Genomic DNA, 72,089 nt, shown 5'->3' with positions numbered 1-72,089 from the left:
TAGGAGAAGCCGCGTACATTCTGGGAATCCAAATCTTTCGAGATAGGAAAAACCGCACCCTGGCGCTCTCTCAAGCATCTTATATTGATAAGGTAATGGATCGCTTCTCGATGCAAGACTCCAAGAAGGGCCAAACACCCTTTAGGCATGGAGTATCACTCTCTAAGGACAAGTCTCCCAAGACTGCACAAGAGATTGAAGATATGAGGAAGATTCCTTACGCCTCTGTCGTAGGAAGCCAAGTGTTTAGCTCAAGCTTTGTTCATTTGGCATTAAGCAAAACTTGGAAAAGGTTTGTGAACTTTTGAGTCCAAGTGTTTAGCTCAAGCTTTGTTCATTTGGGTCCATGAGGTCACTGTCACGAATCAAATCGATTAGGAATAGTTAAACTGGAAGCTAAGTCAAAACAAGAACAAAAATTGTCAAAAGGGTATTTGTGTCTTTTGAGACATAGGATGAAATGAATGTCAATAAATTTTTTGGCATGGTCATTTGATGACAAGTAACACTCGGCCATAATAAGATTAATTGGGCCTTGTAGATTAATTTCATTTCATAAGAATTTTATTGAAAATTCTTAATGGGCCTTTTTCATGTTGTTATGAACAAATGGAAAAGCTTCTAGAAGCCTTTTTCTAGATGGTATAGGCGCCCAACATACCCAAATAAAGAGAGAATACTTTGTGCTTGAATGTATGAAGATACTTGCCAAAAGAAAAAGAGGAAACAAATTTCCCCAAAGGGGAAACCAAGGTGGGCGCCCAAATGAGTCAAGAGAGAAGCAAATAAAAGAGGAAACAAATCCAAGGACTTGCTTGGCAAGTCTTCGCCGTGTGACTCTTTGAAGGAAAAGGGAAATTGGCTCATGAATTTGTGATATTCTATAGAAGAGGAAACTACCTTATTGAAGGTGAGACCTCTCCTATAAATAGGAGCCTCATTCCACACTTTTCATTCATCCAAGTTTAAGAGATTTGAGAGACTCTCTCTCTAGAACTTTGGCCGCCCCTTCCTATCTCTCTCTAGTTTATTTTCGATTTTTTGTTTTGGCACATAGGTCCTCATTCGACCTAGTGTTTAGCTCTGCGACTTCAAGACTCGTTCTTAAGTCGTAGTGTTTAAAAGTGCCCACTCACTAATTCCTTTATTTCGAGTGATTTAGTGATAGAAACTTTCGTGGTTGCTCGAGGTGCCGAGGAAAGAAAGAGAGACGTGCTGCGAGGGGAGACGAGCGTTGCAAACTTTCCAAACGCTTCTTCAAAGTTCAAGCTTCAAGAAAGGTTAGTAAACTTCAATACTCATAATAGTTTTTAATTATGTGTACTTGCTCTTTGTCTAGGTTAGTAAAAAATCTGTTTTTACTTGAAAAGAAAATTTTGAAAATTCCGCTGCTTTGCGAAGCGTTAAACTTTTTCTTAAAACCTAGATCAATTCCAACAGACCAAACATGGGTAGAGACCACATATTAGGTCTCGAAGCTTGAGGAATGACTCAGGGTTCCCTAATCCCCGAGCATTCCATGATAGGCAATTCATTGGACCCGGCGGGGCTGCGTGGCAGCCTCCGCCGATCCGAGTATGGAGATGAATGCATCATCCATGGGCTTTCTTACTTTCTCATCCTTGGTAAGCCCTCAACGTCGTTTGACTTTCGCTTCGAGACTTTCGTAGAGGGCCTAATTTCCGATTTGGCAGAGCCCTTGGTTCGGGCAACCTTTTTTTCCACGTCCTTCTTGTAGAGACGTGACTCAAGAGACCCACAGAGATGGGAGATGGGTGGGGTTAGGTAAGGTTTTGGGAGCAAGGTTGGGTGGTAGTGGATTTGCATGGTGTTGGGGAGTGGCGATTGAGAGGCAATGGTCATGGCTGTATTGTTCTAGAGAAGGGAAGAAGAATTAATTTGGGTTTGAGAATCTGAGGAGAGGGGAATGAGATGGGTCGAGTTATTTACAGTGGCTAAGGGATGTGGGTATGCGGGCGAGGAATGGGTTGACCCGGATGGGGTATTTTTTAATGTCGACCTAGATGGGTGTTGCCGCACGAAAATGAACAACTATTGAATACCTCGGGCGGTTCGATCCAAGGCCGGACCATGTGATCGCTGTTGTCAATGGGGCCCACAAGAAGAGTTGTAATCTTTATATTGTACATTTGATTTAATAAAGTCTCATGAAGACTCTTGCTTGTAATTGCTTATTCATTAATAAAAGTTGAAACGTTCATTCATTCTTCCGTGTCTGTTTGAAGCTTTATGATAAAACATTAGTCTTTAGTCCATAAACAAACTAAACAACTTACGAAGAGACAAATGTAGATTTGCATGAACAAACTCTTCGTAGTTTGCTTAAAACGATATATTCGCAATCTAAGGGTCAAAGGACTATTGACCTCAATACGATTGTTAGAAGAATCTATGATGTCTGGTTAAACTTTTTCTTAAACCCTAGATCAATTCCAACGATAAGACTTTCGTTAGCACGAATGCTCGTTTCCTTGAGGAGGACTTTATGAAGGATGCAAAACCTAGAAGCAAAATTGTGCTTGAAGAAAAGTTGGGTGATGAAGCTTCTACCTCATCTGTAAGAACTGTTCTTACCCCAACTGAAACACAACCTAACTCATCAGAATCTCGTCAAGTAGTACTTCGACGTAGTGGGAGGGCTACTCAAAACCTTACAGGTACATGTCTTATGGAGACTCTCTTGTAGCCGTCTCTGACATGGATGATCCTGTATCCTATAGCCAAGCGATGGCTTGTTCTGAATCAAACCTTTGGCTTGACGCCATGAGTTGAGATGCACTCGATGTATTTCAACAAAGTGTGGAAACTTGTAGACCTTCCTGAAGGGATTAAACCCGTAGGGTGTAAATGGATATACAAGAAGAAAAGGGGTCCTGATGGGAACGTCGAAACGTTCAAAGCACGACTTGTGGCGAAGGGTTATACCCAACAAGAAGGGATTAACTATGAAGAAACCTTCTCGCCAGTCGCAATGCTTAAATCCATCCGTATACTCATATCCATAGCTGCAGCTTTCGACTATGAGATCTGGCAAATGGATGTCAAGACAACCTTCCTGAATGGCAATCTTGACGAGCGGATTTACATGGCTCAACCAGACGGTTTCGTGGAAGAAGGTCAAGAGACCAAGGTTTGTGAGTTGCTTAAGTCCACTTATGGATTAAAGCAAACATCTACGTTAATACACGAAGGCAAAGTTGTGTTTCTGGAGCTATATGTCGATGATATACTACTCATTGGTAATGACGTGGGTAAGTTATCTGAGGTTAAGGTCTGGCTGACAAAGCAATTCGATATGAAGGATCTAGGAGAAGCCGCGTACATTTTGGGGATCCAAATCTTTCGAGATAGGAAAAACCGGACCCTGTCGGTCTCTCAAGCATCTTATATTGATAAGGTGATGGATCGCTTCTCAATGCAAGACTCCAAGAAGGGTCAAACACCCTTTAGGCATGGAGTTTCACTCTCTAAGGACAAGTCTCCCAAGACTGCACAAGAGATTGAAGACATGAGAAGAATTCCTTACGCCTCTGCCGTAGGAAGCCTCGTGTATGCTATGCTTTGCACTAGACCTGACATCTGTTTCGCCGTTGGCGTAGTTAGCCGTTTCCAATCCAACCCTGGACCCGAGCACTGGATTGCTGTTAAGCATGTTCTTAAGTATCTTCGAAGAACTAGGAACTTGATGCTTACATATTCAGGTACTGACCTGACTATGATGGGATATACCGACTCTGATTATCAAGCGGATAAGGATTCCAGGAAATCCACTTCAGGATCTGTGTTCATCCTTAATGGTGGAGCTGTTGTGCGGAGAAGTATTAAGCAATCTTGCATTGCTGACTCCACAATGGAAGCAGAATATGTGGCTGCTTGTGAAGCATCCAAAGAGGCTGTATGGCTTAAAAAATTCCTTAAGTATTGGGAAATTGTTCCAAACGTCGACGAGCCCATGACCCTTTATTGTGATAATAGTGGGGTTGTCGCAAACTCAAAGGAACCTCGAAGCCATAAGCGCTCTAAGAATATTGAAAGGAAATACCATTTGATTCGAGAGATCGTGGATCGCGGAGACGTGGAAGTGAAGAAGATCTCAACGGTGGACAACCTAGCAGATCCATTCACAAAGGCCCTAGCGAACAAGGTCTTCGACCAACATCGAGAGGGATTAGGCATGAAGGACTACACACATCTTCTTTGAGTCAAGTGGGAGTTTGTTGTCAATGGTGCCCACAAGAAGAGTTGTAATCTTTATATTGTACATTTGATGTAATAAAGTCTCATGAAGACTCTTGCTTGTAATTGCTTATTCATTAATAAAAGTTGAAACGTTCATTCATTCTTCCGTGTCTGTTTGAAGCTTTATGATAAAACATTAGTCTTTAGTCCATAAACAAACTAAACAACTTACGAAGAGACGAATGTAGATTTGCATGAACAAACTCTTCGTAGTTTGCTTAAAACGATATATTCGCAATCTTAGGGTCAAAGGACTATTGACCTCAGTACGATTGTTAGAAGAATCTATGATATCTGGTTATGGGGCATTGAGAGTTGGAGACTCTATAGTTCTTCTAGGTATCTTCCGAAGGTACTGAATTGGCCAGTGCACTTCTAGAGACAAGATAAGAACAAACCATTTAACCTCTTATGTCTCGAAGTCACTACGTATGAATTGCATCGTGCTTACCTTAATCCTGAAATGAGACATGTCATTTCACACCTTAGTATTCTAATTTGAGAAAGTCAGAGTTCGGACTCACTATGTGATTCCGAACAAGGCCTATTGGTGAAGTACTAAGTTGTGAGAATGTCATGAGTAACTTTGTGAAGTTCTCATAGATATGGAATTCATGTACAAGATTGCTGAAATGCAATGTATATCACCTCATGCTTTGTTCCTTGGAGTGTGAATAAATGAACTGGCTAGTGTCCAAATTGAGTCTTGACTCTTTTGGATGAAACAATGTGACTTGTTAGCTCCTCTTCAATACATTGTTTCTAACTTATTCACAAGCGACAAAGGAGTTGAGGAAATAACAGCTAGAAGGGTAAAATGGTAATTTTGTAAATCCCGACTAGCTGATGATATTCATGAAGGGTAAACACTAATAATATTATGTGGATCCCCTGATTACAATTAGGTTGAATTCTTGAGTAGAAAATAAATTCATTTGAACCGAGAGATTTTCAGTGTCAATTCTTTAGTGGAGTCAGTTGACATTAACCTAAACTTGGAAAAGGTTTGTGAACTTTTGAGTCCAAGTATTTTAGCTCAAGCTTTGTTCATTTGGATCCATGAGGTCACAGTCACGAATCGCATCGATTAGGAATAGTTAAACTGGAAGCTAAGTCAAAACAAAAACGAAAATTGTCGAAAGGGTAATTTTGTCTTTTTGGACATGGCATAAAATGAATGTCAATAAATTTTTTTGACAATGTCATATGATGACATATTATATCACACGGCCATAACATGTTTATTGAACCTTGTGAATTAATTTCATTTCATAGAATTTTACTTGAAAATTCTTAATGGGCTTTTCTTGTGTTGTCCTGAATAATTAAAGAAAAACCTAGAAAGCCTTTCTAGAAGGCTTTTGGCCGTCCAACCCAAGTGAATGGGAGACCAAATTTCGTGCAGCCCTTAGTGTGAAAGAGAGTTTATTTTGTGCATTAATGTATGAAGATACTTGCCAAAAGAAAAAGAGGAAACAAATTTCCTCTAAGAGGATATGACATGGGCGGCCAACGCAAGTAAAATAGGAAACATTTTTGCTTCTAGAAGCCAAGGCTCACACGCCCAAATGAGAAAAGGAAACAAGGAATATTTGCTCATGAATATGTGATATTCTATAGAAGAGGAAACTACCTTATTGAAGGTATAGCCTCTCCTATAAATAGGAGCCTTATTCTTCCCATTTCATTCATTCCACATAAGTTAGAGATTGAGAGCCTCTCTCTCTAGAACATGTGGTTGCCGCCCCTTCCTCTCTCTCTCTAGTTTATTTTCGATTTTTTGTTTTGGCACCTAGGTCCTCATTTGACCTAGTGTTTAGCTCTGCGACTTCAAGACTCGTTCTTAAGTCGTAGTGTTTAAAAGTGCCCACTCAATAATTCGTTTATTTCGAGTGATTTAGTGATAGAAACTTTCGTGGTTGCTCGAGGTGCCGAGGAAAGAAAGAGAGACGTGCTGCGAGGGGAGACGAGCATTGCAAACTTTCCAAAAGCTTCTCAAAGTTCAAGCTTCAAGAAAGGATAGTAAACTTCTTAGCTCATAATAGTTTTTATTTATATGTACTTGCTCTTTGTCTAGGTTCGTAAAAAACTGTTTTTACTTGAAAAGAAAATTTTAAAATTCCGCCGCTTTGCGAAGCATTAAACTTTTTCTTAAACCCTAGATCCATTCCAACAATCGCACTCGGGCCAAAAGTGTGAACTCGAAAGTCTCGAGCTAGGTTCTCTCCGAACAACCCGCCTCTCGGAAGAGGAAAGGGGTGAGGAGGAGGAGTGACCGTGCCTTGGGTGTCGGCTGCCTACGTACCCGTGTGTCGGATCAGGTCAGAACGTAGTTCAGGCGTGTAAGACGCAGTATGAGGCGTGGAGCCTTGGTGGAGAAGCGTGCTGAGCGAAGGAGACGAGGCGTGGAGGAGTCCTCGGCGGTGACGTCCGGGAAGTCCCCGTGAGTGCTTCGGAACCTCTGAGAACGAGAGAGACTTGCGAGAATGCTTCATGCCAAATATGGCATCAAAAGAAGCAGATGAGAGTGAGAAATCGAGCGTATCCATAGGAGATGAAGGGGGATTACTTCCCCCTCAGTGAGAGGGGGTTTATATAGGTGTTCGAGGGCCTTAGGAATGTACTTATTCGTCCATGTGGGACTAGGGGAACGCACCTCTTCAAGTGGAGGCGCACAAGAGGTAGCGGTGCAACACGCGCGGCGCGACCTTGCCCAGGCGCGGCACAGCGAGCGCGGTGCGTGCTGGGCTGCGTCTTCGTGGGCTTTTCGCGACCGTCGTCCTTCCAGGCCCGTTGAGCTATTGTGGGCTTTGCATTCTGGGTTTCTGACTCGAATGTATCTATTCGACGGATAGGATCCGAGTCGAGGCTCGCCTCGAGGGGACCGACTCCGGTCCCAACTCGGAGGGACGAGGTTCGACTCTAGGAGATTGATTCAAGTCTCGACTTGAGGAGCGAGGCTCAACTCGAGGAGACAGACTCAAGGCTCAACTCGAGGAGCGAGGCTCGACTCGAGGAGACTGACTCAAGGGTCAACTCGAGGAGCGAGGCTCAACTCGAGGAGACTGAATCAAGTCTCGACTCGAGGGGCTAGGCTCGACTCAAGGAGCCGACTCAAGTCTCAACTCGAGGGGCTAGGCTTGACTCAAGGAGTCAGGAGTTTGGGCGAGGGCTTGAAGGCTTGCCGCTCTTCAGGACCTCCGGCCTAACCATCGGCCCTTTGAGCGACGTGCCTTCTTTGCGTCTTGGGTTTTCTGAAAACGACCGACAACATTAGCCCCCCAAGTTCGTCGCTCGGGAGGTTCCCGACGATGAACTTTTCGTCTTTTCTGTTGGGTGTTTGAGGAAAATATCTTCAAAATCTCGTCACCCAAGGAAAGTTTTCCTTTCCTTTCCTTTCTATTCTTTTATTTTTCTTTTGGTGTAACCACGCGGCGCGCGTTCCGTGCAGCGCTACTCGCGCGGCGCGCGTTGTGCGGGGGGTTGGTGCGCTCGCGCGGGGGAGTTCGACTTTTTTGGAGGTTTTCCTCCGTTTTCTCTCCGTGTGGGAGTAGGATTTGGACTCCTACCCCCCTAGGAGTCTATAAATAAGCCCCCCCCCCTATCTCTCGTTCTTCCACTTTATTTTTTCTCTTTCTCTACACTTTTTTTTCTTTTCTACCTCTTGCATTATGGATATTCCTTCCCTTTTCTACCTCTTCACATTATTGATTTCTCTCTCTTGTTTCAGGACTCTGAACATGTAGAGGATGACCTCTTCGCGGGATTGAGGGAAGTTCCTCTGTACCTGGAAGAGAATCCAAGTGGAGTGGAGCAGTGGCTCGAAGGAGGCGAGCTGGGCGCGACCGCGCCCGTTCCTCAGCCTCATGAGGAGTGCGTGCTGACTGGGCATGGCACGGGTGGAGGCGTCGATCATCCCTTGTCCGGGGAACCTGCTCCTCGCCTCGTGATCAACTTGGTTGGCGAGGGGGCTCGCGACAAGACATGCCTCGACATGTCAAAATCCGACTTGGATTCTCATGGTACGCCTGGAGATATTGCGGGCGTGGATGCAGTGACTCCGCTAGAGTCGGTCCTCGACGAGATTGACTGCGTGGACGATTTTGGTCCCGAGTCTGAAGATCTTGGAGGTGATTCAGAGACATGTCCGGGAGGTCGGCGAAGTGTCCCGATGTGCCGTCGGCGGCTACTGCTGCCATGCCAGAGGGCGGAGGCCCTTCCGTGGAGCCAGCCCGGGACCCCTGACGCAGAGGCGATAGTGTCGGCGAGGTCGCTCGCTAGGACAGAGTGGTATCCCAAGGAAGGCTTTGCTGCTCCCGAGGGCTTCGATTGTTCGGGGGTCGATGCTTCGAGCTCGCTCACCTACCGAACATTCATCGGTCTCAGTGAGGCATTTGCCATTCCATCGTCCGTGGCGCTCCTCCGTCCCTTGCAGGGCGACCGTCCTTTCCGTCCTCACCGTGGATTTGCCGCATTTTCGATTGCGAGTCTCAACTGCGGGTTGCGGTTGCCGTTCCAACCCATCGTCCAGCAGCTCCTCGCACGACTGGGGGTGCATGCTTGTCAGATGAGTCTGGAATTCTACCGCATCGTGGCAATGTGTCACATGGAGTGGCATTGTGAGACCGAGGGGGTGATGACCGTGAGCGACTTTCGCAATCTCATCGCGGTCTTCCCTGCGCCCGGGAAACCCGGTATCTTCATGGCCCATGATCGTTGGAATACTAAGCTGATCACGGACTCGGAGAAGTATAATCGAAGACCATGGGTGTGGGTCTCGGTGGAGGCTTTTGGCGACGCGCCACTTCGGTTCGGTCCCTTGACCGAGTTTTCTGCTGATGCGGGGGCCGATGATCTCGACTTCGTGAAGGAGATCCGGGGAATGTCGGAGGCTCGGAAGGCTGTCGAACGATTTCGCTCGCCTGAGCTGATGGCTTCCACCGGGTGGTTCCCGCCCTTTCCTCCTAGCCGTGGCGACAGTCAGCAGACCGAGAGTGCTCCGAGTGCCGCGTCATCTCCATTGAGCGACGGTCTTCCAGGTATTTCGACTTTTGCCCTTTCTGTTTTTTTCCTTTTAGTCTATGGTTTTGACTTTGTTGCTTTTGTAGCCTCCTCGGCTAGGGCGAGAGCTCGGGCTCGCTTAGCGAAGGCTTCTCGGGATGCGAAGTCGCTGGCGGCCATCCGTTCTCGGATCGCGGCACAAAAGGGTCGGGAGTAGCCCGATGCCGGCTATCCAATGGAGAGCGGCCCTCGTGCTTCCTTGAAGCGACCCTCTTCTTCGGCTCTTACAGACACGTCCTCGGACTCGAAGCGTGTAAATTCGATGGTCGACGTGGAGGCCGCAGAGGTTAGAGGGGAATGTTCCCTGGGTCTCGCTCAATCTTCGATGAAGATGTGGAAGAGCGTCGTGGCCAGTAGCGATGTGGAGTTCTTTCGTCACGGCATCTCTGACGCACAGAGACTAAGTTTCTCTTGCTTTGGTCGTTAGGGCCTTGTCTTTTGCTGAATTGTCTTTTTGCCTTCTCAGGTGCTTGCTCGAGCGACTCGGGGCGAGCGAGGTTCTCACTCAAAGGCAGAGTTTGCGAGTCTCTGCGAGCAGCTTCAAGCGGCTCACATGGAATTAGGGGTTACCCGCGGAAAATGAGACCGTGCTCAGTCGGCCGTGGCGAAAATGGCTGAGGAGCTAACGACTGAACGTCAAGCTCTAGAGGTGGCGACTCGAACGACGGAGGTCTTTCGGAGCGAGGTGCGGGACCTTCGACGCCAGTTGGGGTCGCGCACAGAAGAAATAGGTATTCTTCAGGGCCAACTTTCATCGAGCGAAGCTGCCCATGTTCGAGCGTAGCGTGAGCGCGATTCCTTGGCGGAGGATATGGCTCGGGTCACCGCGGAGAAAGCTGCAGCAGAACAGCTCGCGTCCGACCTTCAAGACGATTTCGACGTCGGGGTCGAAGAGGCGAGACATGCGGCGGCGGTGGAGTGTCGGGACGCCACAGCTACCGAGTCTGGGAAGTCCCCGTGAATGCTTCGGAACCTCTGAGAACGAGAGAGACTTGCGAGAATGCTTCAGGCCAAATATGGCATCAAAAGAAGCAGATGAGAGTGACAAATCGAGCGTATCGATTGGAGATGAAGGGATTGCTTCCCCCTCAGTGAGAGGGGGTTTATATAGGTGTTCGAGGGCCTTAGGTAGGTCCTTCGTCGTCCATGTGGGACTAGGGGCGCACACCTCTTCAAGTGGAGGCGCACAAGAGGTAGCGGCGCAACACGCGCGGCGCGACCTTTCCCGGGTGCAGCGCACGGCGCACGCTGGGCTGCGTCTTCGTGGGCTTTTCGCGACCGTCGTCCTTCCGGGCCCGTTGAGCTATTGTGGGCTTCGCATTCCGGGTTTATGACACGAATGTATCTATTCCGCGGATAGGATCCGAGTCGAGGCGAGGGGACCGACTCCAGTCCCGACTCGGAGGGACGAGGTTCGACTCGAGGAGACTGACTCAAGTCTCGACTTGAGGAGCGAGACTCGACTCGAGGAGACTGACTTAAGTCTGAACACGAGGAGCGAGGCTCGACTCGAGGAGACTGACTCAAGGCTCAACTCGAGGAGCGAGGCTCGACTCGAGGAGACTGAATCAAGTCTCGACTTGAGGGGCGAGGCTCGACTCAAGGAGCCGAAACAAGTCTCAACTCAAGGGGCTAGACTCGACTCAAGGAGTCAAGAGTTTGGGCGAGGGCTTGAAGGCTTGCCGCTCTTCAGGACCTCCGGCCTGACCATCGGTCCTTTGAGCGATGTGCCTTCTTGGCATCTCGGGTTTTCCGAAAACGACCGACAACAATGGGTTTTGATTTAAAATGGTATCAGAGGGGTGGACTGAAGGTTGTTGGAGAATTGGGGGATTAGGTGAGGATATTTCGGCGTGGGCCGAGTAAGGCTAGTGAACGTGAGGGATAGAGGGGTAAGAGGATTCCAAAATTGATGGGACTTGTTGTGATTGGATTTGAATTGATTTGTTTGAAATTAGGATCGAGATATGTGGGGTGATAGCGGGATTTGAGCGGTCTTGAGATTGCATGGGAAATATGGGTTTCATGGTGGTTTGTGGGAGGGTTCCGGTATCAGAGGAGGGTTGGGTTGGAGTGGTTCAAGACGACGATGGTGGGGGTTTGCGGATAAGGGGAGGCGGAGCTGCCTCTGTCCAATCGGAGACTTGATCCGCTGAGGAATAGACCATAAGGGAGAGCCAGTTTCAGGTCTTCGTCAGAGTTCCAAGGGTAGTCACGAAGACTGTGAGATAGAAGGCTGCACCAAGAGTAGAAGAGCACGAGTTTTTCATATTTTAAATCCACCAAGGTGATCAAAGTGGGAATCAGATGTCGAAGCAGACTCAAACACTGAGGAAATGGCCAAAGTAGCATCCCTAGTCTTCACGATCCACGTCCAGAATGGTTACCACCTGGGTTCCCAAGAAAGTGTCGATGGTCCGAGTCACAGAAAAGATGGGGAGGCCGTGAATTTGGAGCCAGAGGCTATTACACCATAAATCGTCGTCACCGCTATCGCCCTCAGACGAGTCTTTGAGAAAGAGAAGAGTTTTATCGAAATTCCGTGGCTCATTGGCAAGGAGTTTTATCTTATCAACTTCCAGCGAAAAGATGAAGAGAAATCTGTCTGGAGCAACTTGGGAGATGTCGTGTGAGCCTCTTGGATTCCAGAGGGAGTGAAAAAGGTCCTTGCAGAAATCCAAGTATCTTCGATGCACGCTATCTTGTCTTCATCGGAGAGAGAGAGACACCCTGAAACCTATCAATCACATCGTCCATCGAAGAGTAATAGAGAATAAGACCCAGAAGAAGACCCACTGCAAAGATGGGAAGAACACTCTTAGACCAAGAGTCTAGATAGAAACATATTACCATTTATTGTGCAAATCTAAAAAACTCCCCTTTAATTTATACTCTTATAGCTGCATGTCATGATGATATTTATACGGATGAGTTATTAACATGTATCTATAGCGATACTATTAGTCAAGTATTGACAAAACATATAAGGCCAAGTAGCCGCTATTATGGTTACTATTAGTATTAATTAAAGTGGGGTGTGCAAGAAAGAAAATTTGTAGTAAAAGACAAACTGACTCTCAATAGCTATATCACTTTCCGATGACATTTTAATGATTATCTTTTTTATGATAATTGATACACGTAGACGTTAAATGGAAAAAAAACATATTTAATTTTATTTAATCTTAATTTTGTATTTATATATAACGGAGGATACATATATTTCTGAGTTTAAAAAAAATATATATATATATTTGCTGAGTAACTTGAATCTGTAGCTTGCTAGAATTATGATTGGGATGCATGAATCTTATTGGGAGTTTGGGCATGCAACATTACAATATAACTGTATGGTATAGTAGTACGTTTTTTTTTTTTTCTTTTTTTTTTTCGTAGTGGGAGATTTTTTAACAAATTAGTCATGATGTAGACGCGAATTGTACTCGAGCGCTGTATTTTTACGTTTTTATCATTTTGATGCTCACATGATTTTCTGTTTTTGTCATTCAAAATAGTGATTAATTTGTTGTAAAAAATAACTCCAACTCTTTGTCTCTAAATAGTGTTTCCAACGTCGTCAATAACAATTGAAAGTTCAGATCTACTGAATAAGCTAACTTGTTAGGTGTTGTTAAGATGTGTAAGAACAACTGCAATGACAACAAATAACGAACAACAATAATGACAAGTAAATGACACCAAGAATGATAATCCAGTTCGACATCAACTGCCTACTCTGGAGGGATAAGAATTCCGGTGAAAATAGTAACTTCACTAGACGATAATATGAGTACAACGACGGAATACAAATGGATGATAACATTCCAGTATTCCTAGCTCCAAACTATTCTAGGTAGTCACTAATCTAGGCTCCCCCTAGACTTGAGCTCCCCTCACTTTTCACTTTAACATTCTCTCAGTGTATCAATGTACATAAACCAACACAAACCACTATAATTGCTAGGTCTTTAGAGTTTAGGTTGGATTTAGTGTGTGGGCACTTTTAAACACTATGACTCAAGAACAAGTCTTTGAGCGAAAGAGCTAAAACAAAACGCTAGGTCTAATGAGGACCTAGGTGCCAAAACAGAAAGGACAAGAAGAGAACTAGAGAGAGAGAGGGGGCGGCGCGGCTAACAAGTCTAGAGAAAGAAGCTCTTAATCTCTAAAATAGTCTGTTGTCAAATGTGAATGAGGTAGGGTATTTATAAGAGGTTTTGCCTTGAAAAGGTAGTTTCCTCTTTTCCAGTGAATATCACATATTCATGAGCAAATCCTTATTTCCTCTTTTCTTCCATTGCACGCCCAACACATGCCATCATGGCACTTGGATTTGTTTCCTCATTTGCTTGCTTCTCTCTTGGCCGCTCATCCTATTGGTTCTAGATGAAAATTTGTATCAACTTTTTCTTTTGGCAAGTATCTTCATACATTAATGCACAAAATAAATCTCTTTTTCTCTTGATAGTGCACGAAAATGAGACTTCTAGAACATGCTTATAGATGTTTCTTTATTCATGACAACATAATAAAAACCCATTTAGAATTTTCACATAAAATTCATTAAATGAAATTCAATCCTCAAGGCCCAATATTCTTATATGGCCGTGTAACTTGAACTCATTATCATCATATGACAAAATTACCCTTTAGACAATTTTCATACAACTTGTCTAGTTCAACATTTGAACTTGTTTTTACTTAGCTTTCATGTTTAACAAATCGTATTCTAATTACTTGAGGTAGTGACCTCAGGGATCCAAATGAACAAAGCTTGAGCTAGCATACTTGGACTCAAAAGTTCACAAACCTTTTCCAAGTCCTAGCTTAATGTACACTAACTCCACTAAAGAGTTGACACATAAATCTCTCGGTTCAAACGAATATATTTTATACTCAAGAAATCTACTTAATTGTAATGAGTGGATCCATTGAATATTATCTATGTTTACCCTTTATGAATATCATCAACTAGATGGGATTTACAAAATCACAATTTTACACTTCTAGTTGTTATTTCCACAACTCATTTGTCTCTTGTGAATAAGTTAGAAACAATGTATTGATTAGGAGCTAACAAGTCACATTGATTCATCCATCAGAGTCACGACTCAATTTGGACACTGGCCAATTCATTTATTCACATTCCAATGAACAAAGCATGAGGTGATATACATTGCATTTCAGCAATCTTGTACATGAGTTCCATATCTATAAGATCTTCATAAAATTCCTCATGACATCTTCATAACTTAGTACTTAACCAATAGGTCTTGTCTATATCACGTAGTGAATCTAGAACTCTGACTTTCTCAAATGAGAATACGTAAGCTATGAAATGACATGTCTCATTTCAGGATTGAGGTAAGCATGATGCAATTCAAATATAGTGACTCCGAGACATAAGAAGTTAAATGGTTTGTTCTTATTCTGCCTCTAAAAGTGCACTGGTCAATTCAGTATCTTCAGAAGATACATAGGAAGAACTATAGAGTCTCCAACTTTATATGTCTCATAACTAGACATCATAGATTCTCCTAACATTCATACTGAGATCAATAGCCCTTTGATCCTTAGATTGTGAATATACTATTTTAAGCAAACCATGAAGAGTTTGTTCATGCAAATCTATATTTGACTCTTCATTTGTTGTTGGGTTTGTTTAACGACTAAAGACTATAGTTTATCAAAAAGTTTAAAACAGACAAGGAATAATGAATGAACGTTTCAACTTTTATTAATTATTCAACAGTTACAAGCAAGAGTCTTCGTGAGACTTTATTACATCAAATGTACATAACTAATGACTAGTACTCTTCTTGTGGGCACAATTGACAACAAACTCCCACTTGACTGAAAGAAGATGTGAGTAGTCCTTCATGCCTAATCCATCCCGATGTTGGTCGAAGACCTTGTTCACTAAAGATTTGGTTAATGGATCTGTTAGGTTGTCCACCGTGGAGATCTTCTTCACCACCACATCTCTGCGATGCATGATCTCTCGAATCAAATGGTATTTCCTCTCAATATGTTTAGAGCGACAGCCCCACTATTATCACAATAAAGGGTCATGGGCTCGTCGACGTTTGGAACGATTTCCAAATAATTAAGGAATTTTCTAAGCCATACAGCCTCTTTGGATGCTTTACAAGCAGCCACATATTTTGCCTCCATTGTGGAGTCAGCAATGCAAGATTGCTTGATACTCCTTCAAACAACATATCCACCATTCAGAATGAACACAATTCCTGAAGTGGATTTCCTGGAATCCCTATCCGCCTAAAAATTGGAGTCGGTATATCCCGTCATAGTCGGATCGGTACCTTAATATGTAAGCATCAAGTTCCTAGTTCTCCAAAGATACTAAGAACATGCTTAACAGCAATCTAGTGCTCGGGTCCAGGGTTGGATTGAAAACGACTTACTTTGCCAACTGCAAAGCATATATCTAGTCTAGTTCAAAGCATAGCATACATGAGACTTCCCACGGCTGAGGCGTAAGGAATTTTTCTCATGTCATCAATCTCTTGTGCAGTCTTGGGAGACTGGTCCTTACAGAGTGAGACTCCATGTCTAAAGGATGTTTGGCCCTTCTTGGAGTCTTGCATCGAGAAGCGATCTATCACCTTATCAATATAAGATGCTTGAGAGAGCGACAAAGTCCGGTTTTTCCGATCTCAAAAGATTTGGATCCCCAGAATGTACGCGGTTTCTTGTAGATCCTTCATATCGAATTGCTTTGCTAACCATATCTTAACCTCAGATAATTTACCCACATCATTGCCTATGAGTAAAATATCATCGATATATAATACTTGAAAACACAACTTTGCCTTCGTGTATTAACTTGTAAACACATGGCTCATCCATTGATTGCTCAAAACCGAAGCTCTTCAGAGTTTCATCGAATCTAATATTCCATGACCTAGATGCTTGCTTTAATCCATAAATGGACTTAAGCAACTCACAGACCTTGGTCTCTTGACCTTCTTCCACGAAACCGTCTGGTTGAGTGATATAAATGCGCTCGTCAAGATTGCCATTCAAAAAGGCAGTCTCAACATCCATTTTCCAGATCTCATAGTCAAGAGCTGCAGCTATGGATAGAAATATGTGGATGGATTTAAGCATTACGGCTGGCGAGAAGGTATCCTCATAGTCAGTACCTTTTGGGTATAACCCTTAGCCATGAGTCCTTCTTTGAACGTCTCGACGTTCCAATCCGAACCCTTTTTCCTCTTGTATATCCACTTACACCCTACGGGTTTAATCCCTTCGGGAAAGTCTACATGTTTCCTGTTGTCAATGGTGCGAACAAGAAGAGCAGTAGTCTTTATTTATGTACCATTGATGTAATAGAGTCTCACAAACACTCTTGCTTGAAACTGCTGAATTATTAATAAAATTTGAAACGTTTATGTTGGAATTGATCTAGGGTTTAAGAAAAATTTTAACGCTTCGTTAAGCGCGGAATTTTAAAAATTTTCTTTTTTAAGTAAAACGGTTTTTACTAACCTAGACAAAGAGCAAGCACATGTAAATAAAAACTATTATGAGCATAGAAGTTTACTAACCTTTCTTGAAGCTTGAACTTTGAGAAGCTTTTGGAAAGTTGCAACGCTCGTCTCCCTCACAGCACGTCTCTCTTTCTTTCCTCGGCACCTCGAGCAACCACGAAAGTTTCTATCACTAAATCACTCGAAATAAAAGGAATTAGTGAGTGGGAACTTTTAAACACTACGACTTAAGAACGAGTCTTGAAGTTGCAGAGCTAAACTCTAGGTCAAATGAGGACCTAGGTGCCAAAACAATAAAACGAAATTGACTAGAGAGAGAGAGGAGAAGGGCGGCCAAGTTCTAGAGAGAGAGTCTCTCAAATCTCTTAAACTTGGATGAATGAAAAGTGTGAAATGAGGCTCCTATTTGTAGGAGAGGTCTCACCTTAAATAAGGTAGTTTCCTCTTCTATAGAATATCACATATTCATGAGCAAATTTCCTCTTTTTTCTCTTGAGATGCTCGGCCAACATAGGCTTCATTAAGCCTTGGATTTGTTTCCTTTTTTGTTCCTTGCCTTGCCTTGTCTCTCTCTTGGCCGAATTCCCTTAAGCATCCTTATGCAAATTTGTTTCCTCTTTTTCTTTTGGCAAGTATCTTGATACATTTATGCCCAAAATATTCTCTCTTCTCTCTTGGGTGGTGGGCGCCTAAAACAATTCTAGAAAGGCCTTCTAGAAGCTTTTCCACTTGTTCAAGACAACATGAAAAAGGCCCATTAAGAATTTTCAATAAAATTCTTATGATATGAAATTAATCTACAAGGCCCAATGATCAAGTCATGGTCGAGTATTATTAAGTCATCAAATGACCTTGTCAAAAAATTTATTGACATTCATTTCATGCTATGTCTCAAAAGACAAAAATACCCTTTTGACAATTTTCGTTCTTGTTTTGACTTATCTTCCAGTTTAACTATTCCTAATCGATGTGATTCGTGACAGTGACCTTATGGATCCAAATGAACAAAGCTTGAGCTAAACACTTGGACTCAAACGTTCACAAACCTTTTCCAATTTTAGCTTACTGTCAACTGACTCCACTAAAGAGTTGACACTGAAAATCTCTCGGTCAAATAAATTTATTTTCTACTCAAGAGTTCAACCTAATTGTAATGAGCGGATCCACTGAATATTATCTATGTTTACCCTTCATGAATATCATCAGCTAGTCGGGATTTACAAAATTACCATTTTCCCTTCTAGCTGTTATTTCGTCAACTCATTTGTGGCTTGTGAATAACTCAGAAACAATGTATTGACGAGGAGCTAACAAGTCACATTGTTTCATCCAAAAGAGTCAAGACTCAATTTGGACACTGGCTAGTTCATTTATTGACATTCCAAGGAACAAAGCATGAGGTGATATACATTGCATTTCAGCAATCTTGTACATGAATTCCATATCTATGAGAACTTCACAAAGTTACTCATGACATTCTCACAACTTAGTACTTCACCAATAGGCCTTGTTCGGAATCACATAGTGAGTCCGAACTCTGACTTTCTCAAATGAGAATACTAAGGTGTGAAATGACATGTCTCATTTCAGGATTAAGGTAAGCACGATGCAATTCATACATACTGACTTCGAGACATAAGAGGTTAAATGGTTTGTTCTTATCTTCTCTCTAGAAGTGCACTGGTCAATTCAGTACCTTCGAAAGATACCTAGAAGAACTATAGAGTCTCCAACTCTCAATGCCTCATAACCAGATATCATAGATTCTTCTAACAATCATACTGGGGTCAATAGTCCTTTGACCCTTAGATTGCTAATATATCGTTTTAAGCAAACTACGAAGAGTCTGTTCATGAAAATCTACATTTGTCTCTTCGTAAGTTGTTTAGTTTGTTTATGGACTAAAGACTAATGTTTTATCATAAAGCTTTAAACAGACACGGAAGAATGAATGAACGTTTCAACTTTTTATCAATGAATAAGCAATTACAAGCAAGAGTCTTCATGAGACTTTATTACATCAAATGTACAATATAAAGATTACAACTCTTCTTGTGGGCACCATTGACAACAAACTCCCACTTGACTCAAAGAAGATGTGTGTAGTCCTTCATGCCTAATCCCTCTCGATGTTGGTCGAAGACCTTGTTCGCTAGGGCCTTTGTGAATGGATCTGCTAGGTTGTCCACCGTTGAGATCTTCTTCACCTCCACGTCTCCGCGCTGCACGATCTCTCGAATCAAATGGTATTTCCTCTAAATATGCTTAGAGCGCTTATGGCTTCGAGGTTCCTTTGAGTTAGCGACAGCCCCACTATTATCACAATAAAGGGTCATGGGCTCGTCGACGTTTGGAACAACTTCCATATAGCCTCTTTGGATGCTTCACAAGCAGCCACATATTATGCTTCCATTGTGGAGTCAGCAATGCAAGATTGCTTAATACTTCTCCTCACCACAGCTCCACCATTAAGGATGAACACAGATCCCGAAGTGGATTCCCTAGAATCATTATCCGCTTGAAAATCGGAGTCGGTATATCCCGTCATAGTCAAGTCAGTACCTGAATATGTAAGCATCAAGTTCCTAGTTCTTTAAAGATACTTAAGAACATGCTTAACAACAATCCAGTGCTCGGGTCCAGGGTTGGATGGAAACGGCTAACTACGCCAACGGCGAAACATATGTCCGGTCTAGTGCAAATCATAGCATACATGAGGCTTCCTACGGCAGAGGCGTAAGGAATCTTCCTCATATCTTCAATCTCTTGTGCAGTCTTGGGAGACTAGTCCTTAGAGAATGAAACTCCATGCCTAAAGGGTGTTTGGCCCTTCTTGGGGTCTTGCATCGAGAAGCGATCCATCACCTTATCAATATAAGATGCCTGAGAGAGCGACAGTGTCCGGTTTTTCCTATCTCGAAAGATTTGGATCCCCAGAATGTACGCGACTTCTCCTAGATCCTTCATATCGAATTGCTTTGCTAACCAGACCATAACCTTAGATAATTTACCCACATCGTTACCTATGAGTAATATATCATCGACATACACTACTAGAAACACAACTTTACCTTCATGTATTAACTTGTAAACACAAGGCTCATCTATTGACTGTTCAAAGCCGAACCTTTTCATAGTTTCATCGAATCTAATATTCCATAACCTAGATGCTTGCTTTAGTCCATAGATGGATTTAAGCAACTCACAAAACTTGGTCTCTTGAACTTCTTACACAAAACCGTTTGGTTGAGCCATGTAAATGCGCTCGTCAATATTGCCATTCAGGAAGGTTGTCTTGACATCCATTTGCCAGATCCCATAGTCGAGAGCTGCAGCTATGGATAGGAGTATGCGGATTGATTTAAGCATCGCGACTGGCGAGAAGGTTTCTTCATATTCAATCCCTTCTTGTTGGGTATAACCCTTCGCCACAAGTCGTGCTTTGAACGTCTCGACGTTCCCATCAGGACCCCTTTTCTTCTTGTATATCCACTTACACCCTACGGGTTTAATCCCTTCAGAAAGGTCTACAAGTTTCCAGACTTTGTTGACATACATCGAGTGCATTTCAACTTTCATGGCGTCAAGCCACAGGTTTGATTCAGAACAAGCTATCGCTTGGCTATAGGAAACATGATCATCCATGTCAGAGACGGCTACGAGAGAGTCTCCATAAGACATGTACCTGTCGGGCTTTTAAGTAGCCCTCCCACTACGTCGAAGTATTATTTGACGAGATTATGATGAGTTAGGTTGTGTTTCAGTTGGGGTAAGAACAGTTCTTACAGATGAGGTAGAAGCTTCCTCACCCAACTTTTCTTCAAGCACAATTTTGCTTATAGGTTTTGCATCCTTCATAAAGTCCTCCTCAAGGAAACAAGCATTCGTGCTAACGAAAGTCTTATCATCCTCAGGATATCTAACGAACAGACACAATTCTGACCTACTAGCCAACTTGCTAGTCATTTGCCTTAGCACGTGTGCGGGGCAACCCCAAATTTTGATGCGGCCAAGATTCACTTTACGGCCAGTCAATCGTTCATAGGGAGTACCAGGAACCGTCTTGGACGGAACTAGGTTCAGAATATAAGCGGCTGTTTCGAGGGCATATCCCCAAAAGGAAGGAGGGAGTGATGAGTAACTCATCATTGATCTAACCATCCCTATCAGAGTTCGGTTCCTTCTCTCTGACACTCCATTTAGTTGAGGTGTGTCAGGTGCAGTAAGCTGAGAAGCGATACCTTCTTCTTTAAGAAAGTCATCGAACTCTCCAGACATATACTCACCACCTCGAACAGATCGAAGGGTTTTGATCACTTTGCCAGTTTGCTTTTCCACTAAAGCCCTAAAGACCTTAAATACGTTAAAGGTCTCGGATTTGTGTTTGAGCAAATAGACAAAACCATATCGTGAGTAATCATCGGTGAAGGTAACGAAGTATTCGTATCCTCCACGTGCCTGTTGGTTGAGAAGACCACATACATCAGAATGTACTAGTTCCAGCAAATCAGCGGCTCTTCGACCCTTATCGGAGAAAGGTCTCTTAGTCATTTTTCCTTCTATGCAGGATTCACAAGTAGGTAGTGAACCTATTGCAGAGGCTTGGAGTGGATCGTCCCTCACAAGTCTCTTAATTCTATCTAGACTGATATGACCAAGTCTTAAGTGCCATAGGTATGTTGATTTTATTAGATCGGAGGATTCAGAAAGTTTGATCCTCTTTGGCTCCCTAATTAGATCATTATCTATTTCGGTGTCTAAAAGAGAAGGTTGACTGGGATAGATGTAGAAAAGAGCATTCTTCATACATGCATCAGTGACAAAAGAATTATCAGGAAACGAAATACGAATTCCATTCTTAATGAACTTTAAACAATAATCTTGCTCACGAAGACGAGCAACGGATATTAAGTTCTTCCCAAAGGTAGGAACAAACTAAACATTATTCAAGTTTAAAGTGCGGTCTTCAAAAGACAGCGTCACGGATCCCACAGCCTTCGCGGACACCAGGCTCCCATCACCCCATTTGAAACAGAACTCGCCTTCCTCTAAGCTTTTGGTTTTCTTGAAACCATTCAAGGAACAACAAATATGGTTAGTAGCAGCGGGGTCAAGAATCCACGTTGATACATTATCAGCTACTAAGCATGCTTCAGTAACTAGTACAATACTATGTTCCTTTGCTTTGAGATTGGCAGGACAGTTCTTTTTATCGGCCTTGTAAGGTCCCTTCTTAGTTCTAGAGGCGGAGGCTTTGTGCTCAGTAGCATGTGCCTCTCCTTGATTCCTCTTTCTCTTAGTGAGACCTACAGCAATATGAAACTCCTTTATAAGCTTGGTAACAGAGTACTCTAGCTTGTTTATGGAGCAGTTCATCTTGGAGGTATCAAGAGATGCGGGGAGACTTTCTAAGATCACATCTATAACATTCTTCCCATCAATCTCAGATCCTAGGATTTCCATTTTACTCAGATAACTAATGATCAATATCATAAAGTCTCCAATAGGAGTACTGCTTTTTGCCTTGCTTGACACCTTTGCCCTCCAAACATCTCATGGAGATTGTTGAGCATGTCGGCGGCAGTCTCGATGTCACGATGTTGTTGTTGTAACACATTGTTCATTGATGCTAAGATATAGCACCTCACAATCTCATCAGAACAGAGCCATGCCGTCAAGGCGTCTTTGTCCTCTTGAGTTGAATCATTATTCGTCAAAGGACAGGGGGTGGTGAGAACCCATTTGTACTTGTCGACAGTAAGGACTATGTCGAGGTTACGTTTCCAGTCGACGTAATTGTCGCATTCGAGTTTATTCGAGGAAAAAATGGTTGAGAGACATATTGCCTATAAAAGTTGAAACAAGTTTATGATTAGTCTTTGGTTTAGGATTTAAGTTTTATTAAGACTTTTATAAAATCCAAAGGTGTTATAAACCAAACGATAATTTACTCCCTCAAGAGAAGGCCGCAAAAAATCTCCTTTTATAAGTAAATGACACATCATTAATGCTAAGCCAAGATGTCAATACATCTATTTTGACTAGCCACCTTTTAAATTGGTTTGATCACTCACATCCTTTCGCAGAGCCTCAAGGGAGGATTACTAGGGATTGAGCCTAAGTGTGCAACCAACCACTTAGTCCAAAAGGTCAACTTTGAAAAACAATCCCCCAAGGGGAGGCCTTGCCATCATTGTCTCACTCTCGGACATAGCTCATTGAGCAATGATCGAAGCAATAACGCCTTGGAGTACTCCCATTTAAGTGAGGGTCGCAAGAGCGGCTCTTAGTCCCACGTTAATTGCTTCTTTCATTAGTGTTGGGGATCGTGGGTTACAAACAACAAGTATAACCCTCCCACTTAGTTTTTGGAGTTGGTTCATTGACTCTTATAAGTTCGGAAACAAATTTCCTAGTTAGAGAGCGACAGAGCGGACAACTAGAAGAGAATCCTAGATCAACATGTTCTGAGTAGTATTAGTGCATAAAGGCATAAGGTACATACTCGATCTTTTCCTATTTTCTATTTCGGGAAAGTGCATGAGGGAAGTGTGAACTTCAACTCACTCGAACACTTGAAAGTTTGAGATTCCACATCTTTTTATTTTTCGGCTTGTCTACAAAAAGACCTCCCACTCAAATTTTGAAGAGCATATAGATTTTGAACATATGTGATATAGATATAGTTTTGAAAACATTTTGAAAACTTATTTGATTTGGATGAAAAAATATTTTCAAGTTTGAAAGTGAAAACGGTTTTTCAAAATTCAAACTAGTTTTGTAAAAACTCAATTTCAATTAAACTTTCAAAAATCAAAACATTTTAATCTTACACATCATGTTTATAATCATATGAAAAACATTTTTGCTCAAGAAAATTTTCTCATTAGAGTTCTATAACTCATGGTAGTGGGGTTTGAAAATCCAGATTTCTAAAAAAAACTGGAGTTTCAGACAGCCGCGCACCACGGAGTAAAATCGCCATATCTGACGGCTCCGATGTCCTTTTGAGCCGAAACCGGTGGCATTGGACAGAGGACAGACAGAGCTTTAATTTGAGTCAAGAATCATTAAATTTAGATTTCTGAACAGAGAGTTATGCCACTTTTAATGCGGGTTTACTCCAGCTCGAAGAAAAAGAAATAATTAAAGCTTGGTCCTTTTTAGGTGCGAAAAAGAATCGAGTGTAATGGAACGTTTTATGAAGGTTGGTAAAGCATTTATTTGTGTTTTATTAGCAAGGTAATAACAAGGCATAAAAGAAATAACAACAAGCATAAAACGATTCAAGTAAAAATAAGAAACTAGTAAGACAAGAAAACGAGTCACAAAATTTTACTCGAAAAATCTCAAACCTATAAAACACGTTTTTCAATATAAAAAATTAAAAACTTTTAGAACTGATTCTAATGTGTTTTAAAAACATCCCAAAATCATAGAAAAACAACATGGTTTTTAATTTAAAGGCAAAAGCAATAAATTAAAAAAAATCTAAGATAACAATTCTAACTTGTCACAAAATTAGTGAACTTTCGAAAACGATTTTCAAGCTCATAATTTTAAAAACATGTACATGCATCTCTTTGACCATAGCTCTGATACCATTTGTTGGAATTGATCTAGGGTTTAAGAAAAACATTAAACGCTTCGGGAAGCGGCGGAATTTTAAAAAATTTATTTTCAAGTAAAAACAGTTTTTACTAACCTAGACAAAGAGCAAGTACATGTAATTAAAAACTAATATGAGCTAGAAATTTACTAACCTTTCTTGAAGCTTGAACTTTGAAGAAGCTTTTGGAAAGTTTGCAACGCTCGTCTCCCCTCGCAGCACGTCTCTCTTTCTTACCTCGGCACCTCGAGCAACCACGAAAGTTTCTATCACTAAATCACTCGAAATAAAGGAATTAGTGAGTGGGCACTTTTAAACACTATGACTTAAGAACGAGTCTTGAAGTCGCAGAGCTAAACACTAGGTCGAGTGAGGACCTAGGTGCCAAAACAAGAATAATCGAAAATGAACTAGAGAGAGAGAGGAGTTTCGGCCAAAGTTCTAGAGAGAGAGTCTCTCAAATCTTTTAAACTTGGATGAATGAAATGTCAGGAAATGAGGCTCCTATTTATAGGAGAGGTCTCACCTTCAATAAGGTAGTTTCCTCTTCTATAGAATATCACATATTCATGAGCCAATTTCCTCTTTTCCCTATTGAGACACTCGACCAACAAGGGCTTCTAGAAGCCTTGATTTGTTTCCAATTTTGTTCATGGCTTGCCTTTTCTCTCAACATGGCCGAAGTTCCCTTATGCATCCTTATGCAAATTTGTTTCCTCTTTTTTCTTCTGGCAAGTATCTAAATACATTTATGCACAAAATAAACTCTCCTATTTCTCTATAGGGTAGGCGCCCAACATGTCTCTAGAAGGAGCTTCTAGAAGCTTCTTCATTTATTCATGAGAACATGAAAAAGGCCCATTAAGAATTTTCAATAAAACTCTTATGAGATGAAATTAATTCACGAGGGCCAATGATCAAGTCATGGCCGAGTGACATTAAGTCATCAAATGAACTTGTCAAAAAAAATTTATTGACATTCATTTCATCCTTTGTCTCAAAAGACAAAAATACCCTTTTGACTATTTTCGTTCTCGTTTTGACTTAGCTTCCAGTTTAACTATTCCTATTGATGTGATTCGTGACAGTGACCTCATGGACCCAAATGAACAAAGGTTGAGCTAAACACTTGGACTCAAAAGTTCACAAACCTTTTCCAAGTTTAGCTTAATGCCAACTGACTCCACTAAAGAGCTGACACTGAAAATCTCTCGGTTCAAATGAATTTATTTTCTACTCAAGAATTCGACCTAATTATGATGAGCGGATCCACTGAATATTATCTATGTTTACCTTTCATGAATGTCATCAGCTAGTCGGGATTTACTAGATTACCATTTTACCCTTCTAGCTGTTATTTCCTCAACTCCTTTGTCGCTTGTGAATAAGTTAGAAACAATGTATTGACGAGGAGCTAACAAGTCACATTATTTCATCCAAAAGAGTCAGGACTCAATTTGGACACTGGTCAGTTCATTTATTCACACTCCAAGGAACAAAGCATGAGGTGACATACATTGCATTTCAGCAATCTTGTACATGAATTCCATATCTATGAGAACTTCACAAAGTTACTCATGACATTCTCGCAACTTAGTACTTCACCAATAGGCCCTGTTCGGAATCACATAGTGAGTCCGAACTCTGACTTTCTCAAATGAGAATACTAAGGTGTGAAATGGCATGTCTCATTTCAGGATTAAGGTAAGCATGATGCAATTCATACATAGTGACTTCGAGACATAAGAGGTTAAATGGTTTGTTCTTATCTTGTCTCTAGAAGTGCACTGGTCAATTCAGTACCTTCGGAAGATACCTAGAAGAACTATAGAGTCTCCAACTCTCAATGCCTCATAACCAGACATCATAGATTCTTCTAACAATCGTACTGAGGTCAATAGTCCTTTGACCCTTAGATTGCGAATATATCGTTTTAAGCAAACTACGAAGAGTTTGTTCATGCAAATCTACATTTGTCTCTTCGTAAGTTGTTAAGTTTGTTTATGGACTAAAAGACTAAGGTTTTATCATAAAGCTTCAAACAAAGAAAGAATGAATGAACGTTTCAACTTTATTAATGAATGAATAGGCAATTACAAGCAAGAGTCTTCATGAGACTTTATTACATCAAATGTACAAAATAAAGATTACAACTCTTCTTGTGGGCACCATTGACAACATAAGCTAAACTTGGAAAGGGTTTGTGAACTTTTGAGTCCAAGTGTTTAGCTCAAGCTTTGTTCATTTGGGTCCATGAGGTCACTGTCACGAATCACATCGATTAGGAATAGTTAAACTGGAAGCTAAGTCAAAACAAAAATGAAAATTCTCAAAAGGGTATTTTTGTCTTTTGAGACATAGGATGAAATATATGTCAATAAATTTTTTGACATGTTCATTTGATGACAAGTAACACTCGACCATAATAAGATTAATTGGGCCTTGTGGATTAATTTCATTTCATAAGAATTTTAATGAAAATTCTTAATGGGCCTTTTTCATGTTGTCATGAACAAGTGAAAAAGCTTCTAGAAGGCCTTTCTAGAATAGGGATAGGCGCCCAACACACCCTAGGAAAGAGAGAATATTTTGTGCATAAATGTATGAAGATACTTGCCAAAAGAAAAAGAGGAAACAAATTTCCCCTAAGGGGAAAGCAAGGTAGGCGCCCAAAAGGATCAAGAGAGAAGCAAATAAAAGAGGAAACAAATCCAAGGACTTACTTGCTTAGTCTTGGCCGTGTGACTCTTTGAAGGAAAAGGGAAATTGGCTCATGAATATGTGATATTCTATAGAAGAGGAAACTACCTTATTGAAGGTGAGACCTCTCCTATAAATAGGAGCCCCTTTTCTTCACAATTCATTCATAAAAGTTTAAGAGATTTGAGAGACTCTCTCTCTAGAACTTTGGCCGCCCCTTCCTCTCTCTCTCTCTAGTTTATTTTCGATTTTTTGTTTTGGCACCTAGGTCCTCATTCGATCTAGTGTTTAGCTCTGCGACTTCAAGACTCGTTCTTAAGTCGTAGTGTTTAAAAGTGCCCACTCACTAATTCCTTTTTTCTCGAGTGATTTAGTGATAAAAACTTTCGTGGTTGCTCGAGGTGCCGAGGAAAGAAAGAGGGACGTGCTGCGAGGGGAGACGAGCGTTGCAACTTTCTAAGAGCTTCTCAAAGATCAAGCTTCAAGAAAGGTTAGTAAACTTCTTAGCTCATAATAGTTTTTAATTACGTGTACTTGCTCTTTTGTCTAGGTTAGTAAAAAACCGTTTTTACTTGTAAAAGAAAATTTTTAAAATTCCGCCGCTTACCGAAGCGTTAACTATTTTCTTAAACCCTAGACCGATTCCCACATGAAACCCATTTGTGACTCGCTGCCTATCGGCGCACGAGCTGGGCGGCGAGCGCGGTGCCACATTCGTGTGGCCAGATTTCCCGTGGACGCTGGCTAGACGAGGTACGTCCGGCGGACGCAAGCATTTGAAACCCATATGTGACTCGCTGCCTATCGGCGCACGAGCTGGGTGGCCAGCGCGACCATACCACCCTATGGTCTTGGCAACCTTGGGTGCGCGTGTCATGTGATAGGCGGGGTTAGGTGTAGACTTGATCCGCCGGCGAGTGTGGCACCTCAGTGCACTGGTCGCGTTTTCGGGTTTAGTCTCTCGGGTCGAGCTGTTGTGCCCTTGTGAATGCGATGCCATGGCGCGCACGTCACGTTTGGGGACTCAATTGGCCCATTCTTTCTCTCACGAGAGTGTCGTGGAGCGAATTTTGGTTTGCCGTTAGGGGCGATTTTTATTGCTTGTGTGAGAGCATTTAGATTTATCATCGAGACTTCCGAGTCTATCGGTTATTGGTGATTCGAGAAGTTGTACATGTCTGACATGAGGACTTTCAAGTCGAAACTCGAGGAATAGGCCCGACCTGGGGAGCTATGCGTGAGGTCGACTTGAGGGTCGGTCATGTGTAGAGTCGGCACGAGGACTTATCAGTTGACTCGTGGACTCGAGACTCAACTCGAGGAGTCATGTAGAGTCTGGACGAGGAGTAGTTAGTCGACTCGTGGACTCGGTATTCGACTCGAGGAGTGAACTCAACTCGAGGAGTGTACCCAATTCGAGGAGTGAACTCAACTCGAGGCGTTACGCATAGAGTCGGCACGAGGACTTGTCAGTCAGCTCGTGGACTCGTTATTCGCCTCGAGGAGTGAACTCAACTCGAGGAGACATGTAGAGTCGGCACGAGGAGTAGCTAGTCGACTCGTGGACTCGATACTCGACTCGAGGAGTGGACTCAACTCGAGGAGACATGTAGAGTCGGCACGAGGAGTAGTAAGTTGACTCGTGGACTCAGTATTCGACTAAAGGAGCGAACTCAACTCGAGGAGTCATGTAATGTCGGCACGAGGAGTAGCTAGTCGACTCGTGGACTCGGTATTCGACTCGAAGAGCGTACTCAACTCGAGGAGTCGTGTAGAGTCGGCACGAGGAGTAGCTAGTCGACTCGTGGACTCGGTACTCGACTCGAGGAGTGAACTCGACTCAAGGAGACATGTAGAGTCGGCACGAGGAGTAACTAGTCGACTTGTGGACTCGGTACTCAACTCGAGAAGACGTGTAGAATCGGTACGAGGAGTAGCTAGTCGACTCGTGGACTCGGTACTCGACTCGAGGAGACGTGTAGAGTCGGCACGAGGAGTAGTTAGTCGACTCGTGGACTCGGTATTCGACTCGAGGAGAGAACTCAACTCGAGGAGTCATGTAGAGTCGGCACGAGGAGTAGCTAGTTGACTTGTGGACTCGGTACTCGACTCGAGGAGTGAACTCAACTCGAGGAGACGTGTAGAGTCAGCACAAGGAGTAGCTAGTCGACTCGTGGACTCGGTACTCGACTCGAGGAGTGAAGTCGACTCGAGGAGACATGTAGAGTCGGCACGAGGAGTAGCTAGTCGACTCGTGGACTCGGTACTCGACTCGAGGAGACGTGTAGAGTCGGCAACAGGAGTAGCTAGTCGGCTCGTGGACTCGGTACTCGACTCGAGGAGTGAACTCGACTCGAGTAGTCATGTAGAGTCGGCACGAGGAATAGCTAGTTGACTCGTGGACTCGGTATCCAACTCGAGGAGACATGTAGAGTCGGCACGAGGAGTAGCTAGTCGACTCGTGGACTCGGTACTCGACTCGAGGAGTGAACTCGACTCGAGGAGACATGTAGAGTCGGCACGAGGAATAACTAGTCGACTTGTGGATTCGATACTCGACTCGAGGAGTGAACTCAACTCGAGGAGACGTGTAGAGTCAGCACGAGGAGTAGTTAGTCGACTCGTGGACTTAGTATTCGACTCGAGGAGCGAACTCAACTCGAGGAGTCATGTAGAGTCGGCACGATGAGTAGCTAGTCGACTCGTGGACTCGGTACTCGACTCGAGGAGTGAACTCGACCCGAGGAGACATGTAGAGTCGGCACTAGGAGTAGCAAGTCGACTCGTGGACTCGGTACTCGACTCGAGGAGTGAACTGAACTCGAGGAGACGTGTAGAGTCGGCATGAGGAGTAGTTAGTCGACTCGTGGACTCGGTATTCGACTCCAGGAGCAAACTCAACTCGAGGAGTCATGTAGAGTCGGCACGAGGAGTAGCTAGTTGACTCGTGGACTCGGTACTCGACTCAAGGAGTGAACTCGACTCGAGGAGACGTGTAGAGTCGGCACGAGGAGTAGCTAGTCGACTCGTCGACTCGGTACTCGACTCGAGGAGTGAACTCGACTCGAGGAGACATGTAGAGTCGGCACGAGGAGTAGCCAGTCGACTCGTGGACTCGGTACTCGACTCGAGGAGTGAACTCAACTCGAGGAGACGTGTAGAGTCAACACAAATAGTAGCTAGTCGACTCGTGGACTCGGTACTCGACTCGAGGAGTGAACTCGATGCCAGGAGACATGTAGAGTCGGCACGAGGAGTAGCTAGTCGACTCGTGGACTCGGTACTCGACTAGAGGATTGAACTTCACTCGAGGAGACGTGTAGAGTCGGCACGAGGAGTAGCTAGTCGACTCGTGGACTCGGTACTCGACTCGAGGAGTGAACTCGACTCGAGGAGTCATGTAGAGTCGGCACGAGGTGTAGTTAGTTGACTCGTGGACTCGGTATCCGACTCGAGGAGTGAACTCGACTCGAGGAGACATGTAGAGTCGGCACAAGTAGTAGCTAGTCGACTCGTGGACTCGGTACTCGACTCGAGGAGTGAACTTGACTCGAGGAGACATGTAGAGTCGGCACGAGGAGTAACTACTCGACTTGTGGACTCGATACTCGACTCGAGGAGTGAACTTAACTCGAGGAGACGTGTAGAGTCGGCACGAGGAGTAGTTAGTTGACTCGTGGACTCAGTATTCGACTCATGGAGCGAACTAAACTCGAGGAGTCATGTAGAGTCGGCACGAGGAGTAGCTAGTCGACTCGTGGACTCGGTACTCGACTCGAGGAGTGAACTCGACTCGAGGAGACATGTAGAGTCGGCACTAGGAGTCGCTAGTCAACTCGTGGAATCAATACTCGACTCGAGGAGTGAACTCAACTCGAGGAGACGTGTAGAGTCAGCACGAGGACTAGTTAGTCGACTTGTGGACTCGGTATTCCACTCGAGGAGCGAACTCAACTCGAGGAGTCATGTAGAGTCGGCACGAGGAGTAGCTAGTTGACTCGTGGACTCGGTACTCGACTCGAGGAGTGAACTCAACTCGAGGAGACGTGTAGAGTCGGCACGAGGAGTAGATAGTCGACTCGTGGACTCGGTACTCGACTCGAGGAGACATGTAGAGTCGGCACGAGGAGTACCTAGTCGACTCGTGGACTCGGTACTCGACTCGAGGAGTGAACTCAACTCGAGGAGATGTGTAGAGTCGGCACGAGGAGTAGTTAGTCGACTTGTGGACTCAGTATTCGACTCGAGGAGCGAACTCAACTCGAGGAGTCATGTAGAGTCGGCACGAGGAGTAGCTAGTTGAATCGTGGACTCGGTATCCGACTCGAGGAGTGAACTCAACTCGAGGAGACATGTAGAGTCGGCATGAGGAGTAGCTAGTCGACTCATGGACTCGGTACTCGACTCGAGGAGTGAACTCAACTCGAGGAGCGAGCTCAACTTGAGGAGTCATGTGTAGAGCGTCTCTCTTTGGGGCCTCCGGCCTAACCATCGCCCCCTTGAGACTTTGTTATACTTTTATTATTTTTTTGTTTTTGATTTGTTTTGATCGAGTATTGCTCCCTGTTAGCCCCCCTAGTTCCTTGCGTTTGTGAGACGAAGACCAAGAAACTCTCGTGTTGGAGGTATACAATAGTGTGTGTTGCCATGTGTAGAATAACTCTTTATTGCAACAAAGGGGTCGTTATAGGTTGTCATGGCACTTGGCCTTCTTTGAAAAAAAGAAAATTACATTTTTGAAATAAAGTGATCACGAAGTCGAGCGAGTTCGGCCGTGAGTTTAAGGGTGGAAGCTGTGACAATCATGGCTTGCTAGCAGATGCGAAAAATTCCTTGAGGTCCCCACCTCGAATTAGGGAATCAATTTGCTTCCTAAGTTGGTAGCATTCTTTTGTCGCGTGCCCGTGGTCATGGTGATATTCGCACTGTTTGCTCTTATCTCGCATTGTGGGGTCCTTCTTCATCAGAGGTGGGGATCCCAGCTTCTCTCTGTCTGAGCTCAAGATCCTGTCGGGTGTTGCGTTGAGAGGGACGAAGGATTGCTTCGGGGCCGGAGAAGGATGGTCATTAGGGACTTGACCATTTCTACGCCTCTTCCGTTGCGAGCCGGGACCGGTGGCCGGTGCTATGAGTGTGGCGGCGCGCTTTTTGTTGGATGCGCGGTCAGCAACATTGGGTGATTGGTGTCCCAAGGCAACCTCTCTAGCGGTCTCGCGTCAGGCATTGAGTTTCTTTCTCAAGTCGCACCCATGAGATTCCCTTCGGGAATTGAGGTGGTCTCTCAAGTCTCCATTGGCCGTCCTTATCACCCTTGGCAAGGATATGTCGTTCAAGCGGTGTCCTTGACAAGCGCCACGACCTTCGGTGTTGTCGCTCATCCGGAGGTTTTGGACGCAAATGTTGAGCTCGGAGCATCCCTTTCGGGACCTTGAGATTGAGCGTCGTCGGGTATTGTGCGATCTTCGACGCGTCGATGTGGTCTCTCGAGGGTGTCCCCTCGAGGGCGCTTGTGCACGCTCACTTTCGTGAGTAGCGTGGTTGAGGTTGGTCTCGTTGGTTCTTGGCTTCTCCACGTAGTCGGGGTGTTTCTTGTCATGGTTGACATGGTCCTCGATGCGGTAGCCGAGGAGGTCGGCAATGAGCACGCCATCGACGCCTGGGCGGTCTAGGAGCTCGGCAAGCCCGCGAGCCGTGTCCTCTCGGAGCGTGGCCTCGGGGTCACTTGTCAAGTCTTGGGGCTGGCTCTCGTTGTCACAAGGTTGCCCTCCTAGACGATGCGCTAGGCTTCGGAGACCGTGTCTCGAGCTCGTCGCTCGGGTGCCCACGGAGTTGGCGGGAACTTGACTCATCTGTCGAGAGTCATAGAAGTAGCAAGAAAGAGGAATGGGAGGGAGAGCGTCGCCAAGGTCGGGAGGTCCCCTCCTTCTAGCGCCAAAATGTTGTCGCTGTTTTTCGGACAACTATTTAGGAGCCAAAAGTGGTTAGACCCAAGGCCGGACCAAGTGGTCTCACTTCGGCTCGAGCGTGTCGGACTTGGTATCCCAAGTCGTCCCTTAGCTGTGAGTGTCCCTTGAGTTCGTCCAAGTACCTGAAAAGGAAGAAAGAACAGGTGAACTATGAAGGGAAAACAGAGGGGATGCCTCTGTTTACCTCTCCGACGCTCAGCATAAGTAGGATTGAGGTGGAGTATAGAGGTTTTAGAGGTGGTGAATGGCCAAAGCTGAGCGAAACAAGTGAAGTATGAGTTCGACAGCGTTTCGGGACTCAAAAATGGATTACCTGGACCAAGGGAGGGGCCCTTGTATTTATAGGCGTGGTTTGAAGACCCCTTTGGCTGAGTAGAGCATGAGGGGGGCGAGTGGAGGTTGAGCGCGGGAGGGCGAGCGGAGGTTGAGCCCGAGAGGGCGAGTGGAGGTTGAGCTCAGGAGGGCGAGCGGTGGTTGAGCCCGGGAGGGCGAGTGGAGGTTGAGCTCGAGAGGGCGAGCGGAGGTTGAGCCCGGGAGGGCGAGTGGAGGTTGACCCCAAGAGGGCAAGTGGAGGTTGAGTCCGGGAGGGCGAGCGGTGGTTGAGCCCGAGAGGGCGAGCGAAGGTTGAGCCCGGGAGGGCGAGTGGAGGTTGGGCCTGGGAGGGCGAGTGGAGGTTGACCCCAGAGGGCGAGTGGAGGTCGAGGCCGAGAGTGGACCGGACGGGATGTGGCCGGCCGGGAGTCAGCTGGTCGGGACTTGGCTGGCCAGGACTTGGCCGGCCGGGAGTCGGCCGGATGGGACATGGCCGGCCTGAAGTCGGGCGGATGGGATTTGGCCGGCCGAGAGTTGGCCGGACGAGACTTGGCCGGCCGGGAGTCGGTCGGACAGGATTTGGCCGCCCGGGAGTCGACCGGACGGGCCTTGGCCGGCCGGGAGTCGGCCGGACGGGACCTGGCCGGCCGGGAGTCGGCCGGACGGGATTTGGCCGGCCGGGAGCAACCGGACGAGACTTGGCCGGCTGGGACGTGTTGTTACCGTTTTCTCTTGTTTCTCCGAACTGGCCAGTAATACAATGTTTTCAAGTGGTTCTCCGAACCGCGACATCTATTCACATCTTTGCCCCTGTCGATCGTCAATGGGCCGACAACAGCAGCGGAGTCAACAATCCACGTTGATACATTATCAGCTACTAGGCATGCTTCGATAACTAGTACAATACTATGTTCCTTTGCTTTGAGATAGGCAGGACAGTTCTTTTTATCGGCCTTGTAAGGTCCCTTCTCAGTTCTAGAGGCGGAGGCTTTCTGCTCAGTAGCATGTGCCTCTCCTTGATTCCTCTTTCGCTTAGTGAGACCTACAGCAGTGTGAAGTTCCTCCAGAAGCTTGGTAACAGTGTACTCTAGCTTGTTAATGGAGTAGTTCATCTTGGAGGTATCAAGAGATGCGGGGAGAGTTTCTAAGATCACATCTATGACATTCTTCCCATCATTCTCAGATCCTAGGATTTCCATTTTACTCAGATGACTAATGATCAATATCATAAAGTCTCCAGCAGGAGTCCTAACCTTCATGCGACAGTACCTCACAATCTCTTCGGATCGAAGCCAGGCCGCTAAGGCGTCATTGTCCTCTTGAGTTGAATCATTATTCGTCAGAGGAGGACACGGGGTGGTGAGTACCCATTTGTGCTTGTTAACGGTAACTATTATGTCGAGGTTATGTTTCGAATCTACGCAGTTTTTGTTTTCGAGTTTGTTCGAGGAAAAGATGATCGAGAGAGTGTTGAGAGACATGTTGCTTATTTAAGTTGAAACAAGTTTATGATTAGTGTTTGGTTTAGGATTTAAGTTTTATTTAAGACTTTGTGAAATCCAAAGGTGTTATAAACCAAACGATAATTTACGCCCTCAAGAGAAGGCCGCAAAAAATCTCCTTTTATAAGTAAATGACACATCATTAATGCTTAGCCAAGATGTCAATACACCAATTTTGACTAGCCACCTTTTAAATTGCTTTGATCACTCACATCCTTTCGCAGAGCCTCAAGGGAGGATTACTAGGGATTGAGCCTAAGTGTGCAACCAACCACTTAGTCCAAAAGATCAACTTTGAAAAACAATCCCCCAAAGGGGAGGCCTTGTCATCATCGTCTCACTCTCGGACGTAGCTCATTGAGCAATGATCGAAGCAAAAACGCCTTGGAGTACTCCCAGTTAAGAGAGGGTCGCAAGAGCGGCTCTTAGTCCCACGTTAATTGCTTCTTTCATTAGTGTTGGGGATCGTGGGTTACAAACAACAAATATAACCCTCCCACTTAGTTTTTGGAGTTGGTTCATCTACTCTTATAAGCTCGGAAACGGTTTTCCTAGTTATAGAGCGATAGAGCGGTCAACTAGTAGAGAATCCTAGATATTTATGTTCAGAGCAGTATTAGTGCATAAAGGCACAAGGTACATACTCGATCTTTTCCTATTTTCTATTTCGGGAAAGTGCGTGAGGGAAGTGTGAACTTCAACTCACTCGAACACTTGAAAGTTTGAGATTACACATCTTTTTATTTTTTGGCTTGTCTACAAGGAGACCCTCCCACTTAAATTTTCAAGAGCATATAGATGTTGAACATATGTGATATAGATATAGTTTTGAAAACATTTTGAAAATTCATTTGATTTGAATGACAAAATATTTTACAAGTTTGAAAGTGAAAACGGTTTTTCAAAATTCAAACTAGTTTTGTAAAAAATCAATTTCAATTAAACTTTCAAAAATCAAAACATTTTAATCTTACACATCATGTTTATAATCTTATAAAAAAAACATTTTTGCTCAAGAAATTTTTTCTCATTAGAGTTCTATAACTCATGGTAGTGGGGCTGAAAATCCGGAATACTAAAAAACTGGAGTTTCGGAACAGCCGCGCACCTCGGAGTAAAATCTCCATAACTGGTGGCTCCGATGTTCTTTTGACCTGAAACTGGTGGCATTGGACAGAGGACAGACTGAGCTTTAATTTGCTTCAAGAATAAATCAATTTCGATTTCTGAGCAGAGAGTTATGCCACTTTTACTGCGGGCTTTACTCCAGCTCGAAGAAAAAGAAATAATTAAAGCTTGGTCCTTTTTAGGTGCGAAAAAGAATCGAGTGTAACGGAACGTTTTAGGATGTTGTTAAAGCTTTTATTTGTGTTTTATTAGCAAGGTAATAACATGGTATAAAAGAGATAACAACAAGCATAAAACGATTCAAGTAAAAATAAGAAACTAGTAAGACAACAAAACTAGTCACAAAATTTTACTCGAAAAATTCTCAAACCTTTAAAACACGTTTTTCAATATAAAAAATTAAAAACTTTAAGAACTGATTCTAATGTGTTTTAATAACATCCCAAACTCATAGAAAATCAACATGATTTTTAATTTAAAGGCAAGAGCAATAAATTAAAAAAAAATCTAAGAAAACAATTCTAACTTGTCACAAAATTAGTAAACTTTCGAAAAACGATTTTCAAGCTCATATTTTTAAATACATGTACATGCATATCTTTGACCATAGCTCTGATACCATTTGTTGGAATTGAACTAGGGTTTAAGAAAAAGTTTAACGCTTCGTTAAGCGACGGAATTTTAAAAATTTTCTTTTTTAAGTAAAACGGTTTTTACTAACCTTGACAAAGAGCAAGCACATGTAAATAAAAACTATTATGAGCATAGAAGTTTACTAACCTTTCTTGAAGCTTGAACTTTGAGAAGCTTTTGGAAAGTTGCAACGCTCGTCTCCCTCGCAGCACGTCTCTCTTTCTTTCCTCGGCATCTCGAGCAACCACGAAAGTTTCTATCACTAAATCACTCGAAATAAAAGGAATTAGTGAGTGGGCACTTTCAAACACTACGACTTAAGAACGAGTCTTGAAGTCGCAGAGCTAAACTCTAGGTCAAATGAGGACCTAGGTGCCAAAACAATAAAACGAAATTGGCTAGAGAGAGAGGAGAGGGGCGGCCAAGTTCTAGAGAGAGAGTCTCTCAAATCTCTTAAAATTGGATGAATGAAAAGTGTGAAATGAGGCTCCTATTTATAGGAGAGGTCTCACCTTCAATAAGGTAGTTTCCTCTTATATAGAATATCACATATTCATGAGCCAATTTCCTCATTTTTCTCTTGAGATGCTTGGCCAACATAGGCTTCATTAAGCCTTGGATTTGTTTCCTTTTTTGTTCCTTGCCTTGCCTTGTCTCTCTCTTGGCCGAATTCCCTTAAGCATCCTTATGCAAATTTGGTTCCTCTTTTTCTTTGGGCAAGTATCTTGATACATTTATGCACAAAATATTCTCTCTTCTCTCTTGGGTGGTGGGCGCCTAAAACAATTCTAGAAAGGCCTTCTAGAAGCTTTTCTACTTGTTCATGACAACATGAAAAAGGCCGATTAAGAATTTTACATAAAATTCTTATGAAATGAAATTAATCCACAAGGCCCAATGATCAAGTCATGGCCGAGTATTATTAAGTCATCAAATGACCTTGTCCAAAAATTTATTGACATTCATTTCATGCTATGTCTCAAAAGACAAAAATACCCTTTTGAAAATTTTCGTTCTTGTTTTGACTTAGCTTCCAGTTTAACTATTTCTAATCGATGTGATTCGTGACAGTGACCTCATGGATCGAAATGAACAAAGCTTGAGCTAAATACTTGGACTCAAAAGTTCACAAACCTTTTCCAATTTTAGCTTAATGTCAACTGACTCCACTAAAGACTTGACATTTAAAATCTCTCGGTTCAAATGAATTTATTTTCTACTCAAGAATTCAACCTAATTGTAATCAGCGGATCCACTGAATATTATCTATGTTTACCCTTCATGAATATCATCAGCTAGTCGGGATTTACAAAATTACCATTTTACCCTTCTAGCTGTTATTTCCTCAACTCCTTTGTCGCTTGTGAATAAGTCAAAAACAATGTATTGACGAGGAGCTAACAAGTCACATTGTTTCATCCAAAAGAGTCAAGAATCAATTTGGACACTGGCCAGTTCATTTATTCACATTCCAAGGAACAAAGCATGAGGTGATATACATTGCATTTCAGCAATCTTGTACATGAATTCCATATCTATGAGAACTTCACAAAGTTACTCATGACATTCTCAGAACTTAGTACTTCACCAATAGGCCTTGTTCGGAATCACATAGTGAGTCCGAACTCTGACTTTCTCAAATGAGAATACTAAGGTGTGAAATGACATGTCTCATTTCAGGATTAAGGTAAGCACGATGCAATTCATACGTAGTGACTTCGAGACATAAGAGGTTAAATGGTTTGTTCTTATCTTGTCTCTAGAAGTGCACTGGTCAATTCAGTACCTTCGGAAGATACCTAGAAGAACTATAGAGTCTCCAACTCTCAATGTCTCATAACCAGACATCATAGATTCTTCTAACAATCATACTGGGGTCAATAGTCCTTTGACCCTTAGATGGTGAATATATCGTTTTAAGCAAACTACGAAGAGTCTGTTCATGCAAATCTACATTTGTCTCTTCGTAAGTTGTTTAGTTTGTTTATGGACTAAAGACTAATGTTTTATCATAAAGCTTCAAACAGACACGGAAGAATGAATGAACGTTTCAAATTTGTAATAATGAATAAGCAATTACAAGCAAGAGTCTTCATGAGACTTTATTACATCAAATGTACAATATAAAGATTACAACTCTTCTTGTAGGCACCATTGACAACAGTTTATTCTTCGTTGTCTGTTTGTAGCTTTATGATAAACTATAGGCTTTAGTCCTTAAACAAACCTAATCACAAATGAAGAATCAAATATAGATTTGCATGAACAAACTCTTCATGGTTTGCTTAAAACAGTATATTCCCAATCTAAGGATCAAAGGCTATTGATCTCAGTATGATTGTTAGGAGAATCTATGATGTCTGGTTCTAAGACATTGAGAGTTGGAGACTCTATAGTTTTTCCCAGGTATCTTATGAAGGTACGGAATCGACAAGTGCAATTATAGAGACAGAATAACAACAAAGCATTTAACCTCTTATGTCTCGATGTCACTACGTATGAATTGCATCGTACTTGTTGTCGTCCCGTCTAGGGCCGACGAGGACAAAGGCATCTCTTCGACCCGCGTGGCTGGTGCGAGGTCTTGAACGGCGAAACCCTGACCCGACCAGGGGCCGGCCTAAACCAAAGGCCAAGTCAAATGCCTTGCCCGGCCATTGGCCGAGTCAATGGCTCACTAGGCCATTGGCCGAGTCAAAGGCTCACTCGGCCATTGGGCAGTTCACTCGGCCATTGGCCGAGTGAACCCTCCAGTAGTTCACTCGGCCAATGGCCGAGTGAACCTTCCAGCCGCCCAGGCAGTTCACTCGGGCATTGGCCGAGTGAACCTTCCAGCTGCCCATGCAGTTCACTCGGCCATCAGCCGGGTGAACCTTCCAGCAGTTCACTCGGCCAATGGCCGAGTGAACCTCAGCCGGCCCAAGCCCTTCACTCGGCCAATGGCCGAGTGAACCTCACCACCATGTTCACTCGGCCATTGGCCGACCAAACCATTGAAGGGGTCATTGGCCGACTCAAGCATGCTCACTCGGCCAAGGGGTCTTCAAACCACCTCTTGGCCGCCTATAAATACAAGGGTCCCGCCCTTGACCCAGGTAATCCATTTTTGAGTCCTGAAACGCTGCCGAACTCGTACTTCGCTCGTTTCGCTCATCTTTGGCCTCACACCACCCCTAAAACCTCTATAATCCACCTCAATCCCACTAATGTTGAGCGTCGAAGAGGTAAACAGGGGCACCCCCCCTGTTTCCCCTTTGTAGTTCACAATCTCTTTCTTCCTTTTCAGGTATCGAGACGAGGTGAGCTTCACCCACAGCTATGGGACGACTTGGGATACCAAGTCCGACACGCTCGAGCCGGAGTGAGACCACTTGGTCCGGCCTTGGGTCTAACCACTATGGGCTCCTAAATAGTTGTCCGAAAATCAGCGACCACATTTTGGCGCTAGAAGGAGGGGATCTCTCAACCTTGGCGACACATCCCCTCTACCAGTCTTCTTCTCACTTCTACGACTCTCGAGAGATGAGTCATGGCCCCGTCACCGCCGTGGGTGCCCGAGCAACAAGCTCGAGGTGCGGCCTCAGAAGCCCCGTGCGTCGTCTTGGAGGGAAACCTCGTGATAACGAGAGCCAGCCCCGAGACCCGGCGAATGACCCCGAGGCCGCAGTCCGAGAGGACACGGCTCGAAGGCTCGCCGAACTCCTAGACCGCCCTGGCATTACCGGTGCACTCATCGCCGACCTCCTCGACTCCAACAACGTCGACGACATCTACCACGAGACCAACCTCGACCACGCTATTCACGAAAGTCGACACACGCGCACGCTTCCAAGGGACACCCTCTGGCGGCCGCGTCGAAACGTCAACTTTCTGATGAGCACCCGCACGCGCCCTCGAGGGGACGCCCTCGGGCGACCACGTCAAGACGACAAGTGTCGAAAGGTACACGGGGGCGCTCAACCTCTAGGCCCCGAGAGAGCGCTCCAAACTCACCATCCGCGTCCAAAACCCCCAGGGACATGACGACAACGATGGCCGTGTCGTCTATCGAGAACGTCACTCAAATGACGCACTCTCGCCTAAAGTGATAGGGACGGCCGCCGGAGACTTGAGTGATCACCTCAATTCCCGGAAGGAGTCTCATGAGAGCGACTTGAGAGAAAAGCTCAACGCCCAACGCGATATCGCGAGCAAGATCGTCTTGGGATGTCAACCACCTGACACTGCTTACTGTGCACCTAACAAGAAACGCGCCTCCACACTCGCCGCATCGGTCGTCGCTCCCGACTCGCGAAGGAAGAGACGCAGAAAAGGTCGAGTCCCTAATGACCTTCCTTCTCCGACCCCGAAGCGATCCTTCATCCCGCTCAACACAACGCCCGACTGGATCTTGAGCTTACGCCGCGATGAGCTAGGAAGCCCCGCTCCACTCACAAAGGACCCCGCGAAGCGAGATCGAAGTAGGTTCTGCGAATACCACAAAGATCACGGGCACGTGACGATCGAATGCAACCAGCTTAAGAAGCGAATTGATTCCCTAATTCGAGGTGGGGACTTCAAGGAATTCGTCGCATCTGCTAGCAAGCCATGATTGTCGCGACTTTGACCTTTAAACTCACGCCCGAACCCGATCGGCTTCGTGATCACTTTTATTTCGAAAATGTAATTTCTTCTTTTTTCAAAGAAGGCCAAGTGCCATGACTAACTGTAACGACCCCCTTTATTGCAATAAAAAGTTATTCTACACATGACAACCTTTTTGTATACCTCCAACACAAGAGTTTCTTGGCCTTCGTCTCACAAACGCAAGAAACTCGGGGGGCTAACAGAGATCAATGCTCAATCAAAAACAACTCAACAACAACTCAAAAAAAATATATAATAATAAAGTCTCAAGGGGCCGATGGTTAGGCCGGAGGTCCCAAAGAAAGACTTCTCACGTAACTCCTCGAGATGAGTTCATTCCTCGAGTCGAGTTTCGAATACGCAAGTAGACCGATAATCCTCGCGCTGACTCTTCACGTGGCTCCTCGTGAAGGCTCTACATGAGTCCTCGAGTTGAGTCCGAGTCTGCGAGTCGACTGATACTCATCGTGCCGATTCTTCACGTGGCTCCTCGTGCAGGCTCTACATGAGTCCTCGAGTTGAGCCCGAGTCCACAAGGCGACTGATACTCCTCGTGCCGACTCTAACGAATGGTTGGGATTTCGAGCTCGTTACCTCGTCTGGTCGAGCTCGTCACCTCGCCTGGACGAGTTCGTCACCTCGCCTGGTCGATCTCATTACCTCGCCTGGTCGAGCTCGTCACCTCGCCTGGACGAGCTCGTCACCTCGCCTGGTCAAGTTCATCACTTCGTCCAGTCGAGCTCGCCACTTCGTCTAGTCGAGCTGGAGCGACTTCATCAATTTATCCAAACGTCTTTGGATTCGGTTCGTCAGTTCACCCAAACGTGTTGGGCTAACTCTCTCGAAACAGAAAGCAAATAATAATAATAGTAAAGTCTCAAGGGGTCGATGGTTAGGCCGGAGGTCCCAAAGAGAGACTCCCCACGTAACTCCTCGAGAAGAGCACATTCCTCGAGTCGAGTTCGAGTCCACGAGTCGACAAGCTACCTCTCGTGCCGACTCTTCACATATCACCTCGAGACGAGCTCATTCCTCGAGTCGAGCTCCGAGTCTGCGAGTCGACCGATACTCCTCGCGCCGACTCTTCACGAAACTCCTCGTGCAGGCTCTGCGTGAGTCCTCGAGTCGAGTTCGAGTCCACGAGTCGACAAGCTACTCCTCGTGCCGACTTCACATGCCTCCTCGAGACGAGTTCACTCCTCGAGTCGAGTTCGAGTCCACGAGTCGACAAGCTACTCCTCGTGCCAACTCCACATGTCTCCTCGAGATGAGTTCATTCCTCGAGTTGAGTTCGAGTCCACGAGTCGACAAGCTACTCCTCGTGCCGACTCCACATGTCTCCTCGAGATGAGTTCGTTCCTTGAGTCAAGTTCGAATCCACGAGTCGACCGATACTCCTCGTGCCGATTCTTCACGAAACTCCTCGTGCAGGCTCTACATGAGTCCTCGAGTCGAGTTCGAGTCCACGAGTCGACAAGCTACTCCTCGTGCCAACTCCACATGTCTCCTCGAGACGACTTCATTCCTCGAGTCGAGTTCGAGTCCACGAGTCGACAAGCTACTCCTCGTGCCGACTCCACATGTCTCCTCGAGATGAGTTCAATCCTCGAGTCGAGTTCGAATCCACGAGTCGACCGTTACTCCTCGTGCCGATTCTTCACGAAACTCCTCGTGCAGGCTCTACATGAGTGCTCGAGTCGAGTTTGAGTTCATGAGTTGACTGATACTCCTCGTGCCGATTCTTCACACATCTCCTCGAAACGAGCTCATTCCTCGAGTCGAGCTCCGAGTCCGCGAGTCGACCAATACTCCTCGCGCTGACTCTTCACGAAACTCCTCGTGCAGGCTCTAGATAAGCCCTCGAGCCGAGTTCGAGTCCACGAGTCGACTGATACTCCTCGTGCCGACTCTTCACACATCTCCTCGAGTCGAGCTCCGAGTCCGCGAGTTGACCGATACTCCACGCGCCGACTCTCCACGAAACTCCTCATGCAGGCTCTACATAAGCCCTCGAGCCGAGTTCGAGTCCACGAGTCGACTGATACTCCTCGTGCCGACTCTTCACGAAACTCCTCGTGCAGGCTCTACGTGAGTCCTCAAGTCGAGTTCGAGTCCACAAGCCAACTAACCACTCCTCGTGCAGGCTCTACATGAGCCCTCGAGTTGTGTCCTGAGCCCACAAGTCAACTAACTACTCTTCGTGCAGGCTCTACGTGAGTCCTCGAGTTGAGTCCCGAGTCCGCGCTCGCCGCCCAGCTCGTGAGCCAAAAGGCAATGATGGGTTCAAAGGCTTGCGTCTGCTGGGCGTATCTGGTCTAGCCAGCGCCCACGGGAAACCTGGCCACACAAATGTGGCACCGCGCTCGCCGCCCAGCTCGTGAGCCAAAAGGCAACGATGGGTTCAAAGGCTTGCATCCGCTAGGCGCATCTGGTCTAGCCAGCGTCAACGGGAAACCTCGCCACGCGAATGTGGCACCACGCTCGCCGCCCAGCTCGTGAGCCAAAAGGCAACGATGGGTTCAAAGGCTTGCGTCCGCTGGGCGTATCTGGTCTAGCCAGCGTCCACGGGAAACCTCGCCACACAAATGTGGCACCGCGCTCGCCGCCCAGCTCGTGAGCCAAAAGCCAACGATGGGTTCAACGGCTTGCGTCCGCTGGGCGTATCTGGTCTAGCCAGCGTCCACGGGAAACCTCGCCATGCAAATGTGGCACCGCGCTCGCCGCCCAGCTCGTGAGCCGAAAGGCAGCGAGTTACAAATAGGTTTCAAAGGCTTGCGTCCGCCAGGACGTATCTAGTCTAGCCAACTTCCACGGGATACCTGGCCACGCGAATGTGGCACCGCGCTCGCCGCCCAGCTCGTGAGCCAAAAGGCAACAATGGGTTCAAAGGCTTGCGTCCGCTGGGCGTATCTGGTCTAGCCAGCGTCCACAGGGAACCTCGCCACGCAAATGTGGCACCACGCTCCCCGCCCAACTCGTGAGCCGAAAGGCAGCGAGTTACAAATGGGTTTCAAAGGCTTGCATCCGCCAAGACGTATCTGGTCTAGCCAGCGTCCACGGGAAACCTGGCCACACGAATGTGGCACCGCGCTCGCCGCCCATCTCGTGAGCCAAAAGGCAACGATGGGTTCCAAGGCTTGCGTCCGCTGGGCGTATCTGGTCTAGCCAGCGTCCACGAGAAACCTCGCCACGCAATTGTGGCACCGCGCTCGCCGCCCAGCTCATGAGCCGAAAGGCAGCGAGTTACAAATGGGTTTCAAAGGCTTGCGTCTGCCAGGACCTATCTGGTCTAGCCAGCGTCCACGGGAAACCTGGCCACACGAAAGTGGCATCGCGCTCGCCGCCCAGCTCGTGCGCCGATAGGCAGGGAGTTACAAATGGGTTTCAAAGGCTTGCGTCCGCCGGGCGTATCTGGTCTAGCCAGCGTCCACCGGAAACCTGGCTACACAAATGTGGCACTGCGTTTGCTGCCCAGCTCGTGCGCCGATAGGCAACGAGTCGCAAATGGGTTTCAAAGGCCTACGTCCGCCAGGCACACTTGGTCTAGCCAGCGTCCGCGGAAAACCCAATCACGCAAATGTGACACCAACGCCCCCCGTGCAAATCGACCACGCCTTCATTTGTAGGTCGAGAAAATAAGCCGCGCACAACAAAGCCGTGCAAATCGATCACTGGTAGGTCGAGAAAGTAAGTCGTGCACAACAAAGACGTGCAAATCGATTACGCCTTCGTGGGCAAGTCGAGAAAATAGGCCACGTGCACAAAAGCCGTTCCTCGTGACGCATGAAGGCCGTCCCCCGTGACGCACAAAAGCCGTCCCTCGCGACGCGCAAAGGCCATCCCTCGTGGCGCACAAAGGCCGTCACTCGCGAAGCACAAAGGCCGTTCCCTGTGACGCAATCCCGAGAGCGTTCACCCCGCATCCGAATAAAAGCGTAGGTTTTGAGTTTCCACTCGACCTACGCTCGACCGGAAACTCGGGGGGCTAATGTTGTCGGCCCGTCTAGGGCCGACGAGGACAAAGGCATCTCTTCGACCCGCGTGGCTGGTGCGAGGTCTTGAACGGCGAAACCCTGACCCAACCAGGGGCCGGCCCAAACCAATGGCCTAGTCAAATGCCTTGCCCGACCATTGGCCGAGTCAATGGCTCACTAGGCCATTGGCCGAGTCAATGGCTCACTCGGCCATTGGGCAGTTCACTCGGCCATTGGCCGAGTGAACCCTCCAGCAGTTCACTAGGCCAATGGCCGAGTGAACCTTCCAGCCGCCCAGGCAGTTCACTCGGCCATTGGCCGAGTGAACCTTCCAGTCGTTCACTCAGCCAATGGCCGAGTGAACCTTCCAGCCGCCCAGGCAGTTCACTCGGCCATTGGCCGAGTGAACCTTCCAGCAGTTCACTCGGCCAATGCCCGAGTGAACCTTCCAGCTGCCCATGTAGTTCACTCGGCCACTGGCCGGGTGAACCTTCCAGCAGTTCACTCGGCCAATGGCCGAGTGAGCCTCAGCCGGCTCAAGCACTTCACTCGGCCAATGGCCGAGTGAACCTCACCACCATGTTCACTCGGCCATTGGCCGACCAAACCATTGAAGGGGTCATTGGCCGACTCAAGCATGCTCACTCGGCCAAGGGGTCTTCAAACCACCTCTTGGCCGCCTATAAATACAAGGGTCCCTCCCTTGACCCAGGTAATCCATTTTTGAGTCCCGAAACGCTGCCGAACTCGTACTTCGCTCGTTTTGCTCATCTTTGGCCTCTCACCACCCCTAAAACCTCTATACTCCACCTCAATCCCACTAATGTTGAGCGTCGGAGAGGTAAACAGGGGCACCCCCCCTGTTTCCCCTTTGTAGTTCACAATCTCTTTCTTGCTTTTCAGGTATCGAGACGAGGTGAGCTTCACCCACAGCTAAGGGACGACTTGGAATACCAAGTCCGACACGCTCGAGCCGGAGTGAGACCACTTGGTCCGACCTTGGGTCTAACCACTTTGGGCTCCTAAATAGTTGTCCGAAAATAAGCGACAACAGTACTTACCTCAATCCTGAAATGAGACATGTCATTTCATAGCTTACGTATTCTCATTTGAGAAAGTTAAAGTTCTAAATTCACTATGTGATATAGACAAGACCTATTGATGAACTACTAAGTTATGAAGATGTCATGAGTAACTTTGTGAAGATCTCATAGAGATGGAATTCATGTACAAGACTGCTGAAATGCAATGTATATCACCTCATGCTCTGTTCCTTGGAATGTGAATAAATGAACTGGCCAGTGTCCAAATTGAGTCGTGACTCTTTTGGATGAATCAATGTGACTTGTTAGCTCCTCGTCAATACATTGTTTCTAACTTATTCACAAGCAACAAAGGAGTAGAGGAAATAACAACTAGAAGGGTAAAATGGTAATTTTGTAAATCCCATCTAGTTGATGATATTCACGAAGGGTAAACACAGATAATATTCAGTGGATCCACTCATTACAATTAAGTAGAATTCTTGAGTAGAAAATAAATTTATTTGAACTGAGAGATTCAGTGTGAACTATTTAGTGGAGTCAGTCGACATTAAGCTAGAACTTGCAAAAGGTTTTTGAACTTTTGAGTCCAAGTATGATAGCTCAAGCTTTGTTCATTTGGATCCATGATGTCATTACCACAAGTAATTAGTGTAGGATTAGTTAAACTAGAAGCTAAGTCAAAACAAGAACTAGACAAGTTTTACGAAAATTATCTATATTGTATTTTCGTCCTTTTGGACATGGGATTGTATGAATGTCAATAAATAAATTTTTTGACATTTTCATATGATGACAAATGAAAATGTCACACAACCATGATGAGAATATTAGGCCTTGAGAATTAATTTCATTTGATGGAATTTTATTTGAAAATTCATAAAGGGATTTTCTTATGTTGTCATGAACAAACAAAGAAACATGTAGAAGCTTGTTCTAGAGCCCCAAAACCGTCGCCATCATAGAAGGGAAAGGGAATTATTTTTTGTAGCATTGATGTATGAATATACTTGCTAAAAGAAAAAGAGGAAACAAATTTCCTCTAAAATGAAATAGATGGGCGGCCAAGGCTAAGGGAGAAGCAAATGAGGAAACAAATCCATGGCCTTCTAGAAGCTTATTTGGACGTGTGACATAAGGAAATGGGAAGCAAATATTTGCTCATGAATATGTGATATTCTACGGAAAAGAAGAAACTACCTATTGAAGGTAATCCTCCTCCTATAAATACCCCGCCTCATTCACAACTCACAACACACAATTTAAGAGATTGAGAGCTTCTCTCTCTAGACTAGTGGCCGCCCATCTCTCTCTCTCTCTAACCCTTGTTGTTCTTTTGTTTTGGCACCTAGGTCGTCATTAGACCTATCATTTGTTTTAGCTCTTTGGCTCTAAGACTTGTTCTTGAGTCATCGTGTTTAAATGTGTCTCCACACTAAATCCAACCATTCTCTTAAGACTCTAGTGGTAGAAACTTCCGTGGTTGCTCAATAGGTTCAAGAATACTAGTGGGAGAGGCGAGCTGCGTGGGGAGACGAACGTTTCAACCTTCCAAAGGCTTCTCAACGTTCAAGCTCGATTAGAGGTTGGTACCACGTAAAACTAATTTTTTTAGTTTGTATGTTCATTTACTTTGTTTAGGTTGTAAGAATGTTTTACGAGTTTTAAAGAAATTTTTTATATTCCGCCGCATGCTAGAAGCGATAAATCTTTTCTTAACCCTAGATCTATTCCAACATTTCCAGACTTTGTAACCATACATCGAGTGAATTTAAACTTTCATGGCGTCAAGCCAAAGGTTTGATTCAGAACCAGCCATTGCATGGATATACGAAATAGGGTCATCCATGTCAGAGATGGCTACAAAAGTATCCCCGTAAGACATGTACTTGTCAGGTTTTTGAGAAGCCCCCCCACTACGTCGAAGTACTACTTGACGAGATTCTAATGAGTTAGGTTGTGTTTCAATTGGGGTAAGAACAGTTCTTAAAGATGAGGTAGAAGAATCCTCACACAACTTTTCTTAAAGCACAATTTTCCTTCTAGGTTTTACATCTTTCATAAAGCCCTCCTCAAGAAAACGAGCATTTCTGCTAATGAGTGTTTTGTCGTTCTCGGGACTATAGAATGTGAAACCTTTTATTTCCTTTGGATATCCAAAAAACAGACATAATTCTGACTTGCTAGCCAACTTACTAGTCTTTTGCCTTAGCACATGTGCAGGGCAACCTCAAATTCTGATGCGGCCCAGATTTACTTTACGGCAAGTCCATCATTCATAAGGACTACAAGGAAGCGTTCTAGACGGGACTTGGGTCAGAATGTAAGCTGCTGTTTCGAGGGCATATCCCCAAAAGGAAAGAGGGAGTGATGAGTAACTCATCATTGATCTAACCATCTCCATTAGAGTTTTGTTCCTTCTCTCTTACACTCCGTTTTGTTGAGGTGTGCTAGGTGCTGTAAGCTAAGAAGCGATGCATTCTTCTTTAAGAAAGTCATCAAACTCTCCAGACATATACTCACCACCTCGATCAGATCGAAGGGTTTGGATCTGTTTACGAGTTTGCTTTTCAACTAAAGCCTTTAAGTCCTTAAATACGTCAAAGGTCTCGGATTTGTGTTTGAGAAAATAGACATAACCGTATCTTGAGTAATCATTGTTGAAGGTAACTAAGTATTCGTATCCTCCCCCTGCTTGTGTACTGGGCGGACCAGATACATCAGAATGTACGAGTTCCAGCAACTCAGTGGCTCTTCGACCCTTAGCAGAGAAAGGTCGCTTAGTCATTTTTCCTTCTATAAAAAATTCACAAGTAGGTAATGAACCTATTGCAGAGGCCTGGAGTGGACCATCCCTCACAAGTCTCTTAATCCAGGCTAGACTGATATGCCAAGTCTTAAGTGCCAGAGATATGTTGATTTTATTAGACCGGAGGAATCAGAAAGTTTGGTCATGTTTGGCTCCCTAACTAGATCGTTATCTATTTCAGTTTCTAAAAGCAAAGGTTGCGGGGATAAATGTAAACAAGAGCATTCTTCATACATGCATTAGTGATGAAATAATTATTGGAAAAAAGAAATACGAATTCCATTCCTAATAAACTTCAAACAATAATCTTGCTTAGAAAGTCGAGCAACAGATATTAATTCTTTCCCAAAGGAAGGAACAAAATAAACATTATTTAAATTTAAAGTTATGTCTTAGAAAGATAGCGTCACTGATCCCTTGGCCTTCGCTGACACCGAGCTCCCATCACCCCATCTGAAGGAGAAGTGACCTTCCTCTAAACTTTAGCATTTCCTAAAACCAGTCAGGGAACAACAAATATAATTAGTAGCAACGGAGTCAAGAATCTGTTGTCACAGTTTTTCGGACAATGATTTAGGAGTTGGAGACGGTTAGACCCAAGGCCGGACCAAGTGGTCTCGCCTCGACTCGAGCGTGTCGGACTCGATACCCTGAGTCGTCCCTTAGCTGTGAATGTCCCTTGAGTTCGTCCAAAAACCTCCAAATGAGGAATCTGGAGGGTGAATGGGGGTGTGACCGCGCCAAAGGTTGGCTGCCTACGTACCCTTTAGTCGGGATCAGGTCATGACGTAGTTCAGGGCGAGTGTCGTGGCTGGATCGCGAGCACCGGGTCGGCTAGATCTGTAGCATCGGTTGAGATGAAAGCTTCGGCGAGCACCAGAGTCGGCTTGCGCGCGCTGGGGCTGAACGGGTCTGCAGCGCCGGCGGGCATCGAGGCAGGATCGCGAGCGCCGAGTCGGCTGGATCTGCAGCGTCGGTCGAGATGAAAGCTTCGGCGAGCACCAGAGTCGGCTTGCGCGCGCTGCGGCCGAACGGGTCTGTAGCGCCGGCGGGAGTTGAGACTTCGGCGGGCGTCGAGGCTGGATCGCGAGTGGCGAGTCGGCTGGATATGTAGCGTCGGTTGAGATGAAAGCTTTGGCGAGCACCAGAGTCAGATTGCGCGTGCTGGGGCCGAACGGGTCTGCAGCGCCGGCGGGAGTTGAGGCTTCGGCGGGCGTCGAGGCTGGATCGCGAGCGCCGAGTCGGCTGGATCTGCAGCGTCGGTTGAGATGAAAGCTTTGGCGAGCACCAGAGTCAGATTGCGGGTGCTGGGGCCGAACGGGTCTGCAGCGTCGGCGTGAGTTGAGGCTTCGGCGGGTGTCGAGGCTGGATCGTGAGCGCCGAGTCGGCTTGATCTGTAGCGTCGGTCGAGACGAAAGCTTTGGCGAGCACCAGAGTCGACTTGCGTGCCCTGGGGCCGAACGGGTCTACAACGCCGGCGGGAGTTGAGGCTTCGGCGGGCGTCGAGGCTGGATCGCGAGCGCCGGGTCGCCTGCGTTCGTGGCTTCGGAATCTCTGAGAATGAGAAATCGAGGAGAGTTCACTTCAGGCCAAGGATGGCATCAAGAGAAGCAGAGAGAAGTCTCAAGTTTTTTCTCAGATGGAATGGCCTTCTTTCCCCTCAATGAGATGGGGTATTTATAGTAGTTGGAGGTTGCGTGTTGAGGGATTTGGTAGGGCCCAGCCGAGATGGCTTCAAGAATGATAAAGAAAATGCTCTTGGTGGGGAAAGATTGGTGTTGGGATGATATTATGGTTTATTGGCGGGTCCCAGAAAACAAATAAGCTGAGCTCATTGGTGTGTTAAGATTGGTCTTGGGATGATATTATGGTTTATTGGCGGGTCCCAGAAGCTGAGCTCATTGGGGTGTGGTCGTGCCTTTTGGTATGTGGGGGCTGCTATACCCTTTTTGAGTTGTGGGAAATTATGGGCTGGTACTTTTCCTTTTTGGCCCTTGGCATGGCAGGGATCGCCTTCACAATCCCTGGGTTGGACTACCTCCTGGAGGTCGAGCTCGTGAGGCCGAGGTCGAGCTCGTGAGGCCGAGGTCGAGCTCGAGAGGCCGAGGTCGAGCTCGATGTTGGAATTGATCTAAGGTTTAAGAAAAAGATTAAACGCTTCGGGAAGCGGCGGAATTTTAAAAAATTTCTTTTCAAGTAAAAACAGTTTTTACTAACCTAGACAAAGAGCAAGTACATGTAATTAAAAACTATTATGAGTATAGAAGTGTACTAACCATTCTTGAAGCTTGAACTTTGTAGAAGCTTTTGGAAAGTTTGCAATGCTCGTCTCCTTGCAGCACGTCTCTCTTTCTTTCCTTGGCACCTCGAGCAACCACGATAGTTTCTATCACTAAATCACTCGAAATAAAAGGAATCAGTGAGTGGGCACTTTTAAACACCACGACTTAAGAACGAGTCTCGAAGTCGCAGAGCTAAACTCTAGGTCAAGTGAGGACCTAGGTGCCAAAGCAAAAAATCGAAAATAAACTAGAGAGAGAGAGAGGATTTCGGCCACAAGTTCTAGAGAGAGAGTCTCTCAAATCTCTTAAACTTGGATGAATGAATTGTGAGGAAATGAGGCTCCTATTTATAGGAGAGGTCTCACCTTCAATAAGGTAGTTTCCTCTTCTATAGAATATCACATATTCATGAGCCAATTTCCTCTTTTCCCTCTTGAGACACTCGGCCAAACAAGGGCTTCTAGAAGCCTTGATTTGTTTCCAATTTTGCTCATGGCTTGCCTTTTCTCTCAACATGGCCGATTCCCTACAAGCATGTGTGGGAAATTTGTTTCCTCTTTTTCTTTTGGCAAGTATCTAAATACATTTATGCACAAAATAAACTCTCCTATTTCTCTATAGGGCAGGCGCCCAACATGTCTCTAGAAGGAGCTTCTAGAAGCTTCTTCATTTGTTCATGAGAACATGAAAAAGGCCCATTAAGAATTTCCAATAAAACTCTTATGAAATGAAATTAATTCACGAGGCCCAATGATCAAGTCATGGCCGAGTGACATTAAGTCATCAAATGAACTTTTCAAAAAATTCATTGACATTCATTTCATCCTTTGTCTCAAAAGACAAAAATACCCTTTTAACTATTTTCGTTCTTGTTTTGACTTAGCTTCAAGTTTAACTATTCCTATCGATGTGATTCGTGACAGTGACCTCATGGACCCACATGAACAAAGCTTGAGCTAAACACTTGGACTCAAAAGTTCACAAACCTTTTCCAAGTTTAGCTTAATGCCAACTGACTCCACTAAAGAGCTGACACTGAAAATCTCTCGGTTCAAATGAATTTATTTTCTACTCAAGAATTCGACCTAATTATGATGAGCGGATCCACTGAATATTATCAATGTTTACCCATCATGAATGTCATCAACTAGTCGGGATTTACTAAATTACCATTTTACCCTTCTAGCTGTTATTTCCTCAACTCCTTTGTCGCTTGTGAATAAGTTAGAAACAATGTATTGACGAGGAGCTAACAAGTCACATTGTTTCATCAGTTCATTTATTCACACTCCAAGGAACAAAGCATTGAGGTGACATACATTGCATTTCAGCAATCTTGTACATGAATTCCATATCTATGAGAACTTCACAAAGTTACTCATGACATTCTCACAACTTAGTACTTCGCCAATAGGCCCTGTTCGGAATCACATAGTGAGTCCGAACTCTGACTTTCTCAAATGAGAATACTAAGGTGTGAAATGACATGTCTCATTTCAGGATTAAGGTAAGCATGATGAAATTCATACATAGTGACTTCGAGACATAAGAGGTTAAATGGTTTGTTCTTATCTTGTCTCTAGAAGTGCACTGGTCAATTCAGTACCTTCGGAAGATACCTAGAAGAACTATAGAGTCTCCAACTCTCAATGCCTCATAACCAGACATCATAGATTCTTCTAACAATCGTACTGAGGTCAATAGTCCTTTGACCCTAAGATTGCGAATATATCGTTTTAAGCAAACTACGAAGAGTTTGTTCATGCAAATCTACATTTGTCTCTTCGTAAGTTGTTAGGTTTGTTTATGGACTAAAAGACTAAGGTTTTATCATAAAGCTTCAAACAAAGAAAGAATGAATGAACGTTTCAACTTTATTAATGAATGAATAGGCAATTACAAGCAAGAGTCTTCATGAGACTTTATTACATCAAATGTACAAAATAAAGATTACAACTCTTCTTGTGGGCACCATTGACAACACTCGAGAGGCCGAGGTCGAGCTCGTGAGGCCGAAGAGATACTTTGTCCTCGTTTGAGTTGGGCCTAAAATGTCTTTTTTAATATGGGAAAAATCTCTCATAACATTAGCCCCCCAGATTTTTGGAGGACTTTGTCGTTCAAGAAACTTCGTGTCTTCGCGGCGGACCGTTGCCTGTCAAGCCGTTACCCCGACCGTCCTTGGTTTCCTAGCTTGAGTATGTCGACGGTGAGCGCTCTCCACACGCCTTCGCTCGTTGTTGGGTTGCTTGTGCAACATTGTTTGCTTTAGTTAAAGCTTTTCTCGTTTGTTACCCGTCTTATTTGCTCGACTTGCTGTGCTTAGCGCGATCGATTAGGGCGATGTGATTGGTGCGCGTCTTACGGGCCCGGCTTACTATGCTTAGCATAACCGGTTTGCACGGCTTAGCGCCGCACCTGGCGGCGAAGTTTCCCGCGGACGCTGGCTAAACCAGTTTCGTCCGGCGGGTGCGACTCTTCGCCATCCGTTCGTGACTTGTTGCCTGTCGGCGTGTGCGAGCTGGGTGGCCGTCGCGCCCATCTTCCGACGAGTACGCTACCTATCGCCGTGCGTGTTATTCGTCGGGGTGGGCTTGATGCAAGCGCAGTTCCCAGTGAGCGTGGTACTTGTCGGTACGAGTGTCACGTTTTGGGTTTTGACTGTCGGGATCGATGATCCGGGGCACGGACATGATCCGCCGATGCGGTACTGCCTATCGGTGTGCAAGGCGCGACATTGCGCGAGAGTGTCGCAGCGAAAGACGTGCGAGGTTGGAGGTCCGGTGCACGGATCCAACTCGTCGACGTTTCGGGATCGACGATCCGGTGCGCGGACGTGATCCATCGACGCCTTACTGCCTATCGGTGTGCAAGGCACGACATTGCGCGAAAGTGTCGCAGCGAAAGACGTGCGAGGTCGGAGGTCCGGTGCGCGGATCAAACTCGTCGACGTTTTGGGATCGACGATCCGGTGCGCGGACGTGATCCGTCGACGCCTTACTGCCTATTGGTGTGCAAGGCGCGACACTGCGCGAGAGTGCCGCAGCGAAAGACGTGCGAGGTCGGAGGTCCGGTGCGCGGATCCAACTTGTCGACGTTTCGGGATCGACGATCCGGTGCACGGACGTGATCCATCAACGCCTTACTGCCTATCGGTGTGCAGGGCGCGACATTGCGCGAGAGTGTCGCAGCGAAAGACGTGCGAGGTCGGAGCTCCGGTGCGCGGATCCAACTCGTCGACGTTTCGGGATCGACGTTCCGGTGCGCGGACGTGATCCGTCGACGCCTTACTGCCTATTGGTGTGCAAGGTGCGACATTGCGCGAGAGTGTCGCAGCGAAAGACGTGCGAGGTCGGAGGTCCGGTGCGCGGATCCAACTCGTCGACGTTTCGGGATCGACGATCCGGTGCGCGGACGTGATCCGTCGACGCCTTACTGCCTATTGGTGTGCAAGGCGCGACATTGCGCGTGAGTGTCGCAGCGAAAGACGTGCGAGGTTGGAGGTCCGGTGCGCGGATCCAACTCGTCGACGTTTCTGGATCGACGATCCGGTGCGCGGACGTGATCCGTCGACGCCTTACTGCCTATTGGTGTGTAAGGCGCGACATTGCGCGAGAGTGTCGCAGAGAAAGACGTGCGAGGTTGGAGGTCCGGTGCGCGGATCCAACTCGTCGACGTTTCAGAATCGACGATCCGGTGCGCGGACGTGATCCGTCGACGCCTTACTGCCTATTGGTGTGCAAGGCGCGACATTGCGCGAGAGTGTCACAGTGAAAGACGTGCAAGGTCGGAGGTCCGGGGCACGGATCCAACTCGTCGACGTTTCGGGATCGATGATCCGCTGCACGGACGTGATCCGTCGACGCCCCGCTTCCTATCGGTGTGCGAGGCGTGGAATCGTACGAGAGCATCATACGGGGGTCGGAGGTCCGGGGCGCGGATCCGACTTCTTGACGCTTCGCTACCTTTCGGCGCATAAAACGTGTCATTGCGCGAGTGCATCGCGTGGGGGTCGGAGGTCCGGGGCGCGGATCCGACTTGTTCACGCTTCGCTACCTTTCGGCGCGTAAAACGTGTCATTTGTAACTCGCCGCCCACAATCGGGACTCGACTCGATGACTCATGTAGAGTCTACACGAGGAGACATGTGGCGAGTTTTCCCGTGGACGCTGGCTAGACCAGATACGTCCGGCTGGCGCAAGCCTTTCAAACCCATTTGTAACTTGCTCCTATCGGCGCACGAGCTGGGCGGCGAGCGCGGTGCCACATTCGGGACTCGACTCGAGGACTCATGTAGAGTCTGCACGAGGAGACATGTGGCGAGGTTTCCCGTGGACGCTGGCTAGACCAGATACGTCCGGCGGGCGCAAGCCTTTGAAACCCATTTGTAACTCGCTGCCTATCGACGCACGAGGTGGGCGGCGAGCGCGGTGCCACATTCGGGACTCGACTCGAGGACTCATGTAGAGTCTGCACGAGGAGACATGTGGCGAGGTTTCCCGTGGACGCTGGCTAGACCAGATACGTCCGGCGGGCGCAAGCCTTCGAAACCCATTTGTAACTCGCTGCCTATCGGCGCACGAGCTGGGCGGCGAGCGCGGTGCCACATTTGCGTGGCCATACCGTCTCATGAACATGGCACCATTGGGCGCGTGCGTCACGTGACATGCAAGGTTAGGTGCAGACTTGATCCCCCGGCGAGTGTGGCACCTTAGTGCGCTGGTCGCATTTCTGGGTTGGGTCTCTTGGGTCGAGCCTTGTGCTTTTGTGAGTGCGGCGCCCTGGTGCGCGTTTCACGTTTGGGTACTCAGGTGGCCCATTCTTACTCGGTACTCGACTCGAGGAGTGAACTCGACCCGAGGAGATATATAGAGTCGACACGTGGAGTAGCTTGTCGACTCGTGGGCTCGGTACTCGACTCGAGGAATGAACTAAACTCGAGGAGAAACGTAGAGTAGGCACGAGGAGTAGCTTTCGACTCGTGGGCTCGGTACTCGACTCGAGGAGTGAACTCAACTCGAGGGGAAACATAGAGTCGGCACGAGGAGTAGCTTGTCGACTCGTGGGCTCGGTACTCGACTCGAGGAGTGAACTCAACTCGAGGAGAAACGTAGAGTCGGCACGAGGAGTAGCTTGTGGACTCATGGGCTCGGTACTCGACTCGAGGAGTGAACTCAACTCGAGGAGAAACGTAGAGTCGGCACGAGGAGTAGCTTGTCGACTAGTGGGCTCGGTACTCGACTCGAGGAGTGAACTAAACTCGAGGAGAAACGTAGAGTCGGCACGAGGAGTAGCTTGTCGACTCGTGGGCTCGGTACTCGACTCGAGGAGTGAACTCAACTCGAGGAGAAACGTAGAGTCGGCACGAGGAGTAGCTTGTCGACTCGTGGACTCGGTACTCGACTCGAGGACTGAACTCAACTCGAGGAGTTATGTGAAGATTGTCTCTCTTTGGGACCTCCGGCCTGACCATCGGCCCCTTGGACTTTTTTATTTTTATTTTTTTAATATTTTTTATTTTTGATTGAGCATTGATCCCCATTAGCCCCCCGAGTTTCTTGCGTTTGTGAGACGAAGGCCGAGAAACTCTGGTGTGTTAGAATAATTCTCTATTGCAATAAAGGGGGTCGTCACAGGTAGTCATGGCACTCGGCCTTTTCTGAAAAAGAAAATTGCATTTTCGCAATAAAAGCGATCACGAGGTCGATCGAGTTCGGTCGTGAGTTTGAGGGTGGAGGCTGCGACAATCATGGCTTGCTAGCAGATGCGACGAATTCCTTGAAGTCCCCACTTCGAAGTAGGGAATCAATTCGCTTCCTAAGCTGGTAGCATTCTGTTGTCGCGTGCCCGTGGTCATGGTGATATTCGCATTGCTTGCTCTCGTCCCTCGTCGCGGGGTCCGTTTTTAACGGGGCCGGAGATCCTATCTTCTCCCTGTGTAAGCTCAGGATCCGGTCGGGCGCCGTGTTGAGTGGGACGTAGGGTTGCTTCGGGGCTGGAGACAGATGGTCATTAGGGACTCGACCGCTTCTACGCCTCTACCTTCGCGAGCCGAGACCGTTGGCCGGCGCCATGAGTGTGGCGGCGCGCCTTTTGTTGGGTGCGCGGTCAGCAACGTTGGGTGGTTGATGTCCCAAGACGACTTCTCTCTCGACCCTGCGTCGGGCGTTGAGTTTTTCTCTCAAGTCGCTCCCATGAGATTCCCTTCGGGAATTGAGGCGATCTCTCAAGTCTCCGGTGGCCGTCCCTATTACTTTAGGTGAGGATACGTCATTCGGGTGACGTCCTCGACAGATGCCACGGCCACTGACGTCGTCATCTCCCCGGGGGTTTTGGACGCTGTTATCGGCCCGATCCCGATCGAAGCTATTCAAAGGGAAAAATGAAAGGGAATCGGGCTTGCCCTAGCCACTAATCGGCCCTTGGGCCGATTAGGCCAGAAGACGGCCCAATGGCCTCGGCCCAAGACCGAGCTCGACCTCGGCCTCAGCTCGACCTCGGCCTGGCGAGCTCGACCTCGGCCTCAGCTCGACCTCGGCCTGGCGAGCTCGGCCTCGGCCTCAGCTCGACCTCGGCCTCAGCTCGACCTTGGCCTGGCGAGCTCGACCTCGGCCTCAGCTCGACCTCGGCCTGGCGAGCTCGACCTCGGCCTCAGCTCGACCTCGGCCCTATGCCACCCTCGGCCGAGCTTATGTTATCTTCGGCCAGGGGACACATCAATAGCGCCAGTCTATATTATCCCCTGCAGAGCCCATACTGACGGGCCCACTAGTGACGCCAGCCTATGTTATCTTCGGCCAGGGGGCACATTAATAGCGCCAGTCTATATTATCCCCTGCCGAGCCCATACTGACGGGACCACCAATGACGCCACCCTATGTTATCCTCGGCCAGGGGCTATCCTCGGCCATGAGCCATCCTCGGCCAATTGCTATCCTCGGCCAATGGCTGGCCATGGGCTATCCTCGACCATTTACTTCACTCGGCCAAGGGGCCCACCAATGACCCCTTTGATCGCCTATAAATACAAGAGGCCCTCCCTCTTCCAAAGGTAATCCAAATTTGAGAGAGGAAACGTTGCCGAACTCACCTTTCGCTCGTTTCTCTCAAGTCTCGGCCCCTAAATACTTAAACCTTCTATTATCCACCTCAATCCCACTAATGTTGAGCGTCGGAGAGGTGAACAGAGGCACCCCCTCTGTTTCTCCTTTTTAGCTCACGGTTCTCTCATCCTTTCTAGGTATCCCGGCGAGCTTAGACACCACCGATAGCCAAGGGAAGACTCGGGATACCGAGTCCGACACGCTTAAGCCCAGGCGAGGCCACTTGGTCCGGCCTTGGATCTAACCGCCTGCGGCTTCTAAATCGTTGTCCGGAAAACGGCGACAACATTTTGGCGCTAGAAGGATGGGATCTCTCGGCCTTGGCGACACATTCCCTCTACCACTTTCACCTCGACCATTGAACAATGAGTCACGTTCCCACTACCTCCGCGGGTACTCGGGCAACAACTCTTGGAATCGATCTAGGGTTTGAGAAAATAATTAACGCTTCGGTAAGCGGCGGAATTTTAAAAATTTTCTTTTACAAGTAAAACAGTTTTTACTAACCTACACAAGTGCAAGTACATGTAATTAAAAACCAATACGAGCTAAGAGTTTACTAACCTTTCTTGAAGCTTGAACTTTGAAGAAGCTTTTGGAAAGTTCGCAACGCTCGTCTCCCCTCGCAGCACGTCTCTCTTTCTTTCCTCGGCACCTCGAGCAACCACGAAAGTTTCTATCACTAAATCACTCGAAAAGAAGGAATCGGTGAGTGGGCACTTTTAAACGCTACGACTTAAGAACGAGTCTCGAAGTCGCAGAGCTAAACACTAGGTTGAGTGAGGACCTAGGTGCCAAGACAAGAAAAAATCGAAAATAAACTAGAGAGAGAGAGAGAGGATTTTCGGCCAAAGTTCTAGAGAGAGAGTCTCTCAATCTCTAACTTATGTTGAATGAATGGAATGAAGGGAATGAGGCCTCTATTTATAGGGGAGGTTTTACCTTCAATAAGGTAGTTTCCTCTTTCATTGAATATCACATATTCATGAGCAAATATTGCTCTCCTTCCCTTAGAGTCACTCGGCCAAATAGGCTTCTAGAAGCCCTTGGATTTGTTTCCTTTTTTGTTCCATTCCTTGCTTGGCCGATTCCCATGTGCATTCATATGCAAATTTGTTTCCTCTTTTTCTTTTGGCAAGTATCTTGATACATTTATGCACAAAATATTCTCTTTCTCTTGGGTATTTTGGGCGCCCATCTCTCATCTAGAAGGAGCTTCTAGAAGCTTCTTCATTTGTTCATGACAACATGAGAAAAGCCCATTAAGAATTTTCAATAAAATTCTTATGAAATGAAATTAATTCACAAGGCCCAATAATCAAGTTATGGCCGAGTGACATTAAGTCATCAAATGAACTTGTCAAAAAATTTATTGACATTCATTTCATCATATGTCTCAAAAGACAAAAATACCCTTTTGACTATTTTCGTTCTTATTTTGACTTAGCTTCCAGTTTAACTATTCCTATCGATGTGATTCGTGACAGTGACCTCATGGACCCGAATGAACAAAGCTTGAGCTAAACACTTAGACTCAAAAGTTCACAAACCTTTTCCAAGTTTAGCTTAATGCCAACTGACTCCACTAAAGAGCTGACACTGAAAATCTCTCGGTTCAAATGAATTTATTTTCTACTCAAGAATTCGACCTAATTATGATGAGCGGATCCACTGAATATTATCTATGTTTACCCTTCATGAATGTCATCAGCTAGTCGGGATTTACTAAATTACCATTTTACCCTTCTAGCTGTTATTTCCTCAACTCCTTTGTCGCTTGTGAATAAGTTAGAAACAATGTATTGACGAGGAGCTAACAAGTCACATTGTTTCATCCAAAAGAGTCAGGACTCAATTTGGACACTGGCCAGTTCATTTATTCACACTCCAAGGAACAAAGCATGAGGTGACATGCATTGCATTTCAGCAATCTTGTACAAGAATTCCATACCTATGAGAACTTCACAAAGTTACTCATGACAGACTCACAACTTAGTACTTCACCAATAGGCCTTGTTCGGAATCACATAGTGAGTCCGAACTTTGACTTTCTCAAATGAGAATACTAAGGTGTGAAATGGCATGTCTCATTTCAGGATTAAGGTAAGCATGATGCAATTCATACATAGTGACTTCGAGACATAAGAGGTTAAATGGTTTGTTCTTATATTGTCTCTAGAAGTGCACTGGTCAATTCAGTACCTTCGGAAGATACCTAGAAGAACTATAGAGTCCCCAACTCTCAATGCCTCATAACCAGACATCATAGATTCTTCTAACAATCATACTGAGGTCAATAGTCCTTTGACCCTAAGATTGCGAATATATCGTTTTAAGCAAACTACGAAGAGTTTGTTCATGCAAATCTACATTTGTCTCTTCGTAAGTTGTTAAGTTTGTTTATGGACTAAAAGACTAAGGTTTTATCATAAAGCTTCAAACAAAGAAAGAATGAATGAACGTTTCAACTTTATTAATGAATAGATAGGCAATTACAAGCAAGAGTCTTCATGAGACTTTATTACATCAAATGTACAAAATAAAGACTACAACTCTTCTTGTGGGCACCATTGACAACAAACTCCCACTTGACTCAAAGAAGGTGTGTGTAGTCCTTCATGCCTAATCCCTCACGATGTTGGTCGAAGACCTTGTTCGCTAGGGCCTTGGTGAATGGATCTGCGAGGTTATCCACCGTTGAGATCTTCTTCACTTCCACGTCTCCGCGCTGCACGATCTCTCGAATCAAATGGTATTTCCTCTCAATATGCTTAGAGCGCTTATGGCTTCTAGGTTCCTTTGAGTTAGCGACAGCCCCACTATTATCACAATAAAGGGTCATGGGCTCGTCGACGTTTGGAACAACTTCCAAATACTTAAGGAACTTTCTAAGCCATACAGCCTCTTTGGATGCTTCACAAGCAGCCACATATTCTGCTTCCATTGTGGAGTCAGCAATGCAAGATTGCTTAATACTTCTCCACACAACAGCTCCACCATTAAAGATGAACACAGATCCCGAAGTGGATTTCCTGGAATCCTTATCCGCTTGAAAATCGGAGTCGGTATATCCCGTCATAGTCAGGTCAGTACCTGAGTATGTAAGCATCAAGTTCCTAGTTCTTCGAAGATACTTAAGAACATGCTTAACAGCAATCCAGTGCTCGGGTCCAGGTTGGATTGGAAACGACTAACTACGCCAACGGCGAAACAGATGTCAGGTCTAGTGCAAAGCATAGCATACATGAGGCTTCCTACGGCAGAGGCGTAAGGAATCTTCCTCATGTCTTCAATCTCTTGTGCAGTCTTGGGAGACTGGTCCTTAGAGAGTGAAACTCCATGCCTAAAGGGTGTTTGACCCCTCTTGCAGTCTTGCATCGAGAAGCGATCCATCACCTTATCAATATAAGATGCTTGAGAGAGCGACAGGGTCCGGTTTTTCCTATCTCGAAAGATTTGGATTCCCAGAATGTATGCGGCTTCTCCTAGATCCTTCATATCGAATTGCTTTGCCAACCAGACCTTAACCTTAGATAACTTACCCACGTCATTACCAATGAGTAGTATATCATCGACATATAGTACCAGAAACACAACTTTGCCTTCGTGTATTAACTTGTAAACACAAGGCTCATCTATTGACTGTTCAAAGCCAAAGCACTTTACAGTTTCATCGAATCTAATATTCCATGACCTAGATGGTTGCTTTAGTCCATAAATGGATTTAAGCAACTCACAAACCTTGGTCTCTTGACCTTTATCCACGAAACCGTCTGGTTGAGCCATGTAAATGCGCTCGTCAAGATTGCCATTCAGAAAGGCTGTCTTGACATCCATTTGCCAGATCTCATAGTCCAGAGCTGTAGCTATGGATAGGAGTATGCGGATGGATTTAAGCATCGCGACTGGGGAGAAGGTTTCTTCATAGTCAATCCCTTCTTGTTGGGTATAACCCTTCGCCACAAGTCGTGCTTTGAACGTCTCAACGTTCCCATCAGCACCCCTTTTCTTCTTGTATATCCACTTACACCCTACGGGTTTAATCCCTTCAGGAAGGTCTACAAGTTTCCAGACATTGTTGACATACATCGAGTGCATTTCAACTTTCATGGCGTCAAGCCAAAGGTTTGATTCAGAACAAGCCATCGCTTGGCTATAGGAAACAGGGTCATCCATGTCGGAGACGGCTACAAGAGAGTCTTCATAAGACATGTACCTGTCAGGCTTTTGAGTAGCCCTCCCACTACGTCGAAGTACTACTTGACGAGATTCTGATGAGTTAGGTTGTGTTTCAGTTGGGGTAAGAACAGTTCTTACAAATGAGGTAGAAGCTTCCTCACCCAACTTTTCTTCAAGCACAATTTTGCCTCTAGGTTTCGCATCCTTCACAAAGTCCTCCTCAAGGAAACGAGCATTCGTGCTAACGAAAGTCTTATCGTCCTCGGGACTATAGAAAGTAAAACCTTTGGTTTCCTTTGGATATCCCACAAACAGGCACAATTCTGACCTACTAGCCAACTTGCTAGTCTTTTGCCTTAGCACATGTGCAGGGCAACCCCAAATTCGGATGTGGCCCAAACTTACTTTACGGCCAGTCCATCTTTCATAAGGAGTACCAGGAACCGTTTTAGACGGAACTTGGTTCAGAATGTAAGCGGCTGTTTCGAGGGCATATCCCCAAAAGGAAAGTAGGAGTGATGAGTAACTCATCATCGATCTAACCATCTCGATAAGAGTTCGGTTTCTTCTCTCTGACATTCCGTTTTGTTGAGGTGTGCCAGGTGCGGTAAGCTGAGAAGCGATACCTTCTTCTTTAAGAAAGTCATCGAACTCTCCAGACATATACTCACCACCTCGATCAGATCGAAGGGTTTTGATCACTTTGCCAGTTTGCTTTTCCACTAAAGCCCTAAAGACCTTAAATATGTTAAAGGTCTCGGATTTCTGTTTGAGCAAATAGACAAACCCATATCGTGAGTAATCATCAGTGAAGGTAACGAAGTATTTGTATCCTCCACGTGCCTGTTGGCTAAGCGGACCACATACATCAGAATGTATTAGTTCCAGCAACTCAGTGGCTCTTCGACCTTTATCAGAGAAAGGTCGCTTAGTCATTTTTCCTTCTATGCAGGATTCACAAGTAGGTAGTGAACCTATTGCAGAGGCTTGGAGTGGACCATCCCTCACAAGTCTCTTAATCCTTTCTAGACTGATATGACCAAGTCTTAAGTGCCATAGGTGTGTTGATTTTGTTAGATCGGAGGATTCAGAAAGTTTGATCCTCTTTGGCTCTCTAATTAGATCATTATCTATTTCGGTGTCTAAAAGAGAAGGTTGAGTGGGATAGATGTAGAAAAGACCATTCTTCATACATGCATCAGTGACAAAAGAATTATCAGGAAACGAAATACAAATTCCATTCTTAATGAACTTTAAACAATAATCTTTCTCAAGAAGACGAGCAACGGATATTAAGTTCTTCCCAAAGGTAGGAACAAAATAAACATTATTCAAGTTTAAAGTGCGGTCTTCAAAAGACAGCGTCACGGATCCCACAGCCTTCGCAGACACCAGGCTCCCATCACCCCATTTGAAACAGAACTCGCCTTCATCTAAGCTTTTGGTTTTCTTGAAACCATTCAAGGAACATCAAATATGGTTAGTAGCAGCGGAGTCAAGAATCCACGTTGATACATTATCAGCTACTAAGCATGCTTCGGTAACTAGTACAATACTATGTTCCTTTGCTTTGAGATAGGCAGGACAGTTCTTTTTATCGGCTTTGTAAGGTCTGTTCTTAGTTCCAGAGGCGGAGGCTTTTTGCTCATTAACATGTGCCTCTCCTTGATTCCTCTTTCTCTTAGTGAGACCTGCAGCAGTGTGAAGTCCCTTCATAAGCTTGGTAACAATGTACTCTAGCTTGTTTATGAAGTAGTTCATCTTGGAGGTATCAAGAGATGCGGGGAGAGTTTCTAAGATCATATCTATGATATTCTTCCCATCAATCTCAGATCCTAGGATTTGCATTTTACTCAGATGACTAATGATCAATATCATAAAGTCTCCAACAGGAGTCCTAGCCTTCATGTGACAGTTCATAAACTGTCGGACTGCTTGTTGCCTTGTTTGACGTCCTTGCCCTCCAAACATCTCAAGGAGATTGTAGAGCATTTCGGCGGCAGTCTCGATGTCACGATGTTGCTCTTTCAGCATATTGTTCATAAATGCCAAGATATAGCACCTCACAATCTCATCGGATCGAAGCCATGCCGCTAAGGCGTCATTGTCCTCTTGAGTTGAATCATCATTCGCCAGAGGAGGACACGGGATGGTGAGTACCCATTTGTGTTTGTTAAGGGTAGGTATTATGTCGAGGTTACGTTTCGAGTCTATGTAGTTTTCGTTTTCAAGTTTGTTCGAGGAAAGAATGAAAGAGAGAGAGTTGGGAGACATATTGCCTATAAAAGTTGAAACAAGTTTATGATTAGTCTTTGGTTTAGGATTTAAGTTTGTTTAAGACTTTATAAAATCCAAAGGTGTTATGAACGAAATGACACTTTACTCCTTCGAGGGAAGGCCGCAACGAGTCTCCTTTCATAAGTAAATGACTCATCATTAATGCATAGCCAAGATGTCAATACATCAAATTTGACTAGCCACCTTGTAAATTGGTTTGATCACTCACATCCTTTCACAGGGCCTCGAGGAAGGATTACTAGGGATTGAGTCTAAGTGTGTAACCAACCACTTAGTCCAAAAAATTGACTTTGAAAAACAATCCGCCGAGGGGAGGCCTTGTCATCATCGTCTCACTCTCGGACGTAGCTCATTGAGCAATGATCAGAGCAAAGCGCCCTTGAGTACTCTCATTTAAGAGAGGGCCACGAGGGTGACTCTTAGTCCGGCGACAGTTGCACTTTTCATTAGTGTTGGGGATCGTGGGTTACAAACAACAAGTATAACCCTCCCATTTAGTTTTTGGAGTTGGTTCATCGACTCTTATAAGTTCGGAAACAAATTTCCTAGTTAGAGAGCGACAGAGCGGACAACTAGAAGAGAATCCTAGATCGACATGTTAAGAGCAGTATTAGTGCATAAAGGCACAAGGTACATACTCGATCTTTTCCTATTTTCTATTTCGGGAAAGTGCGTGAGGGAAGTGTGAACTTCAACTCACTCGAACACTTGAAAGTTTGAGATTACACATCTTTTTATTTTTCGGCTTGTCTACAAGGAGACCTCCCACTCAAATTTTCAAGAGCATATAGATTTTGAACATATGTGATATAGATATAGTTTTGAAAACATTTTGAAAATTTATTTGATTTGGATGACAAAATATTTTCAAGTTTGAAAGTGAAAACGGTTTTTCAAAATTCAAACTAGTTTTGTGAAAATTTAATTTCAATTAAACTTTCAAAAATCAAAACATTTTAATCTTACACATCATGTTTATAATCATATGAAAAAAAATTTTGCTCAAGAAAATTTTCTCATTAGAGTTCTATAACTCATGGTAGTGGGGTTTGAAAATCCGGATTTCTAAAAAACTGGAGTTTCAGACAGCCGCGCACCTCGGAGTAAAATCGAAATATCTGGCGGCTCCGATGTCCTTTTGAGCCGAAACCGGTGGCATTGGCCAGAAGACAGACAGAGCTTTAATTTGATTCAAGAATCATTAAATTTCGATTTCTGAGCAGAGAGTTATGCCACTTTTAATGCGGGTTTACTCCAGCTCGAAGAAAACTAAATAAATTAAAGCTTGGTCCTATTTAGGTGCGAAAAAGAATCAAGTGTAACGGAACGTTTTAAGATGTTGTTTAAAGCTTTTATTTGTGTTTTATTAGCAGGGTAATAACATTGAATAAAAGAAATAACAACAAGCATAAAACGAATAGGGTAAATAAAAGAAACTAGAAAGACAAAGTAACTAGTCACAAAATTTACCGAAATTTCTCAAACCTTTAAAACACGTTTTTCAATATAAAAAATTAAAAACTTTTAGAACTGATTCTAATATGTTTTATAAACATCCCAAACTCATAGAAAATCAACATGGTTTTTAATTTAAAGGCAAGAGCAATAAATTAAAAAAAATCTAAGATTACCATTCTAACTTGTCACAAAATTAGTAAACTTTCGAAAACAATTTTCAAGCTCATAATTTTAAAAACATGTACATGCTAATCTTTGACCATGGCTCTGATACCATTTGTTGGAATCGATCTAGGGTTTGAGAAAATAATTAACGCTTCGGTAAGCGGCGGAATTTTAAAAAATTTCTTTTACAAGTAAAACAGTTTTTACTAACCTAGACAAGTGCAAGTACATGTAATTAAAAACCAATATGAGCTAAGAGTTTACTAACCTTTCTTGAAGCTTGAACTTTGAAGAAGCTTTTGGAAAGTTCGCAACGCTCGTCTCCCCTCGCAGCACGTCTCTCTTTCTTTCCTCGGCACCTCGAGCAACCACGAAAGTTTCTATCAATAAATCACTCGAAAAGAAGGAATCAGTGAGTGGGCACTTTTAAACGCTACGACTTAAGAACGAGTCTCGAAGTCGCAGAGCTAAACACTAGGTTGAGTGAGGACCTATGTGCCAAGACCAGAAAAAATCTAAAATAAACTAGAGAGAGAGAGAGGATTTTCGGCCAAAGTTCTAGAGAGAGAGTCTCTCAATCTCTAACTTATGTTGAATGAATGGAATGAAGGGAATGAGGCCTCTATTTATAGAGGAGGTTTTACCTTCAATAAGGTAGTTTCCTCTTTCATTGAATATCACATATTCATGAGCAAATATTGCTCTCCTTCCCTTAGAGTCACTCGGCCAAATAGGCTTCTAGAAGCCCTTGGATTTGTTTCCTTTTTTGTTCCATTCCTTGCTTGGCCGATTCCCATGTGCATTCATATGCAAATTTGTTTCATCTTTTTCTTTTCGCAAGTATCTTGATACATTTATGCACAAAATATTCTCTTTCTCTTGGGTATTTTGGGCGCCCATCTCTCATCTAGAAGGAGCTTCTAGAAGCTTCTTCATTTGTTCATGACAACATGAGAAAAGCCCATTAAGAATTTTCAATAAAATTCTTATGAAATGAAATTAATTCACAAGGCCCAATAATCAAGTTATGGCCGAGTGACATTAAGTCATCAAATGAACTTGTCAAAAAATTTATTGACATTCATTTCATCATATGTCTCAAACGACAAAAATACCCTTTTGACTATTTTCGTTCTTGTTTTGACTTAGCTTCCAGTTTAACTATTCCTATCGATGTGATTCGTGACAGTGACCTCATGGACCCAAATGAACAAAGCTTGAGCTAAACACTTGGACTCAAAAGTTCACAAACCTTTTCCAAGTTTAGCTTAATGCCAACTGACTCCACTAAAGAGCTGACACTGAAAATCTCTCGGTTCAAATGAATTTATTTTCTACTCAAGAATTCGACCTAATTATGATGAGCGGATCCACTGGATATTATCTATGTTTATCCTTCATGAATGTCATCAGCTAGTTGGGATTTACTAACTTACCATTTTACCCTACTAGCTGTTATTTCCTCAACTCCTTTGTCGCTTGTGAATAAGTTAGAAACAATGCATTGACGAGGAGCTAACAAGTCACATTGTTTCATCCAAAAGAGTCAGGACTCAATTTGGACACTGGCCAGTTCATTTATTCACACTCCAAGGAACAAAGCATGAGGTGACATGCATTGCATTTCAGCAATCTTGTACATGAATTCCATATCTATGAGAACTTCACAAAGTTACTCATGACAGACTCACAACTTAGTACTTCACCAATAGGCCTTGTTCGGAATCACATAGTGAGTCCGAACTTTGACTTTCTCAAATGAGAATACTAAGGTGTGAAATGGCATGTCTCATTTCAGGATTAAGGTAAGCATGATGCAATTCATACATAGTGACTTCGACACATAAGAGGTTAAATGGTTTGTTCTTATATTGTCTCTAGAAGTGCACTGGTCAATTCAGTACCTTCGGAAGATACCTAGAAGAACTATAGAGTCCCCAACTCTCAATGCCTCATAACCAGACATCATAGATTCTTCTAACAATCATACTGAGGTCAATAGTCCTTTGACCCTAAGATTGCGAATATATCGTTTTAAGCAAACTACGAAGAGTTTGTTCATGCAAATCTACATTTGTCTCTTCGTAAGTTGTTAAGTTTGTTTATGGACTAAAAGACTAAGGTTTTATCATAAAGCTTCAAACAAAGAAAGAATGAATGAATTTTTCAACTTTATTAATGAATAGATAGGAAATTACAAGCAAGAGTCTTCATGAGACTTTATTACATCAAATGTACAAAATAAAGACTCCAACTCTTCTTGTGGGCACCATTGACAACAACAACCTCAAGGTACGGTCTCCGACGCCTCGCACACCGTCTTGAAGGGCAACCTCGCAATAGCGAGAGCCAGCCCCAAGACCCGGTGAACGCCCGCGAGGCCGAGCTACGAGAGGACACAGCCCGGCGACTCGCGGAGCTCCTTGACCGTCTCGGCGTTGACGGTGCGCTCATTGCCGATCTCCTCGGCTACGATGTCGAGGATCGATCCTCCCACAGCGACTCCGACCCCGACTATGTGGGGGAGTCGAGGACCGACGAGGCGACTCCTAGCCTCGCCCATTCGCGGTCCGAGAGACCCAATGGCGCGTTGGCCGACCCGTCGCGTCCGGCGCGACAGCAGGCGCGGTCACGTTCCCAGGGACTCGCCCCTTCGGTTTCAAGAGGCGGCCGGACACGGCCCCTCGCCGACGAGAGAGCGACTCTGGGCAATGATGGGGCCGATAGCCAAAGCGCTCGCCGCGCGGCCCGACCAAGGGCGAACTCGCCTCACCGCGCGCCGAGCGTGGACTTTAGAGAGTGCTTGACGGCGCAGAGAAACTCCCGGGGGGAGGATCTCCGCCAAAGGCTCAACTCTCGGAGGGACGCGCTCCCCGCCGCAACTCTCGGCCAACCTCAGGCCAATATCGTGGACCACGCATCAAACGAGCGCCATCCAGCGACTCCCGTAGCCCCGGCTGTCAGCCCGGCCAACGGGCTCGACATGGTCACGATGATTCAAAGCCTCCAAAACCAAATCATCGAGATGAGGGAGTCGGGGAGGCAGAGGCCATATGGGGGGATCGAGGAATCGTACTCTCCCTTCGTCGCGCAAATCCTCGCGCAGCCTTGCGTGGGAAACTTCAAATTGCCGTCCATCCCTCCCTACGATGGGCGGACTGACCCACATTTCCACATCCAATACTACGAGACATGGATGACAATGCAAGGGCAGCCGGACGCGACCCTATGCCAAGCCTTCAGCCTAACCCTCACGGGGTCGGGCTTTGAGTGGTTCCAGAGCCTGAGACCCGGGAGCATCCCGTCCATCCGGGCTTTGCAGGAGGCTTTCCTCACCCGCTTCGCCATGCTCGTGGCACAAAAGAAGTCAAAGACCCACCTCCTCTCCCTTCGGCAGGGGAGAGACGAGACGTTGAGGCAATACCTTGCTTGCTTCACCAAGGAATCTCACAAAGTCGAGGGCTTCGACGACAAGGACGCCATCACGGCGATCACCGAAGGAGTTCGCACGAGCGACTTCCTCAAGTCCATTGTGGGGCAGGTCCCGCGAAGCATGGCAGAGCTAATGACGAGAGCCCGCACGTATATGGGGATCGAGGACTATCTCGATGGCCGAGATGGCCGGAAGTCAGGGGGACAAGGTAGTCGACACCGCGACGACCCAGACGGAGATCGTCCCGACCCTTGAAAGAGGAGGAACAAGGGAGGCCAGGCCCTTAACGGCCGCTCCCTCCCCGGGCCGAGACCGGCGCACGTCGATAGCTTCCGAAAGTTCTCGACATTCACCCCTTTGAACACCCCACCGGAGCGGATCCTAGCTCTGCACCGCGACAAGCTAGGAGGCCCTTGTTGTCGGTCCGTCTCGGACTGACGGGGACTAAGGCGTCACTTCGACCCACGCGACCGATGCAAGGCCTCGAGGGGCGAACCCTTGCCTCGGCCGTTGGCCGGCCCAAGCCAATGGCCGGGCCGAGGGTCGGCCGGCCAGTGGCCGGCCATATGCTTGACCGGCCTGTCGCCGGCCCAAAGGTCAGTCGGCCATGTCCAAGGCCGGCCCTCCTCCATGGCCGGCCCTCCAAGGCCGGCCCTCCTCCATGGCCGGCTCTCCATGGCCGGCCGGCACTCCAAGGCCGGCCCTCGCCCAAGGCCGGCTCTCCATGGCCGGCTCTCCATGGCCGGCCCTCCAAGGCCGGCCCTCCTCCATGGCCGGCTGTCCATGGCCGGCCGGCTCTCCATGGCCGGCACTCCAAGGCCGGCCCTCGCCCATGGCCGGCCCTCCTCCATGGCCGGCCGGCTCTCCATGGCCGGCCCTCCAAGGCCGGCCCTCCTCCATGGCCGGCTGTCCATGGCCGGCCGGCTCTCCATGGCCGGCACTCCAAGGCCGGCCCTCGCCCAAGGCCGGCTCTCCATGGCCGGCCCTCCAAGGCCGGCCCTCCTCCATGGCCGGCTGTCCATGGCCGGCCGGCTCTCCGTGGCCGGCACTCCAAGGCCGGCCCTCGCCCAAGGCCGGCTCTCCATGGCCGGCACTCCAAGGCCGGCCCTCCTCCATGGCCGGCCGGCTCTCCATGGCCGGCACTCCAAGGCCGGCCCTCGCCCAAGGCCGGCTCTCCAAGGCCGGCGCTCCAAGGCCGGCCCTCCTCCATGGCCGGCTCTCCATGGCCGGCCCTCCTCCAAGGCCGGTCCAACCTTGCTCACTCGGCCAAGGGATCTTCAAACCACCCCTTGGCTGCCTATAAATATGAGGGTCTCTCCCTTGACCCAGAAAACCCATTCTTGAGCACTGAAACGCTGCCGAACTCGTACCTCGCTCGTTTCTCTCAAGCTTTTGCCTCTAAACATCCCTAAAACCTCTATACTCCACCTCAATCCCACTAATGTTGAGCGTCGGAGAGGTAAACAGGGGCACCCCCCCTGTTTCCCCTTTGTAGTTCACGTGTTCTCTATTCCTTTTCAGGTACTCTGACGAACTCAAGGGACATCCACAGCTAAGGGACGACTCGGGACACCGGGTCCGACACGGTCGAGTCAAGACGAGACCACTTGGTCCGGCCTTGGGTCTAACCGTCTTTGGCTCCTAAATAGTTGTCCGAAAAACAGCGACAACATTTTGGCGCTAGAAGGAGGGGACCACCGACCTTAGCACGCTCTCCCTTCCATTCCACACTTTCACCGCTCCTACGACTCTCGAGAGATGAGTCACCTACCCACTACCTCCGCGGGTACCCGAGCGACGAGCTCGAGGTACGGTCTCCGACTCCTCGCGCACCGTCTTGAAGGGCAACCTCGCGATAGCGAGAGCCAGCCCCAAGACCCGGTGAACGACCCCGAGGCCGAGCTCCGAGAGGACACGGCCCGGCGGCTCGCGGAGCTCCTTGACCGCCCCGGCGTTGACAGCTCCCTCATCGCCGGTCTCCTCGGCTACGACGTCGACGATCGATCTGCTCAAGATTACTCCGACCCCGAA

This window comes from Urtica dioica, chromosome 1 (genome assembly GCF_054948205.1).
Source record: "Urtica dioica subsp. dioica isolate 48M chromosome 1, U.dioica_male_clone48M_v1_H2, whole genome shotgun sequence".
Lineage (NCBI taxonomy): Eukaryota > Viridiplantae > Streptophyta > Magnoliopsida > Rosales > Urticaceae > Urtica > Urtica dioica.
Note: the sequence above shows the minus strand (reverse complement) of the source record.